Consider the following 72089-nt stretch of genomic DNA (forward strand, 5'->3'; position numbering starts at 1 on the left):
TACAGAGGCTAGCTACAGGGCCTTCTTTTGAGGTTTTGTGTTGGGGTGGATATGATATAAATGGTTATTCTTTTTACACAAAAACCCAAGATGATAAGAGTACTATGCAGAATAGTGGGGTGATGGTAGTAGCGGAAGCCATGCATTTTGCTAGTTCTAAAGACAGAAACGCAATGTTGGCGGCAATGTCCTATTATGGAATAATAGAAGAGATATGGGAGGTTAGTTATACCAAGTTTAAAGTTCCCGTCTTCAAATGTAAGTGGGTTAATAGTAATGTTGTGCAAGTGGATGAAGAATTTGGATTTGTTTCGGTCGATCTTGAGAGGTTTGGATACGGAGACGAGCCATTTATTTTGGCAAGTCAAGCAAAACAAGTGTTCTTCGTTCCCGATCTAGCAAAAAAGAAATTGTCTATCGTGCTTCAAGGTAAAAGGCAAGGAGTTGGTGGAGATGATGGTGACTTAGAGCTTAATCTTGATGAAACCCCGCTTTCACAGCTACTCGACCTAAAGCAGTTGAATTAGATTTGGTAGATGATGACTATGCTGTTAGAGATGATCATTGTGAAGGAATTTGGGAGGATAATCGTTGTAAGCCTCAAATGAATTTTTTGATATTTTTTTTTGCTAAATATACTTAATAATATAATGTTTTATATTAACTTGATATTTTTTATTCTTTCATTTATTAATTCCTTGTTCTTTACATAGGAAATGGATGAATCCGGTCAACAGGGTTCTGGTGATGACAACTCTTTTACTAGCCGGAGAAAGGGTAGAGGGCCAACCCATATGAGGCATTTAGCTTTACGTGATGAGAGCACACAGCCTATGAGGATTACAATGGAGTTTGATGATGATCTGAAGCCTATAGGAAAGGATGTGGCTCAATTTACTAGTTATATGGGTTATCTCGCACGCAGTAAAATTAGCATTGACATTCCTAACTGGAAGAAGGTGGACAAAGATTTGAAGAAAAACCTTTGGGAGGATATATTGGTATATTGTGCATTGTTTTCTCTACTTGTTTCAATTATAGTTGTTTATTTACTTTATAACTCTATGCTATTATTGTATTGCATGCAGCTGACATTTGATATTCCTGCCACTAAACAAATGAGAGACCGTCTGTTGAAGCAAATTGCTGAACGGTGGAGGGATTTTAAGTCCATGCTTACAACACATTATATTAATGGAAAAAGAAAGGGTGAGCATCCTAAGGAACAATATTCATTTATTAGTGAAGAGGCATGGGAGAATTTTGTGAAGCAACGTGAAGACCCTGCATTTCAGGTTTGGTTTCTTCAAACTTATTTTTTAATCAGGTCATATTTTATTTAACTAAACTAATTTTGTCGATTTGGTTTCATTGTCATAGGCATTGAGTCAGAAGAACAAACAAATATCTGAGCAAAATGTATACCCACATACCATGTCTCGTGCAGGGTATGGTGGGTTGGAAAGAAGTATGATGGAGGAACGACTGAAGAATGCACAGATGGCTGCTGCTTCAGATCCTACTGGCTACATGCCATCTATTGAGCGTCCTTCTCGCCAAGAAAAATGGAAGGCGGCGAGGATTAAAAAGGGTCAATACATTACTCCACAGTCTGCTGCTGTTGCTGAGAGGATTGTAAGTAATATTTAAGAATTATGCTTCATTAATTGTTTTTTTCAATTATCTTAAATTGAATTTGTTGTTTTAATGATATAGGATACACTTGAGGAGCAATTATCTCAAGGTACATTCATCTCTCAAGGACGGATGGATATCTTGGCCACTGCTATTGGAAAGGCTGACCATCCCGGAAGAGTCCGAGTGGCCCCTAAAGGGATTGGTATTAAAGAATTTTTTGGCTCTGCTTCACGAAGAAGCACCAAACATCCTCCGCTAACATGGTATCTAAAGAGGAGCTCGACCAACGACTACAAGAAGAAACAGAGAGTTCGAGCTGAACTAAGTCAACAACACATGGCAGAGATGCAAAAGATACGTGATGAATTCGATGTCAAGTTTCAACAGACTTTGATGATGATGGGTACGAGCGGATTCCAGATGCCCCGAGTATCTGAACCTTCCCAGGTAATAATCACACATCTTTGACCGCAATGAGTCAGACCAAAAAGCTAATATATTTTGCACCTTACGTGGAAGGGTAAGTGTATTATTGTATTTGAGATATACAAGTTGTATGTGTCGGGTTATAATTAACATGGTTTGCCTTTTGCAGTTATCATTGGTCTCTAATTGTTTGTGTCCCTTTTGACAACAAAGTTTACTGGTTCGATTCACTCTGTGGAAGTCCATCCGAAGAAACCAAAGATGTCATCGACACGTTAGTTTTTATTTATATATTTATTACTTGTGAAGTTTATACAAGCATGCTCTAATATCATTTTCTCTTATAATGTTGATAGGGCTTTTCATACTTTTAATGTCGTGGCGATTAAACAAAATAGACAAGCACCAACATGGATTCTTCCACAGGTATATGTTGTTTTGAACTAACTTTTAAACATTTTTGGATGAATTAAAGTTAATGTTTATAATCAATAATGTCTAATATTCAATTTTATATCTTATTTTTTTAGTACCATTGTCAACAAGGACATGTTGAGTGTGGATATTATGTCATCCGCTACATGAATGACATAAGTGAGACAGGAACGACTGAGAAATTAGACGAGGTAAAGATGAGTTACGTTGCATGACGTTCTTCAATTTATTTCACATTTTTGACTAAGTTTACTATGTTATGTTTGATTAACAGATATTTCAAAATACTGCGCCATATCTCATGGATGACATCAACTTGATGAGGGACACTTTGTCAACAACATTGGTCGAAAAAATTGAAATTTAGCTTTCAAATAGATAGGTTATTTCTCAAAAAATTCATTGTTAGATGCTTTCTCTCAGTTCCTCTTATATTGTTCATGATTTCCATTGTACAGAGAAGTAGTTACTTCTATTTCAGAATTGTTGGACCTAGCCAATATGTGTTCCTTGGTAACCACTTAGTTATATTATATTGGCCGGTTTCCCTATTTTTGAATGGTGTAAAAAAAATTTCATTACTGTATATTAACTAGCTAATTGATCTTGTTCTGCGTGATCTGCACTGCCTACATTTGTTTGGAACTGTAAACTGCAGGGTGGTAAACACGAAAATAAAGCAGAATTTAAAAAAAAAAAGCATTTTTAACGGCGGTTATACATATAATTGCCGTTAAAGTCCTTTTCCACGGCGTTTTATTTATAAACCGCCGTGGAAAGTAAAATTTCCACGGCGGTTTTATATTTAACCGCCGTGGAAAATGGACTTTCCACGACGGTTAAATATAAAACCGCCGTGGAAAGTCCACTTTTCACGGCGGTTTTTAACCGCTGTGTTTTCCTTACCTTTCAACGTCGCCTTCAAAACCGCCGTTAAAAGCCTTTTTTCTGGTAGTGGTTATGTGCGACTCAAATTATGGGAAGCCGAGGATCTCGCTTCATTGTTTTAAGTGAGGGAGAAATTCAAGGCGTAGAGGGAGGGGCGACAGATCAGGAAATGATTTCCACACAAGATATGAATAAAAAAAGGGGTACCTTACTCTCTCCGTAACCCCTTGGGGGTTGGGCCGTCCGCTATGAAGAAAAATAGGCCGGTGCATTAGCAAGCTGTGGTGGAGTCGCTAGAGATCACAATGGCGAGTTCCAAGATGGCTTTATGTTTAACATGGGAAGGGGGAGCAGCTTCCATGCTGAGGTTTGGGCAGTCCTATGGAGCCTTAGAAGGGCGTGGGATCTACAATGGAAGAAGGTGGTGATTGAAATGGATTGTTGGGAGTTAGTGGAACTCATCAGTATAGGCTGGGATGAAGACCACCTGAAAGATAGCCTCCTTTCTGCAAGTGGGTGAATGACTAGACAAGGATTGGGACGTGCAAATAGATTGGTGCAGAAGGGAATCAAATATTGTTGCAGACAGGTTGGCGAAGGAGGCGTTGCAAAGGGTGAGTGGTTTGATGGTTTTTTCCTCACCGCCAGATTTTATTTGTGACTCACTTTTGCACGATGTCAGGATGTAGTCCTGTCTAGGGCCCCTTGTTTCACTGGAAAAAAAAAAAAGCAAGAAAGGATTGACTGGTCATCAATAACAATAAGCCAGGCCAGAGCACTTAACTTGGGCTTGGTTAAGATATTTTGCAACCCAGGTTAAGATATTTTGCAACCCAGGTCTGTATGCTCTCAATGGTCTTGTTTTAATACGAAGTATGAAAAATAAGAGATGAGGATTTGTATTAAAATTAAAAAAATCTATTAAAAGAGTGTTTACTATGGGATATTTCTTATTATATGAGATTGGATAAACCGATACATGTGTGATTGGAGAATGTCATGGAAGGAGGTGATATTTTCTAATCCTACCTCCATGGGTCTATCTAATTCTATGTAACAAGCAATTACTTATACTAAATATTTTTTTAATAATTTTTTAAATTGTAATCTAAGTTCCTATTCCTTATTTGTAATGTTTCGCACCAAATGGCACCAATAATATCAAGAAAGCTGGTAAATAAAAAACACAATAATGTAATAAAGAAAGGCCACACGGGTGCACCAAAAGGGGTCCAGCCCAGCAGGAAGACTGAATTTGGCCCAAGACTCAGGAAAATTGTTAAAAACTAATGAGTAGTTTTATTCATTAAAAAAAATAATTATCTCATTTGAAAATATATTTTCTCGAAAAATGATATTGAAATCAAATCTAACGTTTTCTAAAACTATAAAGATAAAAAACTGACGCGTTATTTTCACATAATGTCAAGTTAAGGATTTAATTTAAAACTTTATATAAAAGTAGAAGTTCGAATTCTTAAAATTCTTCATGATAATACCAAAATCTTTTTTTTTGTACACACACGTATAGGATTTATTATGGAAAAAAAAGTATAATATCAATAAATGTTCAGAGAAAATTAAAAGAACATATTTAAATATGTTAGAGGAGGACAATGTTTGATCTAGACTTTGTGTTTTTTTAATATGACAAGTAAGACTAGGCAAATAAATTGGTTTGATGCCTCTAGTTATTTAGTAAGTTCTTAAAACTGAGTGGAATAAGAAGAAACCCCACAATAAAAGTTTTTTGTTTTATAACCAGAACCCCATAATAAAAGTGCGGATTATATGAACAATTTTAGTAGTGTTACAAGGCTCAAAGTTTGGATGGTGAAATTCTAATTATATTAGTAGCATGAGGTATTCTTGCTGGGGGCAAAAAGATAACAAGTTTATTTGTAACACTCTTTCAATCCTAAATATAAGACTTTTATACCAATGTGTATAAGAGTCTTATATTTATGATCGGTGGAATAATATTTTACTACATCTTAAATATAAAAAAAATTAAATAGTACATAATAAATAAGTTATGCTATTCATATTTATAAATAATAAAAATTATTTAATATTTAATAGTAATATTAATTAATTTCCCATTTTTCATGTTAATATTGACATTAATTTTAGTGGCAATGTTTCCAACGAGATCATTGCGAGCTTAATTCTTGATTGATATTAATAAATTAATAGTATTAATTATTAAAAAACTTTTTCCGATTCCGGCTTCCTGAGCCATTGCCCATGTCTTGGACAAAAAAGTTCTTCGATTTGCCCGTTTCCTTGACCAAAACCCTTGAGCCAGTGTTCCTTTACCCCTCTCTCTCTCTCTGTTCATTCACTGGCTAGTTTGTGGTACCGGAACGAAGCGTGTAATTGCTGGAAGGTAACACATTCTTTCAGCTGTCAAATTGAACTCGTGTAAGATATTTGCTATTCCAGATCGTTTATCATCTTGATATCGATATATTTATGATAATTCTTTCTTGTTTTTGCTTGCCTGGATTATTCATTACATGAAATTTGTTTTTTCTTCTTGGTTTTTTTATTTGCAATTATGCGATTAACGAACCATTCTTGAAAGCTGGGTGGATGTTGATGATTCTTTTTGTGGTTTCACTGGGTTTTGTGTATCATCTTCAGTCTTAGGTCCATAGAATGGGCAGTAAAGGTCGAATACCGCCTCCACATATGAGGCGTCCTTTGCCAGGTCCTGGGTTGATACATCCTGAGCCGTTAGGTCCTGGTATACGCCCTCCATTGGCTCCATTTTCCCCTTTTGATTTGTTGCCACCACCGGAAGTTCTGGAACAGAAGCTTGCTGCTCAACATGCTGATATGCAGAGGCTGGCCACGGAGAACCAAAGGCTTGCCACCACTCATGGGACATTGAGGCAGGAGCTTGCCGCGGCACAGCATGAGTTACAGATATTGAATGCGCAAATTGGAGCTATCAAGGCTGAAAGGGAGCAGCAGATGAGGAACCTTATGGATAAGATTGCCAAAATGGAAACTGATCTTCAAGGGGCGGAGCCTCTCAAAGCTGAGTTACAGAAGGCAAGAACAGAGGCCCAGAATTTGGTTGTGTCCAGACAGGAACTTATTTCTAAAAGGCAGCAATTGTCTCAGGATCTTCAAAGAGCCCATGTTGATGTGCAGCAGATTCCTGCTCTCATGTCAGAACTTGAGGGTCTCAGACAGGAATATCAGCATTGCAGGTAATCGTTTTCTTTTGTTTAGGGGCCGTTTCCACTAGCAATATTATTCACAGTTACTAAAACCTGACCCGTCGCATTAGTATATTGTCACTTCTAGTACAACCGTATGTACATGATATGAAATGTTGATCATTAGCTATCTGGAAGCATGAATTTATGGCTCTCAATGGAAGAACTAAAATTCTATTTTGTTTTCTTTGGATGAAAATTTCATTTGAGCTATAACTGATAGTTAATAATAAGAGTAACGTGAATGACGTGCTGGAAGTAGGAGGCTTGATAAGGCTTTACCCTAATAAGGACTTGATTTATGTCCAATATGGCAATGTTGGCAGTGCTTGGGTGCATTTCTGCAGACTACGTTTGTAAGAAAGTATATCAATTAATCTGCAGTGTAATTAAGTACATCTCTTTGTCACCCCTTTCCATTGCAAACCGTTGTCCTCCCTCCCTCCATCTACATCATGAATTTCCATTTCTATATGAGGAAAAAGAATGAAGAATTAGTGGGTGCTCAAACAGATTGATCTCAATAGACTGAATGGGACAGAATTCCGAGTGCAGATAGATTCAATAATGATTGGGAAAAAAAAAATGATGTGGCCTATCAGATAGACGGAAGGAAGATTATAAATGTTCTCTGTTTTTTTTTTTTCCTTTTTTGAAAAACCTGACCTTATCTGACAAATGATAGTAAAGCCCATTTATTTGCGGTGTTTTGATTCCTTCAGTTTGTGTCTTTTTTGTTCCATTTAAACTAACATATAGAACAGGAAAACATATATGATGCTATAAAATTTTAAAAACAATGTGGCTTATCTGACAAATGACATAAGACTATAATACAAGCGCTTCCATTTTTCCCCATTATCTGCCTACTTTGAAGAGGGGTTAGGAAAGTTCCTTTGTTTGTGGTGATGTGGTTTTAAGTTTCTGTTTTTTTTGTTTTGGGTCCATTTAACCTAGCATATGGGTAATAGGACCTATATAATGATATCAAGAATGTGGCTTGTCTGAGAAATGAAAAAGAATATAATTGCTGTGTTTTTTTATTATTAAAATAACCTGACCTGATTACTTTGAAGGGATAGGAAAGTTCCTTCATTTGTGGTATTTGGCTTCCTCCATCTTCTATCATTTTCCATTGCATTCAAAGAGTATAGAACTTGAAGATAAATGATATCAAGAATGATATAGTTTAACTGACCTTCAACAAGATTGTATAAATGCTCTTCTTTCTTAATTGGTGTTTTGCTCCCTTAATTTTCTGTTCTCCTATCCATTAAAGAGTGCTTATAAAACTTCCTTTTCTCTTTCCTTTATTTCCTTTCAACTGCATTCTAATTCTTATCTTGCAAGCATATTGTCAATTTACTGTAATAAATACCCCTGATACTGATAATCGAATGGTTGGGTTTTGCAGATCCACGTATGACTATGAAAGAAAGCTGTACAATGATCACCTTGAGTCACTCCAGGTGATGGAAAAGAACTACATGTCTATGGCAAGGGAAGTGGAAAAACTTAGAGCTGAGTTAGGAAACACTACTAACATTGATAGAAGAAATGGTTTGTATCTCTTGTTATATTCTCTTTCTGTTATGGTCATTTTTTTTAAGTTTTCATGGATTATGTAGTTTGACCTTCAGATTACTATCAAATGTCATAGGCCCATATGGTGGCACTCCTGGAAATAATGAGAATGATGTCTCTGGTCTTCCTGGTGGTCAAAATGCATATGAAGATGGTTATGTTGCTGCTCTGGTGCGTGTAAATGCTTTGCTTAACTTTGTTATGGGACTGAAGGTTTTGAGTTCACTTTCCAGTGTCACTGATCTCTGTGATTTTGTTCTGCGTAATTAAGATCTTTGAACTAATTGTTAATGCCTTTTAATTTGGCCAATCTTCCTAATGTTTGATGAGCTTCCGTAAGACCATGACTGTAGCATATGCTATAATGATGTCACATGCTGGGAAGATAGTCTCTGGTGTCGAAAAAGAAAAAAGCAATTATGATATGATTTTGTGATCAATATAGTTAACTTGAATTAAAAGGACTCTGTTTGATCTGATTTCCTTTAGACATCAGTCAATCTGTCATGACCATTTTGATTGGCCCGATTTACTTTAACGGAGGGACGGAGGGTTGATTTTCTGATTGCTTTTAGATAATGAAATTAGTCAACCTATGATTTCGTTCTCTATTTTTAAGATACATGGACTGATTATTATTATGCAAATGTGCATTATTGTTTTATGAGCTTCTTTGGTTGGTGCAAAATGGGTATGGAGGACTACGTATCATATGTGTTAGAAAGTTAGGGGACTGATTAAGAAGCGTTATAAGCATGGCATGGATGTTTGTAGTCAAATCTTCTGTTTTCGTGATGAAATGCTATGGTAAAAATGTAGACCCTGTATGTCTGATGACAGTGAACGTTACCAATCAGAAGGGCTATACCTATATGGTTTATAGGTTGAACTGAGACGTAGTCCAATTTTACTCTACCGACTTGTCATCCACGTATTTTGCCTAATAACTCTGCACTTGTTAACAGGGACGTGGTCCCCTCCCTGCTGCAAGCGGTGGGGTTGCAACAGCTGCTAGTGCTGCCTCTGCTCCTCCCTATGTCGGAGCTCAGCCTGTCTCTGCTCATGCATGGACTGGTTATGATGCTCCAAGAGGGCCTGGTTATGATGCATCTGCAATGCCTTCTTATGATCCGCAGAGGGGTGCTTATGATCCGCAGAGATTGGCTGGTTATGATGTTCAGAGAACTGGATATGATCCACAGAGAGGAGCTGCTTATGAGGCATCAAGAGCAGTTGGCTATGATGCACAGTCTAGAGGTGCTGCTGCCCCACCACTTGGACATGCCGCTGTGCCGGCGAACAATATGCCATACGGGTCTGCAACACCACCTGCACGTGGTGCTGCAGGTGGATATGAGGCTCCACCTCGAGGGGGAAACCCATCTAGGAGATGATTTTAACGGGCTATTTTTCAAATGATCAATCGGATGGATGCTCAGGTTTAATTGCTGAGTTTTGAGATTTCGGTATCACCTGCTGGCTGACACTGAAAAGCCCTCTTCTCTAAGCAACTACTTCTGTCTATGGCGCTTTTGCATTTTGCAATGCGCATTAAGATTCCTTCCTGGCAAAATGTATACTGCATCGCAAAATTCATCAGGCCTTATCGCGTAATGCTGAGCTAGTTTCTTTTGCTCCGGTGGCTGAAAGGGGTCAAAGGGCCATATATATATATATATATATTTTTTTTGGGGGGGGGGGGTTGGGTAAAGAACAAACTAGGTAGCTGCTACTGAACGAGGTGTTGAGACCTGTTAATACTAGTCCCCCACCACCAGCAGTACAAACACATTGTTATCTAGGTAGGAAAGAGAAGGTAGTAACGTTGATCCACAAGACAATATCAATATGTTTATTGAAGGAAAAAAAATGAGGAAAATCTGTTGGAAAATTTGCGGCTGCAAAATTTCTTGAAGGATCCACGGGTAATTATTTTTGAGCTGTGTGGCGTTTATATTTAATGCAAAATGAAAAACATTTATATATAACTTAAAATATGTTACATAGCGCTGAAGAAAAGTTTTTACGTATCTTTGGGTAATAAATTTTGCAGAAATTTTAAGCAGTTTTCGTAAAAATAATTGGAACTTTTCAATTTTTTCTCTTGTACAAAATTCTAGTCATGTTTTCCTTTCATTCTTTTTGCTTTGTTCGAAACGGCTGGAGGCCTTGGCAGAGAAAGACAGTTTTTTACTTTAGAATGTGACCCTATCTCCAAATATGAAAGAAAAGGCGAAGCACTGTTATAGTTTTTTTTTTAAAATTTTATTTTAACATAATTGCCGTATGCATGTCCTTAATAAAGCATAGGTATATACTTTAATACAAAATGTATACATTTATGATTCTTTTAGGTTAGAATAGTACCTCATAATATTTATTTATTTTTATGTGAAGTTAATTGCGATCATATTGATTTTAGTTTTAGGAATGAAAAAATAGTTTAAAGAAAATCAACATTGGAAGAAGTACCTTCATCTTAAGCATTTGATGGGGGTATAATACAACATTGGGTCCATCTATACTTGAAAAAATTGTAATTTGATCTGGAAAAGTTTTCTAATGATCCTGTGTAAGACTAAGAATTTCATTAAATCCTCCGAATTTCATTTAATGATCTCAAAAGCTCAATATTGAAAGAGAATAATTCCCCTTATTGCATTTACACTTGAACCAGGTCAGATAAAAATGCGATCAACCAATGAATGAATTTTCTTTATATAAAACACTATTAAGGCAAAAATAAAAGGGAAAAAAGGGAACCATTTATAAACCAACACCATTTCTTTTAGCAGAAGAAGAAAACTGAAGGAGTTGGCCAAAAAAAAAAACAGAAAGGAAGAAAGAAAGAAAGGATTTTGTGGGATATTGATGTAGAGACTGGAGATCGAGAACCAAAACGTGTGTATTGCAGGGGAAGTTGTTTGACTTTGAACATTTCATCATCAGACTGTTCCGAATTATACGTTTTGTGTGTTTTCAATTTTGGGTACGTAGAACGTCAGATCAAAGAAAATAGTACACAGTTCAGTGAGAGGTTTTGTTCTCAATTCCACGGCGGCCCCACGAGGGCATTTAATTCAACTAAGACCAACGAGGGGTTTGGTATGATTACAAAGTATTTTTATGTAAATCAAAATAAAACATCTTTAAAATACTTATTTTATGAAGTATATCGTAAAATTATTTTAAAAATTGCAGTTTGGTTCCTAATCAAAGAACCTGAAGTCATTCATAAAATTAGCCGGGGGCTGTGTGTTTCTTTTTTTTTTTTTTTTTTGTGACAAAATTTGTACTACTATTATATGTATATTTACTCTGTGTATATATATATATATGTGTGTATCTTGCCTTGTGCTACGCTAGCTGAAGAGAGAAAATGTGAGGGAGAGAAAATTGAAATATATAAGAGAAAAGTTAAGGGATAGATGTGATTTTCTCTTCTTATGCCTGGTTGAGTGGAAGAAAACAGAGAGAAAGAAAAAAAAATCTAATCTTATAAAGACAATATTGACCTTAATTACTACGATAAAGAAAATACTTATATGTATATATAATAAAATTGATTATTCTACCATATTATTTAGGTAATTTTAACTATATATTACTCCTCCAGTCCTTAATATAGGACCTAATTAGAAGGTTGATATCGATTCTAAATATAAGACCTATTTATCAAATTTATCAATTTTTTCCTAAATTATCCTTATTAAATAATTAAATACCACAATAATACTTATTACTCTGATACATCTATATATTTTATAAAACGAGTGAGTACTTATTACTCATTAATTCCACACATATATCAATTCTACCGTTTTATATTTTTAATAAAATAATGTAAAGCATTTTTTGAAAGTCAGTTTTGTAAAGAAGTTTTAATTAAAGATATTTCGCGAAACATATGCTATATTTATAATTATTATTCAATTTAACTAACTTTTTTAATTTAATTAAAATAGTTAAATAAGAAAATAAGGGGAGTACTAAATATGAAACAAAATAGAGAACTTGTGAAATCAAGCAAAGTGATCTAAGACGAATTCGTTGTTTGCTTTCATATTTTGGGCCATCGATGCGGCGTTTGAAGTAACTCAGACAAAGTCGTGGCATTTATATAGAATGTCCAAACCAAGCAAGGCCGTGTTGCTTGTAAGAATAAATGTAAGAAATGGAAGTGCCAGCCAACTGAATGCCATCAAAGCAGTCCACTTGCAACAACCATATGTATAGTAACACATTGACCGCGTAATGCAAATCACAAGTTAGTTAATTTGTCCATTACTCCAAACTCACAAGTTTATATTTATATAAATGGATCCATAAGAATTAAATACTTTGAAAATGAAGGTTCATCAATCAATAGCAGTAATTAATATTATATATATGGATCCTTAAAATGTTATTATACGGTTAATTAACCTTTGTTCATTAAAAGAACAAACAGCCGTCTTTAAGAGAACAGAAAATTCATTCCCCAAAAACACGAACTGGTGATTTAATCTGTGACAGTGGCAGCGAAATGGACTATTTAATCAATTAATAATTTGAGTTGCCAGTAGAAAAACTCTTGTGGAGGAGAAACCGTAGGTGCTGATATGTTCAAAAGGAGACAGCTTCAACCTATTCAGCTTTATATTTTATTGTTCTTGCAGCCAATAGCCACACGCGTTTTGTTAACTTAGTAAAACCTACTCTCACCTTCCTCCATCCCTTCTATATATATAAATACCTTTCACTCTAACCCTCCATTCACAACTCATCACCCATATCATTCTTCCACTTTCCTTGTTATTAGCATCCTACAAATCCAGCTTTAGCCTGAACACCTTCAACACTATACATGGATCCCATTAAAGCATTCCTCTCCAGCTTCGTTTTGATCCTCTCAGTTTCATCAGTATTGGCCTCTTCCTCAGCGTCTCTCAAGGTGGGTTTCTACAAGTCGACATGTCCATCAGCAGAAGCAATCGTGAAGAGAGCCGTCAACAAAGCTGTTTCTGCCAATCCTGGAATCGCTGCTGGTCTCATCAGAATGCATTTCCATGACTGCTTCGTCAGGGTGAGTTCCATCACACCCATTTCCTACCTTCTATCTTTATCTCAAATACATATATATATATAATATAATTCTCATCATGTCGTCGGTTCATATATATATACACAGGGTTGTGATGGATCTGTGCTGCTGAAATCAACACCTGGCAATCCGGCTGAGAGAGACCACCGAGTAAACAACCCCAGCTTACGTGGCTTCGAGGTCATTGATGAGGCCAAGGCTCTGATTGAGGCTGTCTGTCCTCAAACTGTTTCTTGTGCGGACATCCTGGCTTTCGCTGCTCGGGACAGTGCTCAGAAAGTCGGACACATAAACTACGATGTGCCTGCAGGACGAAGAGACGGTCGTGTCTCAATCATGGACGAAGTCCAAGGCAATGTGCCCCCACCTTTCTTCAACGCACAGCAACTCATTGACAATTTTGCACGAAAGGGATTATCAGCGGACGAAATGGTCACTCTTTCTGGTGCTCATTCCATTGGCGTATCTCACTGTTCTTCCTTCTCCGGTCGTCTCTACTCCTTCAATGCCACTCATCCCCAGGATCCTTCCATGGATCCTGCCTTTGTTGAGCTGTTGAAAAGAAAGTGTCCGCCTTCCAGCAACAATGGCGGTGAAGATCCGAAGGTTGTGCTTGATGCTGCTACGCCTAGTAGATTGGACAACAAGTACTATGTGGCACTGAGGAGTCATCGTGGGTTGTTGACCTCAGACCAGACATTGTTGGAAAGTGAGTCCACAAGGAACATGGCGCTGCGAAATGCCAAGCATGGTTGGAGTTGGGCTCACAAGTTTGCCAAGGCAATGGTTCGTATGGGTTCGATTGAAGTGCTCGCTGGTTCAGAGGGCGAGATCAGAAAGACATGCAGCGTCGTCAACTAATTAACACATCTAATATTTATGCTTTGCTGTGCTCGGAAACAATTTGTTCACACCTCAGTTTGGTTTTCAATTCTTTTTTTCAATGATTCTTTTGTACGTGTAAAGAATACTTAATGTTCAGCGAATTAATTTAATTTCTCTGCCGTTCCTTCTACCCTTTTGTATCTTCTTTTTTTTTTCGGGAATACAATAGGCAAGTTAAAATAACTTGTGGAGAGAGCCAAATCGGGAAAACTCAAGACGCGAGTTGCTGGGAAATATCATCCCTCGTGAGTGTGAGACTGTGAGGCATCCTGGGTGTGTATTTAGCAAAAGTTGCATGTTGCTGCTCAGATACTGAGCGCCTTTGGCAAGGAAATCTGCACACGAGTGCATCGCGTGGAGCACAATGCAGTTCGATCTCCCTGTTCCACCCTTTGTATCTTAAAACTTGATATTTTGACTATGATGCAGCATTCCACCCTCACTTCATTAGATTTAGACTATCTAAATTTGATTTGGATGATCCAGATATAATTTCTTTTTTTTATTTGTTCAAAATAATTATTTTAATAGATATAGAATAAAAAATTAAAAATAATATTTTAACTATTATTTTTCCAAAAATAATTTCTTTATTTAAAAATAATTAATTAAAATTTTAAAATCTGGACTATTTAAATAAGAACTTAATTGTTTATATTTGATGAGTTTAGGATGCTCATTAAGATGATAAGCACTGAAACTGGTTCCCATTTCATATTGATTAACTTTTTCATTAATTTATTGTTCCTTCCAATGAATTAAGTTGGAAATATTAATGAAAGTTGATACTACCGCAAGTAGGATGCTTTGAATTACACACATCTCTAAGTAAAGGTGACTACATTCTTAAACTCCTTTAAAAAAAAAAAAAAACCTCAATCATCCGGCCACTTTTACACTTTTAGCTTTATTAATTATACCTTAAAATTTAATAACTTTTAAATTTTACCCTTGCTTAATATATACACTTTTCAATACATTAAGAATCTAGAGATAACAGCAAATGAAAAGTAAAATGATACGCAATACATTCATATAAAAAGTTTGATGATATGAATCATAAATAGGATTTTTTTTATCTTATAAATATGACCGTGAGAGTATGAATTTTGTGGTGGAGGGAAGTTACTATGTTGGATTCTATTTATGGATTGAGATTGGTGAAGTAGCAGCCGTAACGTGTGGTACGTAGTTGTAGTTGGGATGTCTTTCTCTGAAACACTTATTAAATAGGCACTATTAAAATAACAAGTTGATATGTGAAATTGCTGATTGATCGATTCAGCGAGGGCTAGGCAACTGTTTTCTTTGTTGATGGCCGCAGCATGTTGCAGTAAATGGACTTTGACCAAGTCCTACATAAAACTTGGTCCCATCAAGCCTCAAGGTTGCTTGTTTGAATTATCATATAGCTGCTTCCATTCCATGCTTAAGTACTACGTACTGCTTAATATAAAATTTAGTCGATGAATTTAAAAAAATTAAAAAAATTACTCAATTATAACATATGTTACATGATTTCTCTAAAATATTTATATATATCATTAAATTATATGTCAATTTATAAGTAAAGCAAATTAGTTTGGAAAAATTATAATCATAAATATTTTAAAATAATTTAGTAACTTTCTTAATCTTTTTAAATTAGTTAAATGAGTCTTATATTAAAAATCAGAAGTAGTAAATAAAAGTAGGACTAAGTAGGCAAATATTTTCAAGGTCTAAATATGACTATAATTCACGCTTACAAAAAAAATGTTATTTTAATTTATATATGTAGCATCATAAGTTATTATATATATTGTTTCACAAATATTGTAATATATGTGGATGATATCTCTTTTGAATAATATTATGTTTCATCTGAAAATAAACTCCTAGATATGCATTTAAACATATATGATTAATGTACTCTAAGAAAGCTTATCAAAAGAAAAAATAACGTACTCTAAGAAAATAAATGCACAATGTATATAAACCGAAGCACCTAATTTTTTCTCCATGTGCAAGACATTCGTATTTTTCCTGTAAATTAGTTTTATTATTTTGGGATCGGGAAATAGCCTGCATACACTAAAATATGCTATAAGTTAACGGTTACTGGCCTTAGATAAGGAAGATACTAATTTAGGGCGCAAGATGTGATATTGTAGTTGGAGATCGAGGAATGTGGAAAACTTTAATATTTCTCTATATTTTTTAGTGTAAGAGCTGCTTAACTAATGTGAAAAAGTTAAAGAAGCTAAACAAATTAATTATAACAAAATTGAAATGATTTCTGTGAAATATCCCTATATAACATTAAATTATATATCAATTTATAATTTAGACAAATTAATTTTAAAAAATAATAAATATAAAAGGTGAAATGAATTAACATTTTACTTTAAGGACTTAAACCAACTCTCTAACTAAATCATATGTTTAGGATAACAGGAGTATCATATTTGAAAATCATGACCCTTTTTTTTTTCCTTCCCCTTCTAGGCATTTTGGTTCATAATATTTTAAATAAAGAGCCATATTCCTTAATTGATATTTTTCAGTTTGAGAGTTCTTCATTAATTGTTATTATCCGGCTTCTAATTGTACTTTTCTGCAAATTTCCAGTAATGGCCCCACATGATCAAAAATTTTGCTCAAAATCAACAATAGGAGGGATTCGATGAATATTAAAAAAAATTTTTCCTTCATATTTAAAATTTTTATAGTTACAAAAATTGGCATAAATACAACATATTCTTCACCTGCTGTGGGCAAAAAAAAAAAAAGTGCTTAAAAACAACAACTAACCAAACAAGAAGAAAAGGAAAAAGAAGAAGAAAAAGACAGACTTACTGAATCCCTTGCAACGATTTATTACATTTGCAGGACATTATTAAAGTTGGTAATAAGCTAAATATACACACAATTGGACGGACTCAAAACCAAATGAAACCTTATTACGACAGAACGAACCAATCTTTTCTGTAAAGAAGAAAAAATATAAAGGAGATATGAACATTTTCATTTTTAGATTCTGATATATATGCAGAAGAGAGAAAGAGCTATTTTTAATTAATTAATAGCACCACATCGCTTCCTTATCTCGCCCTGTGAGCCACTGAGCACTTCTATCGAACCCATGTGAACCATGGCTTTAGCAAACTTATAAGCCCAGGTTGAGCCATCTTTGGCATTGTGAGCCACCATTTGCTTCGTCAACTTACTTTCATACAATGTTTGATCTGAAGTCAACACGCCTCTGTGATTCTCCAGTCCTGAGTAATATCTATTATCCAAACGGTTCGGGGTCGAAGCTTCGAGTGCAACAGTTGGATCACTAAAACCACCATTATTAATGTTGTTGCTTGGTGGTGGACACTTAGTTTTCAGCATTTCAACAAACGTAGGATCCATCGAAGGATCTTGTGGGTGTGTTGCATTGAAAGAGTATAAGCGATTGGAGAAGGAGGAACAGTGTGATACACCAATGGAATGGGCTCCTGAAAGTGTCACCATTTCGTCCACTGATAATCCCTTTCGTCCAAAAAGCTCGATGTTTTGCTCGGTATTGAAGAAAGGTGGAGGCAAATTGCCTTGGATTTCGCCCATGATAGAGACACGACCATCTCTTCGTCCTGCGGGGACATTATAGTTGATTCCTCCAACGTTATAGGCACTGTCTCGAGCAGCAAAAGCAACAATGTCTGCACATGAAACAGTCTGAGGACACACAGCTTCAATTTGAGCTTTGGCTTCCTCAATCACCTCGAAACCTCGTAAGCTAGGGTTGTTGGCTGGATGGTCTCTCTCAGCTATGTTTCCAGGTGTAGATTCTATTAACACAGAACCATCACAACCCTGTATATACAACACATATAAATCATCATGAGAATCCTACACAGAAATTCACGTAATCATAGAGTGAAATTTTGGGGTATATGTATGGGAACTTACCCTCACGAAGCAGTCGTGGAAATGCATTCTGATCAAGCCAGCAGCGATGCGCGGGTTGGCAGACACAGCTTTGTGCACGGCTTTTCTTACTATATCTTCAGCAGATGGACATGATGATTTATAAAAGCCCACCTTCAAAGAAGATGAAGAAACCAGTGACGAAGATGAGAGAACTGCCACAATGACAAACAGTAACAGACTACTCATATGTAGATTAGCCATTAATGTATTATTGCAGAGGAATTGAATAACTGAATTTTTCTGCTATATATATATATATATCTCTGTATGAAAGGAACTTGGAGGACAATGATATATATATATATAGAGAGAGACAGAGAGAGAGAGAGAGGGAGGGAGAGAGGAGTTTCTGAGTGAGGGTTTGAGAAGGATTTTGAGGTGGAGAGAGCTATGTTGGAGGGTTAGTATTTATAGGCGGAGAATTGTGAAGGAAGCTCTTACTGAGGCAGCCAAAACGTGTGGTAATTATAGTTGAAGGCGTCTTCCATTGATAACTTAATTAATGTATATATATTATAAAAATGTCAAGTTGATATAGGAAATTAGTGATTGAGGAATTCAAAAGGGGAGATTTCCTGTTCTTATTTGATGACTTTGATTAAGTCGAGTTGTATGTAATATGAAGCCCAAACCTCTGTGTTGCTTGTTAATTAGAACTTCTAACTAGAGCTTCAATATGCTTAAGAATATTAGAAATAGAGAAAAAGTAAAATAATTAAATAGTAAATTGCTCCTTAAACCCAAATGTATTCAATTCCGGTTAACACAAGTTATTATATATGTATATATTCCAACATTTTACATAGCAAATGCACGTATGTTATTATTTGTAATTATCAACTTTTTCTTGCCATTAGATAAAAATAATTCAGTGTAATAAAATATTGATTTGACGCTGGCATCTAGGAAATTGTCGCAAAAAGTGATTCAAATTTAATATAGTTTTTTATCACGAAAAATGATAGGCTGTGACGACACCATGCAGGATAGAATTAATTAAATTAATAGACTGAAGTTGAATCCATCCATCGTGTATATTTATTGTTCATACATTTAGTTTGAACGCTTCACTGCTAATCTAGTCTTATTTTATAAATTATTTTTAACACATTTTAAATAAATTAAGAAAAATTTTAAGCTTCCTAAATTCTCTCTTAAAATATAACAACTTTCTAATTTATTCCTATTTAATATATATTGTACCCTATAAAAATAGAGTTAATATAATAATAAACAAACAGTAAAATTGTACGCTCATATAATTTTTTTTCCTCTCTGCTCTATAAATAAGATTAGAGGAATATATAACTTCTCTATTTATTAGTACAATAAATGATCCTCAGACGTCTTCCATTTACTTGTCAACGTTATATATTAATGCTATACATCAATTTTGACCCCCGACAAAAAATTATTGTGCTGTCGGTTGTAGCAAGTTAACAATAAATCAGTGAATGATTTGTTGATGTTTCAGTATATAATTAAAGAAAAATATAGAAAAAAGAATTTCGATTTGATACTATCCCAGTAAAATCACCTAAAATTAACCCTATATTCCATTTGGTCTCAATTGTAAAGGTAAAACTACCACTTTTTAGTTGTGTCCCTCATTCAACCTTACTAGCGAGGAGTAGTTGGAATTGCTGGCATAAAAGCCATCATTTTTAGTAGGGCCATATGGGAAAACATTTAATTTCAAACTTAATTTAGAAAAATGACTAACTTTTTTTAAAATTTTGAAACATTTTTTTTTTGCTCATAATTAAAACCGGACAGAGTACACACACACACACACTCCCTCTCCCCCTTATTATGGGACTTTATTGTAATTATCGTTAAATCTAGATCATTTTCTTAGTTGTGTTTTTTTTTCCTGGGATCATTTTCTTAGTTTTTGTCAACATATAATCAACAATATATAACAATCACTTATGTACATTATTATTGTAAAACTAATAATCAAGACATTACCAAATTGTTATTATGGCCCCAAAGAAAAGTAAATTGTTATTAAACTATATTCTGCGTTGTTGCACTTAATTTTTTGGTATATATTACCAAATCCGCCTAATTATAAATTTGAAACAGTATGTCCTTGTCAGAGGGAAAAAGTGTGTGAAATTGGGAAAATTTCTTTCGTTTGAATATGATGAAGTCAGGTCTTGCTATTGGCGGAACTCCAAAGGCGAGTTGGCCACTTGGGATTAAGTAATTATTTTTAACAATTGTTAGGAAATAATAATTAGTAATTAATTACAAAAATTTAATAAGCAAATCCATATAGTTTTACCTCATTTTTAATTAAATCTTCGCAGTTTTTTCTCCTTTTATTAATTAAGCCCTCATAGTTTCATCAACTATAGGTATTGCATGATTCCTATAATTATATAGTAATTTGTAAGAAAAACAATGTTAGGAGCTAATCACATGGCTCTCACTCAACATAGACATAGATTAATTTCGTAACATGATGTTAAATAAAATCATAATTAATTAAATCACAAATTATATATAGATGTGAAGAGATGGTCACGAGTATAACTACTTAGTTAATTAGCATCCACATCAGTTATAATTAACAGATTGAGTATAGTGATTAATGCTTATAAACTTTTCACAGCCAAAAAAATATCAATGCCCATGAATGAGAAAACTATAAAGACCTAAAAAAAATCTGATTAAAAATAAGTTAAAACTATAAAAAAAATTTGAGGTCCAATTCTCAAGTCTTTCTTCTTCTTCTTCTTCTTCTTTTTTTTTTTGCTTTGTTTTTTTTTATTGTGCCATCCATACCACTGAAATGGAGGGCCTGCATTTGTATCCCTTATCCGACATCCGAAGCTTTGCATGAACACATTAAAAGTGAAATTATAAGTGAAACTTACTCTTACCTTTGCCGTTATTTTATTTGAATTCTTATTTCTGATCAAGTCCGTTACTTAGAAATATGAACCAGCAACAAAATCAAGAAGCCATCATCTTTCAATTTTTCCAACTTAATTCCAAAGTAAGGGAACAACATATCAACATGAAAGCCAGTCAACAAGATACCATATTGCATGAAACTCTAGATATATCAAGGTTTAAAGAAAACATGTAGAAGGAACAAACAGAGTGATTAATTAAATTAATTATGACAAAACAATATATTACATTTGCAAAAGAATAATTGAATCAGAGAATTGAAAACCAAACTGATCTATGAACAACTTGTTTCCGACAAGCAACAAAGCATAAATATTAGCGGTGTTGATTAATTGACGACGCTGCATGTCTTTCTGATCTCGCCCTCTGAACCAGTGAGCACTTCAATCGAACCCATACGAACCATTGCTTTGGCAAACTTGTGAGCCCAACTCCAACCATGCTTCGCATTTCTCAGCGCCATGTTCCTTGTGGACTCACTTTCCAACAATGTCTGGTCTGAGGTCAACAACCCACGATGATTCCTCAGTGCCACATAGTACTTGTTGTCCAATCTACTGGGCGTAGCAGGATCAAGCACAGCCTTCGGATCGTCACCGCCATTGTTGCTTGAAGGCGGACACTTTCTTTTCAACACTTCAGCAAAGGCAGGATCCATGGAAGGATCCTGGGGATGAGTGGCGTTGAAGGAGTAAAGACGACCGGAGAAGGAAGAACAGTGAGATACGCCAATTGAATGAGCACCAGAAAGCGTGACCATTTCGTCCGCCGATAATCCCTTTCGTGCGAAATTGTCAATGAGTTGCTGTGCGTTGAAGAAAGGTGGGGGCAAATTGCCCTGGACTTCGTCCATGATTGAGACACGACCGTCTCTGCGTCCTGCGGGCACATCGTAGTTTATGTGTCCGACTTTCTGAGCACTGTCTCGAGCAGCGAAAGCGATGATGTCGGCACAAGAAACAGTTTGAGGACAGACAGCCTCAATCTGAGCCTTGGCCTCATCAATGACCTCGAAGCCACGTAAGCTGGGGTTGTTTGCTCGGTGGTCTCTCTCAGCTGGATTGCCAGGTGTAGATTTGAGCAGCACAGATCCATCACAACCCTGCGTATGTATATGAACCGACGACTTGATGAGAATTATACATATATATATATATGAGATAAGCACATAGAAGGTAGGAAATGGGTGTGATGGAACTCACCCTGACGAAGCAGTCATGGAAATGCATTCTGATGAGACCAGCGGCGATCCCAGGATTGGCAGAAACAGCTTTGTTGACGGCTCTCTTCACGATTGCTTCTGCTGATGGACATGTGGACTTGTAGAAGCCCACTTTGAGTGATGCTGAAGAAGAGGCCAATACTGATGAAACTGAGAGAATCAAAACGAAGCTGGAGAGGAATGCTTTAATGTGATCCATATGTATAGTGTTGAAGGTGTTCAACTTAAAACTGGATTTGTAGGGTGGTAATTGATAAGGAAACCGGATGAGCGGGTGAGTGAGACTGAGAAGAAGTGATAATAATGAAAGAATGATAAGGGTGATGAGTTATGAATGGAGGGTTAGAGTGAAAGGTAGGTATTTATACTGGAGGAGGGATGGAGGAAGATGAGAATAGGTTTTACTAAGTTAACAAAACGCGTGTGGCTATTGGCTGTAAAAAGGCTGCAAGAACAATAAAATATAGAGCTGAATGGGTTGAAGCTGTCTCCTTTTGAACAAATCAGCACGTATGGCTTCTCCTCCAGGAGAGTCTTTCTACTGTTAAACTCAAAATTTTAATTAATTAAATTGTCCATTTCGCTGCCGCTGTCGCAAATTGAATCACCAGTTTGTGTTTGGGGAATTTGTCTCTTCTCTTAAAGACGGCTGTTTGTTCTTTTAGCTGTATAATAATATTTTAAGGATCCATATATATAATGAATTAATAGTAATGATTGATGAACCGTCATTTTGAAAGTATTTAATTATTAATTATGGATCCATGGGAATTTTGGGTCATTTATATAAAAACTCGGGATTATAGAGTAAGGGACAGATTAACTTGTGATTTGCATTACGCGGTCAATGTGTTACTATATATATGGTTGTTGCAAGTGGACTGCTTTTATGGCATTCAGTTGGCTGGCACTTCCATTTCTTACATTTATTCTTACAAGCAACACGGCCTTGCCCTGTGGATGGATTAGTTATCATTTAATTTGTTTAGTTTGGACATTCCATATAAATGCAACGACTTTGTCTAACTCGTTGATGGCCCAGAATATGAAGGCAAACGACGAATTCGTCTTGGACTTTTCCTCCTTTAACAAGTTCACTATTTTATGACATATTTAGTAATATATAGTTAAAATTATTAAATAATATGGTAGGATAACAAATTTTATGCTAACTCTGATATATTGATAAGAAATTTAAGGTAACAGGGACTTCTTTTTTATAATGGAAATAGGACCTTTTAATTACTTAACTCCAACACTAGTAAATTAATTTTCGAAGGAATTTTTTCCCTTAAAGTTGAAAAATCAGAATCTTAATGTATTAATATATTTCAGCATCAAATTTGTTATTTATTTTTTGAGTTATTTGTTATATCTGCCATATAGATGTTCTCATCATGTTATATCTTGTAATCTGATTACTAAAATTCTTACTAATAATTAATATAAACTTGTATTAGAAATCTAAATAATTTCAACATTTGATAGGATGAATAGAGTAATATGAACTTCTTAATATAAATTTACGCAAAAAATCATACATTTTACTCTTTTAACAGCATATGAAGTAATAACACGTAAAGCCGATGTACCATCTAGTGGCACCTTAAGAAAAAAGAAGTTATGTCATAAATTAACTGGACCAATTACCAATTTGCTAATTTACAAGGGCATTATAGTCTTTTAATGATATTAAAAAATTCCTAATAAGGCCTCTTGGCCTCATTAAGAATTTGTCAAAAGTATAGGCCTTAATTTGAATTTTGAAATTTCAACCGGATTTAACTAAAATTCCCTTTATTTAGTAATATATAGTTAATATTATATAAATAATATGGTAGAATGATAAATTATATCATACATATAGCAGTGAAGATATTATTGTCTATGTAAAATCAGTCATTTTTTCTTCTTATTTTCTCCTCCCCATCCATACACAAGGAGTGAAAATTGCATGCCTTCACTTCTCTCTTATTTCAATTCTCTATCCCTCTTGTTTTCTCTTCTCTTCAACCGAGGACAAGATATATTGAATCGAGAAACTCTTAGCGTCTGTTGGGCTGGAATGAGAGAAATTGAGGGATCAAGAAGCTCTTACATAGGGCTGCACATAAATAAAATTGGGCAGGACATGACTCTTGCTTGATGCCCAACTCGAATGACTAACAGGCTGCATTTTGAAGCTCATTGCCTAGCCCTGCCTACTAAAAGCCTAAGTTATATAGGGACAAAGCTAGGCAAGGCCAGGCTAAAGCGTTATTCATCTTATATGAAGATTTTCACCAAACCTAATAAATAATATTTTGATTTTTAAATATATTTTATAATTTCATAATTTAGAATATTTCAATAGAAGAAATATAAACAATACACTACAAATTTATATATCTATTTATCATTTATAATTATAGAATCAAACACAACATGATAGATTTTCAAACAACATCCCTAATCAAATATATCAACAATTTAAATCTTGAAATATATAATTCTACCATATATGAATATTGCATGAGTATATATATATATATATAAATATAATTATATACTATCTCTGATCTTAATTATAAGATCTCGTTGTAATCTACAAACGAGATCTTATAATTAGGATCAGAGATAGTATTTACAAATAAGATCTTATAATTAGGACCGGAGGCAGTATAATGAATATATGTATATTATATATTAAATAAATATATATAAATTTTGGACAAGGCCAAATGGACAGGACAACATACCCTCCCCGATACCTGGCCCTGCCTGACATTTTGGTCCTATCCAAAAATACTCATTTATTGTTTGGGCTGCTCGTTCAAAGCCGGGTTAGGCATAATTTTACTAGGCTTGGATGGGCATTGAGGTTTTTGGACCTCATCAACACCCTACTCTTAGAATACCTGTTTGGTATGAGAAAAATAAAAGGAATGGAAGGAAAAATTTTAACAAGTTCTATTTAAAATTGAAGATATGAGCTAAAAGCTTTCATTAATTTTTAATTAAATCTTTGCATTTTTTCTCCTTTTATTAATGAAGCCCTTATTGTTTCACGAACTATAGGTATTGATTCCTATAATTATATAACAATTTGTAAGAACAACAATATTAGGAGCTAATGACGTGACTTTCACTCAACATAGACATAGATTAACTTCGTAACATGATTTTAAATAAAATCATAATTAATTAAATTATAAATTATATATAGATGTAAAGTGATAGTCATGAGTTTAACCGCTTATTTAGCATCCACATCAGTTCTAATTAACAGATTGAGTATGGTGATTAATGCTTAGAAAATTTTCATTACTGCCAAAAATGTATTAATGCCCAAGAATGAGAATACTATAAAGGCCCGATGAAAAAATCTGGTTAAAAAAAAGTTAAAACCATAAAAAAAAATTTGAGGAATTAATTTTTTCTATTAATATCCAATCCGATCTCAAGTTTTTTTTTTATTTGTTTTTTTTTTAATTGTGCCATCCATACCACTGAAATGAAGGCCCTGCATAATTGTGTACCTCATCCGACATCTGGCGCTTTGCATAAACAAACTAAAAGTGAAACTTGCTCTTCCCTTGGTCGTTATGTTTATTTGAATTCTTATTTCAGATCAAGTGTGTTATTTTGACATATGAACCAGCAACAAAATCAAGAAGCCATCACCATTCAATTTTTCCAACTTAATTTCAAAGTAAGGGTGCAATATATCAACTTGAAAGCCAGTCTACACGGTATATTGCGTGAAACTCTAAATATATCAAGGTTTAAAGAAAACATGTAGAAGGAACAAAGTAATTAATCAAATTATCATGAGAAAACAATACATTACATTTGCAAAAGAAGAATTGAATTAAAGAATTGAAAACCAAACTGAGCTATGAACAACTTGTTTCCGCCGAGCACAATAGACATTAGCGGTGTTAATTAATTGACGACGCTGCATGTCTTTCTGATCTCGCCCCCTGAACCAGTGAGCACTTCAATCGAACCCATACGAACCATTGCTTTGGCAAACTTGTGAGCCCAACTCCAACCATGCTTCGCATTTCTCAGCGCCATGTTCCTTGTGGACTCACTTTCCAACAATGTCTGATCTGAGGTCAACAACCCACGATGACTCCTCAGTGCCACATAGTACTTGTTGTCCAATCTATTAGGCGTAGCAGCATCAAGCACAACCGTCGGATCTTCACCGCCATTGTTGCTTGAAGGCGGACACTTTCTTTTCAGCAATTCAGCAAAGGCAGGATCCATGGAAGGATCCTGGGGATGAGTGGCGTTGAAGGAGTAAAGACGACCGGAGAAGGAAGAACAGTGAGATACGCCAATGGAATGAGCACCAGAAAGCGTGACCATTTCGTCCGCCGATAATCCCTTTCGTGCGAAATTGTCAATGAGTTGCCGTGCGTTGAAGAAAGGTGGGGGCAAATTGCCCTGGACTTCGTCCATGATTGAGACACGACCGTCTCTGCGTCCTGCGGGCACATCGTAGTTTATGTGTCCGACTTTCTGAGCACTGTCTCGAGCAGCGAAAGCGATGATGTCGGCACAAGAAACAGTTTGAGGACAGACAGCCTCAATCTGAGCCTTGGCCTCATCAATGACCTCGAAGCCACGTAAGCTGGGGTTGTTTGCTCGGTGGTCTCTCTCAGCTGGATTGCCAGGTGTAGATTTGAGCAGCACAGATCCATCACAACCCTGCGTATGTATATGAACCGACGACTTGATGAGAATTATACATATATATATATATATATATATATGAGATAAGCACATAGAAGGTAGGAAATGGGTGTGGGGGAACTCACCCTGACGAAGCAGTCATGGAAATGCATTCTGATGAGACCAGCAGCGATTCCAGGATTGGCAGAAACAGCTTTGTTGACGGCTCTCTTCACGATTGCTTCTGCTGATGGACATGTGGACTTGTAGAAGCCCACTTTGAGTGATGCTGAGGAAGAGACCAATACTGATGAAACTGAGAGGATCAAAACGAAGCTGGAGAGGAATGCTTTAATGTGATCCATATGTATAGTCTCGAAGGTGTTCAATTTACAACTGGATTTACTTTGGAGGATGCTAATAATAAGGAAAGTGGAAGAATGATGTGGATGACGAGTTGTGAATGGAGGGTTGGAGTAAAAGGTATTTATATATATAGGAGAAGGGATGGAGGAAGGTGAGAGTAGGTTTTACCAAGTTAACAAAACGCGTGTGGCTATTGGCTGTAATAAGGCTGCAAGAACAATAAAATATAGAGCTGAATGGGTTGAAGCTGTCTCCTTTTGACCATATCAGCACGTACGGCTTGTCCTCCAGGAGGATGTTTCTACTGGCAGCTGACCCTCACATTAATTAATTAAATAGTCCATTTCGCTGCCACTGTCACAAATTGAATCACCAGTTCGTGTTTGGGGAATGAATTTTCCTGTTCTCTTAAAGACGGCTGTTTGGTCTTTTAATGAACAAAGATTGTTAGCTGTATAATAACATTTTAAGGATCCATATATATAATATTAATTTATACTATTGATTGATGAACCTTCATTTTCAGAGTATTTAATTCTTAATTACGGATCCATGGGATTTTTGGGTCATGTATATAAAAACTTGTGATTATAGAGTAATGGACAAATTAACTTGTGATTTACATCACGCGGTCAATGTATTTTAATCTTCCAAGTGGACTGCTTTTATGCAGTCAGTTGGCTGCCACTTCCATTTCTTACATTTATTCTCACAAGCAACACGGCCGTGCCTTTTGGATGGATTGGCTACCATTTAATTTGTTTAGTTTGGACATCCCATATGAATGCCACGACTTTGTCTAAGTCATTGATGGCCGAAAATATGAAACCAAACGACGAAATCGTCTCAGATAACTTTGCCTGATTTCACAAGTTCTCTATTTTATTTCATATTTGGTAATATATAGTTAAAATCATCTAAATAATATGGTAGAATAATCAATTTTTTCATATACGTATAAGTATTTTCTTTAAAGTAGTGAGGATATTGTTGTCTATGTAAAATTAGTCATTTTTCATAAATCTGTTCATTGTTTAATGAATATTATTCTATTTTGATGGTAACGTTGACAAATTCTATTTGTTCCAAAAATGGCTAAATGTTAAATTTAATGAACTGATGGCTGCACATAGCAAGTTGGCAATTTGGCTCCCACTTTAATACAGGTGATAATAATATCATCAACTTTTTTCGTAAAAACAGAATAATATAGATCAATATATATAGAAGTACAATTATATATTGTTCATTTGTAATGAAACGCACGCCCCAAAGAAAAGCTTAATCTTAAGAATGACTTGTTCTGAGTTGGATTAAGAACATAGCCCCCCTCACCCTCACTGAACTGCGTACTATGTTGATTTTGACATTCGACGGGAAAAAAAAACAGAAAGATAGAATTTTCAGGAGTCACATATTTGATTGATGGAAAAATGTTCAAAGTCGGACAACTTCACCTGCTACGTCCACACGTCTTGGTTCATCGCTAGCTCCTTCACAATTTCCAACCAATAAATACTTTCCTTCATTCTCTCCACCTCAATTATCCATGGATCAAAATCCCTACGTATACTTCCACAAGCTTCCCCTTCTTTCGCTGTACATAGTATGTTTTTTTTAGCTACAATTATATTCGAGATACTATCAGATATTAAATATGAGCTAATTTTGAATTTTTCTTATTTTATTCATTCCAATTGAATCATTAATAACCTATATGTTAACAAAGAAAAAGGAAGATGATGAAGCTTTTTGATTAATCAACAAATAAGAATAAACCCTATTAAGGGTGAACAACAAAATCCAACCTTGGACATAAGAAAGGACTTAAATTAACCGCCATGCGGTGAGGAGACATTGTCCTAACACACTTAGACCTGAAGTGAATCATGAATGGCTTATAGATTAGAGGCTTACATTAGTAACAAATAATTTCAACTCACTGTACTCACTAACCATCGATATTCCAACACTATATATATTATACTACTTCTCGTCCTTATTATAGTCCTTATTATAAGATCTAGATAACTAGTTTATAGATACTAAGAAAATTAGTTAAATTAGTTATTTATAATAAAATAATATCGTTTTGTTTAAAATATTCTTGTTAACCATGTATACTGAAACTACTCCAAAACTTCTTAACACGATAATTAATTGGGAGCCGGGCAATCCAACCGAGAGCCCCAGCTTACGTGGCTTTGAGGTGACTGAGGAAACCAGAACCAGAAGATTGGAAGCTGGCTTATAGAGGCCATCATTAATCCAACATTGATGCAGATGTTCATATGTCTTCCTACAACCAAACAGGTTTGGGACGCAGCAGATGAAACTGTAATTTTCCACTTTAAGCTGAAGTTACCCATGGCCGTTATCTGTGTATTATTTGCAATGAAGGAAATAAAAATGACAAAGATTGAGAAATTTTACATCAAATGCAACAATTACTGATTTAATCACATACTATATCATAAACATTGATCAATATTATCTAATTATTTATTTAAACGGTTTAAATAAACTAAAGAAGGAGTTCTTTCCGATGTATATATAAAAATATAATGATGAAGCTATAGAAGGAAGTTAAAAAAAACATAAGATGCTTGAATTCGCATACCATCTGTATTTTTTTACTCCCTTTCTTTCGACTATGACTTTTAAGAAAAAATGTTTTTATCTATATGTTATATGTTATATTTTATATTTTAAAACAATATTAATTACTACTTTCTCAAGCATATTAATTCCTTGCATCTGTATTTTACGACGCACATTAATTACTACTTTCTAATAAACATATAATTGGAAAATTATTGAGATTTGAGAATCTTAGCACATTAACCATTCTTTTCCATGTAAAAAGAAATTGATGGAATATATAAAGCAAGGTACTGAAGATCAAACTATTAATTGAACCGATCGAGATACCATGTCAAGAGTCAGTAAGTCAAATCGGAGTCAACCCGAAAGTCAAACAAGTGAGAAATAAAAAATAATTTAAATTTTCATCATACTATTCAAAGGTTAAATATCAATTCAATACTTTGAATCACTAAAAAAATAATCATATACTTATAATTTCTTTTCAAACTTCTTTACAATTCCTTTGACAAATTGAAATCATAATATCATACTAGCAAAATCACTACATATTCATCCTATCAAATATATATGATAATAAAATATTTCACTCTACATTATTCAATCACTGAGTAATAATTACTAATTGCTTAAAAAAGTTATATATCAAAATAGCTTTAAAAAAAAAAAGAGGCAACTAGTTAATCCGCCAATCATGTTGGGTTAACTAGGTTGCTCCTGAGTTGGTCTGAGTTACTTTGAGTCAGCCCTCAGATCATATTTTTCCGGTTCACAAAGGCTAACTAGACTAGCTAGATGCGGGTTCTAGTCTAACCCGGCCAATCCTAGTGCAGTTTTTAATACCATGACATGTCACAATAAGTTGATATGATGTATTTTCCGATCCTTAATATAAGACCTATTTAATTAATTTGATTAGATTAAGAAAGTTAGGTAAGTTAATTAATTATAAGAAATATGACATTTTTTTCTAAAATATCATAATCATCTTTTTTAATATCCTTCCTCATAGAGTTAGGAATATGGGTTGGCCTGCGGGTCGAACCTACCAACTCGCCAAAAATGGGGAGTTGGCCACTACCTGAAAAATATGAGCCCGCACCGCCACAGCCCGAGCCTGCCGCAAGTTGGCCCGTGGGTAAATTTTTTCTTTTTTATGTATTAAATATCTAGAGGAGGTGGATTGGAATTCTGGAAAGGCAAGAAAGCTGAAGCCCTACTAGCTACTACTGTCAAAATCAATATTGAGCCAGCTTCAAATTTCATCACCATTAGAGATAATTAGATCAAGATGCTTATTCATTGTTGCATGTTGATTTTATTGGAAAAATTTATGTTTGAACTTGTGTTTTTATCATGTTTAGAGTTTGGACTTTGAACAATCGTATGTTTTGTGTTTTAATGTGCTGTGATTTTATTTGAATGCTTGAAATAATTTAAATCATTTCTGATTTTTTTAATTTTTAATTATTTTCAAGAAAAAAAATTTTAAAAAAATCTGGTAGGTTGGTGGGTTAGGGTTGGTAGAATACCAACCCGCCAAAAAACAGGCCTTTTGAGCCCAACCTGTGTAACCTGCAACCCACCACGGGCCACCTTGCAACCCGCAGGTTGGCTCGTTTTACCAGTCCTACTCCCTCGCTTACTTACTTGATTATTGTTGAAGGAGTATCTATAGGGATAATTTAGAAAAAATTGATAAATATAAAAAATAGGTCTTATATTTAGAACCAAAATTAACTTAATAATTAGATCCTATATTAAGCATCGAAGGAGTATTTGGCTATGGAATATTAACCGCGTGATGATCTGATATATTTAGATTGTAAATTGGATTGCATGTTTTTGTGGCTTGCATATTATTTTTTTAAAAAAAATTGGAATTGTGATCGTACAAAATAGTTTTATCACAAATATATCTTCCTGTAAAACGCAATGAACATACTTATATATTTTTTTAAAATAATGGATGGCTCAACATTTTTTCTTTTTTGGCCTGAAATGGCTCGACATTTGAAAACAGTGCTACGAGCTAACCAAAAAGACGGCACAAATAATGAGAAAGAGAGATTTGAGGATGCCATGAAAAGTTGAAAACAACAAGAGATCAGTCCCATGCTCATGGGGAAGTGGGATGTAGAAAGTGTAACCAGCAATGTCGCAATCCCCGGAATTTTTTTTTGTATCGGAAAAAAAATCTCAAGTTTTTATAATTTTATCTGAATTTTTAATTATATTCTTATAATTTTTTTATTAAGTCCTTGCCTCTTTTTTAATCATACACATTAATCCCTATATTCATAATAGGTTAATTATTACTTATGTAAATACTAACTTGACAATATGTAAGTTAGCAGCAAAATCATAATAAAATAAAAGTTTTTTGTTGAAAAAAAAAAATGAAATAAAACTTATTGATTATTAACATGTCAAAAAAATAATTATGCCCACGATCGTTTTCCTTATTACATTTATATATAAGATATATTTGGTTGATTTTGATTTTGTTTATTAAATTGATGTGACAATTAATCTAAATGTATGCTAAGTGAGAGCCATGTCATCAATTATATTTGGAAACTTACAAATAAAGGCCCCTGAATATATAAAATTATGATTTGGGATCCTCAATTTGGAAAATAGTTTCAGAGGACCCGATCCCAAATTACAAATATGAAATTTTGGTGAAATATCTAAAATGTCTCTCAATCAAATGACAAGTTGAATATGAAAAATGACAAGTTCACTTTAGTGAATGACGATTTCAGTAGACCAAATCACAATTTGGCTGAAGATATGTCAAATAACAAGTTGATTATGGAAAATGACAAGTTCACTTTAGCGAATAACAATTTTAATAGATCAAATCACAATTTGACTGAAGGGCATTTCAGATATTTTACTAACACTTCATATGTACAATTTAGGACCGAGTCCTTATTTGCTATTTTCCAAATTAAGGTCCCAAATCATAATTTTACATATTGGGGGGTCTTTGTTTGTAATTTTCCCATTATATTTCTCATACAAATTATTGAATTATGAATACAGGGATATATGCCTATTATTAAGGAAATAGTGAGGACCTAATAAAAATTAGAAAAAAAAACTACAACGTCTTAGGTAAAAGTCAAATGATTATTATGTCAGAAAAACACTACGATGTCCTATGGGGAACGATAGGTTAATTTTTAGAGAAAAAAAAATTAGGTCAAATTTTTTACAATTACTTTGTCAAGTTAATCACATATGACTATGGGTCTTCTTTTTTTTATGTAGATTTATAATTAAATATTAATATTTTAAAAATAAAACACAAAATCATGTATGATTAGAGAACTTAATATAATGAATATAAAAAATTTGATGTAAGTATTCTCATAAATTTTGCAATAGCAATTAATTCAAATTCTGGCCTAATTGAAAAAGTTCTTCCAATATATATCCATAAAATTTAAACTTAGAACTTATTGAAATGTTATTAGTAAGATATTCTAACCTTCCTTACATTTTGTCATAATTACACAAATCTCTTCTCTATTTCGAAAATATATACACATTTAAATCCAAATCGTAAACTCCATTAAGAATATTCTAAAAATATGCTTTTTATTAAAATTTAGAAAAAAAAACACAAAAAATGACCTTAAAAATTAAAAAATTACATATAGGGATCCGTTCATAAAAATTGTTGTCATTTGTTTATCAATTGTTATCAAAACCAATACTAATACTAATATTATAATGGGTCCCATGTATAATTTTTCTATTTTCAAAGTCTTTTTTTATGATTTTTTATGACTTTTTATTTACTGATTTACCATTTATAATACTAAATCCCTACATTTTAGCTAAAACTATTTTGAAAAATTTAAGAAATTTTATAAATAGTTATTTGTTTAATTTTTTTTATCATATTGGGACAAAAAAAAGTAATTTAGTTAATATAACCAAAAAAATTGAATGAAAATTTAATTAATTCTTTAAATAAATATATAATCGATCAAATAGGTTATAAATGTTTGTTACAAAATTTTTGTTCAAAATATTTTCTAGCCATTTAAAAGAAACTAAATAAATGAGTTTTAATATGTCATGAGGAATTAAAATTATATAATTGTATAATATAATTAAAATTTATAAATTTTACAACATATTAAGAAGTTTGAAAACACATGTACTGTGATTATTTTTTATTTTATCATAATTATTTTCTTTGATATATACATATGTTTAAATAATGTTTATATTAAGGATGGATATTTTGATTAAAATAAAAGTCAGAAAGTCAAATTTAATGGGCAACTAAAAATTAGATAGATGGAAATAAAATCTCAAATATATAAGTGAGGTGTAACATACATTTTAATTTTAAAAAAAATTTATATATTTTTTCACAATAAAGGGAGGTTCAATAATTTAGGTAAAATAGAGGATAATCAATGTATTTTACTTAAATGCTAAAGAACATGAATCTCTTACCATTCAACCTAATCTTTGTGTAAGGAATTTGAATACATGAAATGTATACAAGTTTGTTGGAGTATAATTTGTATAATTTTTTAGGGGAAAATTAGAGATAAATCCCTCATTGAAAATTTAATTAGTAAATGGGACCTAAGATGATTGATTGCAAGAGGAAGGACTAGTTACACACAAAGAATGATAACTTGTACAAAACATTATTTGGATATAAAGAATTAGTTTGCACATAAGGAATATAACTTGCACGTAAGAGAATTTCATTTGTACAAAAAGGAATTGAGTTGCATATAGCACAAAAGAAGATCATTGCACACAAAAGAAAATACATTGCACACAAAGAAAGATAAGTTGCACAACAAGAAATTAAGTTGTATAAAATCCTTATGTCCTATTTGCTAATTAAATTTTTAATGGGGGATTTATCCCCAATTTTCCCATTTGTTGGTTCGTTGGTTGGGTGATAAACATCGCATCGCAGAATAATAATTAAATAGTTTGGTCATTGATAATTTATCTCTCATCTTGAACCACATGTCAGTTCTTGATATTATGAGGATAACCAGCTTGCTCTTAGTGACAGTTCAGGTAGTCTTAGCTGTCTAAATATTCCGGAGTCTGGACCACATGTATAGATCACTCTCACACACACACACAGAGTATTATTCAATTATTTAATTTTTTATATATTAATATATAGACCATCTTTATAATTTTATTCTGATATTCAATTAAAATTTATGGGTATTCTTGTGTTTATTACACTATACCTATTATATAAATATTTGAACTTATATTGCTAATTATAGATTAATTAAACTACTTTTACGAGCCCCGTGCTTTGCACTAAGTCATGAATAATGTAACTTTTTAATATTATAGATTTTGTATCATCCGAATTTTATGCCTTTAGGAGAACAAGGAAAAGTAATTATTAAAATTTACTGATTACTTTTTTTAATAATTATTTTTTCTTGTTCGCTTAAAAGCTTAAAATTGAGGATGTTAGAGATTTTATCTTTTATATATATATATATATATATATATATATATATTATACATAGACTATTTTAAGAAAATCAAGAAAATTTTTTTTATTATTAATAAATTTGTACTTTGCTAAATTTTTCATTTTATATTGGTTAAATATACATAAATAAATTAAACACATAATGTTAGATTAATCTATTTAACTTCCTCTTTTGATTAAACAATGCTGTATAAATGCTATAAATGTATAATAGGATAATAATAATAATAATAATAATAATAATAATAATTGCAACAACTTTTCCAAGCTGAGTCACAAATCAATAACCACAATACACACAATATATGAATGCTAAACTGAAGCTTCCTTTGATGCGTCTCCTTCCTCCTTCTTCTCTCCTTCTCTCATTGTGGCAAGATGAAGTTCAATTTTATCATTGAGCTTCTCTGGGGGAAAAACAGCCCAAACCCTCAAATTATCCCAAAACTAACCTTACTCTCCATCTTCGCCATTCTTCTTTTCACAGTCACCCCACTGAGTTTCCCCTTCTTTGGATCTCTGAAGAGAATCGTGTTCACATCACCACCAGAACAGTCATCTTCTTCATCTCCTTCTTCTGCAGATTCAATACTCTTGCCTTCTTCTTTATCTTCTTCAGGAAACAAGTGTGATATTTTCAGTGGGGAATGGGTCCCAAACCCGAAGGCTCCGTACTACACAAACACGAGTTGCTGGGCGATTCATGAGCACCAAAACTGCATGAAATATGGCAGACCAGACACAGAGTTCATGAAATGGAGATGGAAGCCAAATGATTGTGAGCTTCCCATATTCAATCCCTTTCAGTTTCTTGATATTATGAGAGGCAAATCCATGGCTTTTGTTGGAGACTCTGTCGGCAGAAATCAGATGCAGTCCCTCGTTTGCCTCATTTCAAGGGTAAGTAATAATTATCATTCATTCGGATTAAACTTCTCAAATGTGCTTTTTTTTTTTTTTTCTGTTTCTTCTTCTTCATCTTCTTCATGTCCATAATTTCTTCTGTTTATAATTGCCTGAGTGGGCCATGAATTGGGGAAGAAGAGGTCAAACTTTATCGCAATTTTTGGGTTTTTTAATATTTGGTTTTTATGAGAAAATGACTGAGTCTGTTAAGAAAATTTTCTGTTTGAAGGTTTTATAATATATTTTTATATACACATAGAAAGTACCGATAATTGAGCACAAGTCTTTGTTGCCCAATAAAATTTTCTAATAGGCTTTTTCACCGATTTTTCAGGTATTTTTTATTACATAATTTGTCATCACCTACATAGCACCTAATAAATTTTTAGAATATATTGCTCCAATTCTTAATATAAATAATTTATAACATATTCTTGTACACTAAAAAATGTATTAAATTGAGAAAATTTTTAATTTTATCCTTATTAATATTCTGTCTCTCTTTTCATATTTGATCACTCTCTTCTTTCACTCTTTCAAATGAGAATTAAATAAGAATAAAATTAAAAAAGAAACATTAAATATATTACAAATGATTTGTAGAGTTCAAATCTGAAGAAGTGTGTGTACCTGAATTTTAAAAACATAAACTGAGATCTTATGAAGTATATTACTTAATTCATTCACATCGGATACCTTCTTAATTTCTGTACATACAAGTAGCCACGTCTCTTAATCATTAGTCCTTCTTATATTCAAATGGCCCAAAATTATTTGTCTTAGCTTAATTATTACTCTTTCTGTCTGTGTGTTATTTTAACTGCTCCTAGAGAAGTTAGTTGACCTAAACCATCAAACAATTCAAGGGTTTAGGTAAATGATATATATGTGGCTGTAACATCTGTGAGTGTCTGTGTGTAACTATGTGCATATAAAAGCATGCTAAGGAATCGAATCTTTTCCTCGGAAAACTACATCATACTTTGTCCACCACGTTCCTTAACTACACCACATGAAACTAAATCAATCCTTGCTTATTTTATTACTAGCCTTCAATAATTTTTCCATTTTTGAATATTGTAAAAAAATTGGATATCGTGAAGGAACTGGTACGTTATTCATAAAAAATTATCACTAGCTATTAGATCAGATTGGAATGGTTTGAAGGCCGGAGAACTAATGTGTAAAAAGCTATAACGCTTTCTAATTTATTTAGAGTATTTGTCCTATTTGTAGCACAGAATATTTCCTTTTTTGACTTAGAAATTCGAACCCGTATTGCTAATTTTAAATGTTATCTTTAATTAGAAAATATGAACAATATTGCGAATAGAAATAGCATTATGTGGTAAAGCTCAAAATATACTTTATATATATATATATATATATCTTCGATATTTAATATCGTGCGTGTCTAAATAAATGTCTGGCAACTATTCATCAAAATTCTGTATTAGAAATTACAGTGAAGTTACTTGATAAAACATATCAGCATGTGAAATTTTATAAAAAGTCTCTAGTCTCGTCTTTCAATTAAAATTAAATTTTTAATCCTAAAATATGATAGGCAAAGTTCTATATACACTTTAAAGGATAATATTTTTGACATTATTATGATAAAACTATTTTGCCCGCATTATCCAGCAACAGCTGGCTAGTCAATGATAGATGGTTTGAAGTTCTTTTCAATTCTTTTCAATTGATTGACCTCCTCGTTAAATGAGGACGACCTAGGTATTATGAACAAACGGGAATACAGGTGTCTCATCTATCGCCCCAAAAATTTCACCGTTCATTTGTTTGGCACCAAAAACTTCGTTTTGAAGTTCTTATTCAATTGATTGACCTCCTCGTTTGATTTTTAAGACTTGGATGGATATATTATTTAAAGCCCTCCAAAAAGCAGAAGAGGTTAGGATGTCACATTTCAAATGGTTCACTATCAGCTTGTCTTTGACAACCTAACTAATTCGTTTTAAATAATACTCTTTCCGTTTCTTATTATAAGATCTAATTTTTTAAATAGATTTGTTTCTTATTATAAGATCTCTTTTGAGTTTATCTGAATATTTAATATATTATTACCTATTTTACTCCTAGTTTAGTATATTTAATACATTCTCTTTCTTCATTTATCTTACTATTACTCTCTCACATCTACCCATTTATATATAGGGGTGTATTTGAAAAAAAAAATTATATTTGCTAAATATTAATTGCTTTTAACTAATTTTAACCTTTTTCTTAAATCATACAATTTAGTCAAAATCTTCTTACAACAAGGGATGGAGTAGCAGGGATTAATAATTTGTATGAGTCCAACTAAAAGCAAGCCAAGACTACGCCCTGTACGATTAAAACATGGAGACATCGCTAGCCCTCTTAAAATGTTGGCGGGAATATTTATAGGTTAATATAATCTTTGATTCTTTACATTTATTTTTATTTTGATTTTCATCCCTCAAATTTCAAATTATAGACAAAATAGTTTAAGTTTTTATTAAATTATAGGAACTAATGTTTTAAATAAAAAGAAATTTGAGAAACCCAAATCTATGATTTGAAACTTGACAAATCAAAACCAAAATGAGGGTAATTTTGAAAGATCAAAATTTATATTAACCAAATATTTATTGAAAAAATTTAGAAATTTTCCCTCATTTATATATTATATAAAATCTAAAGAACAAGTCCAATTATATGAATAGTATCAATTTATTATAAAATCTATTGTAATATTGCATATTGATAGAGTTTTAGAATTACTTTTAGATATTTTTGGGAAATACCTGCCAAGCCTCTTCAAATTTAAGGAAGTATTATATTTTACTGTCATCTACATAATTAATTTTCATTTCAGACATAAGATTCAATTCAAGCATAATTTTAAAATGATTTTCATTGGTTTATCTAAAATTATTAAATTACATAACGATATGAAAATAATATATAGTGTAAATATTAATTGTAATATTTATGTCAGAGTTTGAAGGACTCAAATTAAAACTCCAAACCTAGAGCCCTCCATGTAAAAATAAAACTGGAAATTATAATTTGGTTTGTGATTAGACTTGTTCAATTCCATAGTTAATTAACTTGTCAAAGTAATTTTGTTTTTCTTTTTTAAAAGGCTGAATGGCCTATAGATGACTCAGAAACACAAGATGATTATTTCAGAAGATGGAAGTACCCAAGTTACAACTTCACCGTAGCTGCATTTTGGACTACCCATTTGGTGAAATCCAAAGCACAACGAAACCCAAAGGAACTCATGCCCGTTTACGTCGACGAGGCCGACGAAAAATGGTCAAAAAAAGTGGAAAACTTCGACTACATCGTCATCAATGGAGGTCACTGGTTCGACAAGCCCATGGTATTCTACGAGGAACAAAAAATCATAGGATGCTACAACTGTTTCATCAGCAACATCACCAGCAAAACCAGGTTCTTTGGTTACAGAAAAGCCCTCAAAACAGCACTTAAAACCCTAAACAGTTTAGAAAACTTCAAGGGCATGACGATCCTTAGATCATACGCACCATCACATTTTGAGAATGGGTTGTGGAACGAAGGTGGGGATTGTGTGAGAAGAGAACCATTTAAGAGAAGTGAGGTGAAGTTAGGAGGTGAGGATTTGGAGTTTTATAAGATACAGATGGAGGAGATTAGGGTTGCAGAGGAAGAAGCAAAGAAGAAGATGATGACGAAGAAGAAAAAGTTTAGGGTTCTTGATGTAACAAAGGCGATGCTCATGAGGCCAGATGGTCATCCAAGTAGATATGGGCATTGGCCAAATGAGAATGTGACTTTGTATAATGATTGTGTGCATTGGTGCTTGCCTGGGCCTATTGATGCGTGGAGTGATATGCTTTTGGAGATGTTGAAGATGGAGGGTGGGAATGATCATCATTAGCTTTAATTAATTAATTAGTTGGCATCACTTTGATGGTCCAGTCTTATAGATATTTTTATATATGTGTGTGTCACACGATTTCAAAAATAGTGTCAATAATTCAATATTGCAATTTATAGTTTGCTTATTTTCAGTTTGTTTATACAGTTATTTTATATTCAAGCATTATTAATGGGATCCAACTGGGGTAACTCTTTTAAGGTGATTTTTTTCATCAATGTTAAAGTTCAAACAACTAACCTTATTTAACCTCATTTAATGAAGAAAGTCAAGTTTCTTTCACTCAGCATGATTATCACTAAGTATTCTTTACAATAGAAAATTTGATTTATTAGATCAGCAATGGACCAAAAATTTTACTCCTCTATTCTACTATATAAAGTCATTTTTTGGTCCAAAATAAGAGTCCCATTTAATAATATCTAGAACATTTAATATTGTTTCTATTTTGTTGCTGCGCAATAAAACATTATAAGTGATTAATTCATTATAATTAACGTATATAAATTTGAAAGGTACTACAAAATTGTTATATATATTTTAATGATATGATTTCTATCTAACTACTGATTTATATTTGCTTACTGTTGTTAAACTAAACTTATATTTTTCTTAAACTAAACTACTGATTAATATTTGCCTACTGTTGTCAAATTCAGGATTTTATCCAAGCGCGTTGTGTAATGGGCTAAGAACAATATGATTTGGGATCTTGGGATCGCAAAGAATGGGCTAGAAGAGGTGACTATTGGGCATGAAGTTATTGGGCTTATGAATTTGGGTTTAGATGAAAGAAATGGTGTACATAGACACGGCAAGAAGAGTTTTAGACTAACGGAATTGAGCTTAGCATAATACGCTAGTCTCTCGTAATATGATAAATCAGGATTCGAATTCTATTTAGGAGGAATATCCACATATAGTGTCTAATAGTGTTTCGAATAGGATTTACCTTCAATAGAAGAATACATATGATTAGCCAAAGAAAAAGGAAGGGTTTGGAGGCATTGAAGATTAATATTATGAAGACAACTCTTTGTTGTTCTTCTCTTTGCCCCCGGCTATTGTAATTTTCATTTTATCTATTAATGCTTTTAGTTTTCTTCATCTCTTGGTATTATAATTCTGAGACTTGTTATGTGTGTGTGTGTGTATAGCCTCTGTTTTTGATTTATCTTGCAAATTCTATCTATTAAGCTCTCATTAGAAAGAGTTATCACAACACATTGCGAGTGATGTTACCACTGTGGTAGTTTATCGTTGACTAGACTAAACCTATATTATGGGCAAGGGAAGGCTACTCAAATCAGGACATTAAATGTAATTCAGCTGGCCAATTTAGTAAAATACTAAATAACTTAATTATAACATATGTTACATGATCTCTCTAAAATACTTATGTATATTATTAAATTATATATCAATTTATAAGTAAGTTAAATTAGTTTGGATAAAAATGATACTTTAAAGTAATTTAGTAACTTTTTTAATTTTTCAAATTAGTCAATTGAGTATTATATTAAGGAGGTAAATATTTTAGAATGTTAAGGCCAATTATTATATACTTACATATCCAATTAAGGGCTTTTTTTGAAAAATCCTTATTAATTAATTACACCTCGAAAGACAAAAAATGCCTTATAATTTTTAACTTGATATTTCAGAAAATAAGCCTTATAATTTTGAACGGTTCATAAGATATTATAATTTTCTCAATTGTTAGATGTTCTTCTGTAGCGACTAATATGTTGAAGCAAAAACATAAGAATGTTGGATGTATATTATAAGTTATTGGTATCCCCCACACTTATCATATTTATTGTTCTTTTTGACGTGATCAATCACTTCAAAGCCAACCTTTTATCTTGCTTTTTCCAGGTGCTTCTTTATTTTAAAAATTTTCAATTTTTATAAAAAAAAATTATAATTATTTTTTTTACCAAAGATAATTATATTTTTAATAATAGACTCATGTTGTTGTACTCTACCTATCTATCAAGTATCAATCATGACCTTCGAGACTATTGTTCGTGCAGAATGATAATATCTATCCCAACTGCTATATTGATATTAATATTTTTTAGGCCTTAATATAAATAATTAATTCTTAAACTGAGGCTTACCTTATCCGTTTCCAAAAAGAAATTATATATATATTTATATATATATATATATAGAGAGAGAGAGAGAGCATATAATATTAGCTGCCACTTCAGTCCTCAAGTAGTGGTTCTTAGCAAGCAGGATTTTTTAAGATTGCAAATATTTAAAAAGTTAAAGTATACATTTGGCCCTTTAACTTTGTAGAAGGTTTCAATTTTGTCTTTTAATTTTAAAAAGGATACATTTGGTCCTTTAACTCTAAAATCATTAGGCTTCAATGATTTTTTTTGTAACAATTATGGATGTTTTGAAAATTAAACATAATATATTAGTGTTTGAGAATATTTTATCAACATTTAAGATCTTAATCTCATCATTTTTTTTTTAAATTTTTAAAGTTAAAGGACTAAAAGTATACTTTTTAAAGTTAAGGGACCAAATTAAAATCTTATACAAAGTTAAAAGACCAAATGTATACTTTAGCTTATTTAAAATTTAATTTAACCTTTTGTTTTGTTTTTTTGGATGTTATTCATGGTTTTAAATGAGGGTAAATTGGGAAAAAATCATTTTCAAAAAATTTAATAACTTAAGCACTTCTCATTAAATTTGGTGAAGTGATTAAGAGTATCCTATATTAAAAATGCATAGGAACGATATACTCCTCCGGTCCTTAATATAAAACTTATTTAACTAATTTGATTAAATTAAGGAAGTTAGGTAAGTTAGTTAATTATAAAAAATATGACATATTTTTTCTAAAACACCATAATTATCTTTGTTAATACCCTTCTTCCCTCTTCTGCTTGATTATAGTTGAGGGAATATCCATAGGGCTAATTTAAAAAAAACTGATAAATCTGAGAAATAAGTTTTATATTTAGGACCAAAATTAGCTCAACAATTAAGTCCTAGATTAAGTATCGGAGGAGTATAAAAGAACTTTTGAATTTGAATTAGCAATAACAGAACAATCAAGCTGTGAAAGTATTCATGCCCTAAGAATTTTTGAGTCATTATTTATATCTTTTCTAGATCACTATTATTAAAGTTTGAATCTGTTGAATAAGACAAGGAATAATTGCTTCTTACTTGCATGGGATGCCATCATCTTTTTTTTTTCCCTTAATTTATTATAATAATATTTTATATTTTACTTTTCTGTGTTAATGTCATCGACCAATGTTCATTTATAATTTGTTTTAATCTTGTCACTATATAATAATCATATAAAGTAAAATTATATTTTCTAATGCAACATAACGCCAGAGAGAAACGTTTACCACCAGAAGTCTAGAACTACATAATCTCAACAGCTTTTTTTTTTCGTTTTTGAATTCTCATTTGGTTGGATTTTCACATTCATGGGACTTGATTAAAATACATTAAATAATGAGGGCACGAAATTAAATTATTAAATAAGTATAATTAAATTTAAGGTGAAAATACTCCTCCGGTCCTTAATATATAACTTAATTACGGAGTTAACGTTGATCCTATATATAAGATATATTTCACATGTTTATCAATTTTTTTTAAATTAACCCTATTAATATTCCCTCAACAATAATCAAATAGGGAAGGGAGGGAGGAAATTGAGAAAGATATTTAGGGTATTTTAGAAAAAACATATCATATAAATAATTTAACTAACATCATTAATCTATTTAAATTAGTTAATTAGATTTTATAAGCAGAGGAGTATGTTTTAAGAAAATTTACAGGTACTCCGTGATCTTCGTTACAATATATATAATGTTCCTCTAACACCCAAGAACAAAAACTATATGATTTATTTACCCTATCTTTATTGCTAATACTTTTTACTCACCAGTTAATTATTTTATGATAAAATCTTCAAATTCGGAATGTATGAATTTTGATATGAATTTTTAATAAACTCCTTATAAAAAGTTTTAAAAAAAATGCTCGCATGAAAATAGTACAAAAAATATCTATCTTTCCCCCTCCAAGGAATCCATACATTCATTCAAGCGTTTAATTATATTATCAGCAAATGGATCTTCAGTTTTCAAGGAACGTGTTAATTAAATTTTTTAAAAATATTTTTCTTGTAATTCATAAGTTAAAATATAAATAAATATGACAAAGAATATTTTTAGATGAAATTAATGACTTAACCATCTTTCTTTAATTCTAGTGAGGTAATTGGGTACGGGACTTTTTGAATGTAATGATACTCTGACTGTTTGCTTTAGTTTTTACTCCTTTGATTTTGGAAGAATTGTTATAAAGTTCTATGTTAAAAAGTTCGGTGATAAAAATATAATATGTAATAACAAATTTTAGTATAGAAAATATAACTTCTCTCTTGTTATTAAAATGTTTTGATAATTATTTTTCTTTCTTTTGATGTCAATTCCTTCTTTAATTTATCCCTTTGTCTTTTTGTTCCATTTAGTTACTTTCTGTGTCGTTGTGTGTTTGGGTTTATTCCCGTTTGTTTCTTTAGATCTTTATTCTTAACATAAAGACTTTACGTACCCCAACTTTCGTGGCTAAGGGCATTTCATGTCGGGGAAAAAAAATATATTGTCAAATCCATACACACATAAATACTCTTCCGGTTCTTAATATAGGACTTAATTGTTGAGTTAGTTTTGGTCCTAAATATAAGACCCATTTATCATATTTATCAGTTTTCTCTAAACTACTCTTATAGATATTCCCTCAACCATAATCAAGTAGAAGATGAAAAGGGGTATTAAGAAAGATGATTATGGTATTTTAGAAAAAACATGTCATATGTCTTATAATTAACTAACTTACCTAACTTTTTTAATTTAATCAAATTACTTAAATGGGTCTTATATTAAAGACAGGAAGAGTATTATATATATGTATATATCTCTGTGTGTATGTATATATATCAGTGTAGACCTCAAGACCCAGAAAGAACTTTCCTCTTTTTAAAAGTGTCTGGTGGGGCAACATCATTAAGAACCAAGCCAGCTGTGTGTGTCTATATTTGTTGCATTGTTGTTAGCAATATTAGCAACCAGTGGGATTGGATCTAACAAAAAGGACTAGTCTTAACGTACTAATGTTCAAATTTTCATTGGAAGAAGTGTTTACATTTAGTACAAGACAGTGCTTTGAATAGGATTGTCTTATACTTTAGAGGAAAAAATATATATTAGCATTGCCTTTTTTTTTTTTTATGTTATTTCTTTTAGGCGTTGGTTTGATTTTCTGATATGAGGGTAATTGACGCTGCATTTGAAATTTTCTGGGACCTCAGCTGTTTCTGCTTCTCTCTCTTTTTTCTTTAGCAATTACCGAATTAATTAATCTGTTCTTTTTATAGTATCAAATGAAACATGCGTTTGGTTAAAAAAACAAAAGAAAGATACCACTCTGGTCCTTAATTTTTCCTTATAGAATTATAAAATTCCAAAAATACCCTTAATTTATCACTAATCCTTGATCAACTCAAACTTAATTCGCAAAGGGTATTTTTGAAATAAGGTCATTGATTAATCGTTTTCCCCCCTCGAAATATCGCGTATTATAAAACATAAAATCAATGCAAAAGCACCTTATAAATTGAAATAGATAAAATGTTAAAAAAAAAAAAAAAAAGGAAGAAGAAGAAGAAGCTAAAACACTCTTCTAGGACAGGTCACAGAGGGACATATGTATAAAGGCATGCTACTAACGCCAACCAATAATGCGTCTAACTTTACATTAATTCACGCATTCAACACAATTTAAGATAATCATTAAATTTCAGAAAGGTAGAATGTTGCATCGTGAAAAGCTAAGTGAGCCCAAATATTAATATTGGAAGTTAGTAGCAATTGAATAACAATTTAAGTGCCTGAAAATATGGATTATCCATATATTTATCTATAAATATATATATAATCAAACATGTGGAAAATTCAAACCTCGTCTTTTGATTTCTGTATGCGGATGCATGCCTTCCACCAAATAAATCAGTCAAAGCTCAAACTGTTATTTGAATTCATTTTTCTGTACTAAAGTCAAATATTATGTTGAAATTATGAAAAGCTTGGCTTTCTTTTTTGGAATTTACATACACACAAGACAATGACCATAATCAATACTACCTCTATTCTTAAATATAAAAGATAATTGTGAATTCAATTTTTCTCCAAATAAGCCCCATTGTGATTGTATATATTAAAGAATTTTCATTTTACTACACATGATTAATAAGGATATTTTAAAAAGACAACACTTATTTATTACAAATAATTAATTTAACTAATTTATTTAATATTCATAAATTAATTATTTAGCTCTTATATTAAGAATAAAAGATAATATATCATTATTATTGCTCGCGCCATTTGACGCTACTACCCCAGGTTAGAAGCGATTTGAACCCTAATTAGTAAGATGGCAATGTGCTACAATGGTCAGTTTGAAAACCCGCTACAAGAAATCGTTACCTCATTCTTTGTTTTTTTAGTATATAATATATGTTAATTTTATTATTCAGAAGCTGCCAATATAGCAATTCATTTTTTAAACTTTATACAGAACATATAAATTCCACATATGTTTGTATTACATATTTTTCTTAATTAATGTGTCATCATATATATATATATATCTATATATATCTGCTTCTAGATAATGAAACCATGAAGACAAGGCACCCAAAAACATGGAAGGGATTTTTTCTTTTCATTTGTTATTATTATTCTGCCATTTTTATCTTTCTCAAACAAAATGATATTCTGCTCATGTATTAAATAAACATTTTCGACCTGTAAAAAATTATTTATTTATTTCTTCCCAGTTTGAAACGAGAGGCGATGAATGATGGTAAACTTAACTGGTAAGCCTAAGCCAAGTGGAGTCGGAATTACTAAGGTCGATACATGTCACACTCAACGTTGTCTTCACCCTAATAATGTTTTTTTTTTTTTTTTTTGCCAATCTTCACCCTAATAATTGCCCCATTGATTACTCTGCCTCTCTACTCCCTCCGTTATTCTTTCAAAAGAGATAATGAACTAAATTATGTTGTTCAAAATATTAGTTAAAATTAATTGAAAACAATAAATATATGGTGGAGAGACAATATTTGGAAATTAAAAATAATGATATGAGTAATATACGTAATTAACAAGGTAAAATGGGAAATCAACAAATATTTCTTATAAAAAAGTGCATGCAGTACTTCACAATTTTTTCTTATAAAATTAGTTGATGACTTGTATTTAGGATAAATATTACTCTGATTCTATTTATAAGGTAGAAAAAAAAATTCTATCTTATTTATAAGTCATTTCATTAAAATTTTAATATAAATATACTATTTTGTTCTTTATTTATTATAGACTTATAGTGTAAATAGTTTTTTAAATGTGTATATATTAAATAAAAATAAAGTTAGAAAGTTATTATATTTTAATGGAAAGTGAATGCAATTTAAAGTTTTTCTTGGTATGTGCAAAATATGCTGGAAATGCTTTATAAATAAATAAATAAAAGTCTATAATAAGGACTATAAGAGGGAATAATTAATAGTAGCTTAATTAGTTGTGCGAAATTAATGCGTATAAAAATGACACTTTTTTTCCAGAAATACCCCTTCCTACCATTTAAGGATTCAAATTTAATCTATAAAAATAAAATGTTCTCATTAATAAAAATAACATAGAAAATTTTAATATGAAAAGTAAGAGGAAATAAAAATCTATATTTAAGATAAAATTAAAATTTTTACATGGACTTCATATATAAAACAGAAAAATATTAGGCATTACTGTTAAATCATTTACTTGAACAAAAGAAATTAGAAATTTTCCCTTTAGTCTTTAACATCCGACCTATAGCTATTTACTTGATCCTTAACGTTTGATGATTCATCTCAAATCATAATGTAACATTTATGATATATTATCAAATGATGAAGTGTATTTTTATTTAAATCATTTCAAAATGCTTTACAAAATAGACCTCACCACTTCTTTTTTGGTAATCTAAGAATTAAACGAAAAAAGTGTCACAAATCTTCTACATATTAATTCCAAAAAAAAAAACAACTTACTTATTTTTTTTCAGATTCTACGAATTGGTTAAGAGGTCCTTTTATTTAATACAATAGTGATTACATATAAATTTTTTAATCATCCACTTATACAAATACATAAATTTTTTAATCATGCAAAATTTGGAAATAATTTGAACTATTCAAAATAAAAACAAATCAATAGTTACATTAATAATAAAAATAATTTTTATGTTAATAATAAAAAATACTACTAATATAACGATACTCACTTATTTTATTTTCATGCAATATATTAATAAAAATCTACTCACTGCCCCTAAAAAAACTGCTTTGATGACAATGGACAGGGAGGCTGTTCGTGACCTCATACTAAAGTAGATATAACTAATAATAGAAGCAAATAATAGTGGTTAAATAAGTACAAGCTTCGCATCAATTTTGTCTTCCATCAAATACTTGACAATTATATAAAAAGATTACAAATAATATTGTAGCTTTGTTGTTACTATATCTGAATTTTAATATAAGATCCAGTTAATTAATTTGGAAAAATTAAAAAAATTATTAGATTATTTTAAATTATTTATATTTATTATTTTTCTCTAAACTAATTTGCCTTACTTATAAATCGATACATAATCTAATAATCCACATAAGTATTTTAAAGAAATCTTATTAACTAATTTAATAATTTTCTTAATCTTTTCAAATTAGTTAACTGAGTTTATATTAAAGGAGTAGTGGTAATGTATTTTAATAATAATACGATAACATCACAAGTATGTAATATGATATTATGATTCTATGATATAACTAATGATCAAACTTTGATCCTTCTTGGCGGTCCATCATCGAAGTCCATTGAATAAGAATCATATGACTGGATTGGTATAAACCAGCTGTGTGCTAATGGAATTTTATTGATAAAAAAGTAAGCATCTTAGATTTGCAAGTAATTCTATATTAATTAATAATTGCAATAATTAAAGTTTAATTTCTTCTTCTTCTCTTTTAAAAAAGAAAACCTATATAATTTATTTTGTATAATCTATAAACTGTGAAAAGAAACTTCAACAGATTTGTGCTTTCAAACGAATCTAATTAAAGCTTTAATAAAGCTCATTCACTTTGTATATTTTATTGCAATAATAAAATAATGACAACGGCACCAAGCCACCTGATAAATCTGCATGTTAGATGGTTTGTAGTTTTCCAATCATAACATTTATGAATAGTTTAATACTGTTCAAAGCAACGGTACTATTTATCTTTCTTGACGTATGTAACTTTCCATATAATTTACACTTTATACTTATGATTCAATGTAGAATATATATTATCTTGGTAAAAAAAAATATAGAATATATTAAAGTATAAGGAATTACACTATTATATAAGATGTGAACAGCACAATTGAGTTCAAATGGGACCTGAGAAGGGACAAACACACCCAATCATATCTTCAAAAGCACAGAGATTTTCAGGATTTGCATATAAAAAGAAAAATTGCCAATTAGACAAAATGATATACTTCCTTCAATCTAAAATATAAGATGTTTTGTCTAGTTAAAAATATAAGCCTCGTTTGATGATATCTAAAGCATTAAATGTTTTCTTTTCCTTGATTTAGCTTAATGTAGCAAACTATATGAAGTCTTCAGATGCAAATTTTCCAAGGAAAAAAGACAAAAAAGTGTTCAAGAATTTACACTTGACGAGTTCAAAAAAGAATGATTGGTTACCTCTGCTTTAATTTCTTCCCACAACACTCTTTTTTCCTTTCACTTTTACTTTTCCACGCTGAGAATGAGCGAAGAAGAAACAAGAATGGACGCATCAATTGTTGAACTTTGGATTCGCTCTTTACATCTTTTTCAAACAGCCAATGACTGTAAACAACGAGTCAATCCTATAATCACTTGACCAATGTAATACAGTAACTCTGATCTTTGATATAAAACCTTATTTGAATTTTATTTTAGTCCTAAATATAAAACCTCAATCCATTTGTCTTTCATATTTGTTCTTTTTTTTTTCAAGTTAATCCTTGTAATAATGATAGTTCTAATCAATACATTTGATTAAGAGGAATATTTTATGAAAGATAACATCCATTTATTATATATAACTAACTTAGCTAGTTTTTTTTAATATACTCAAATTAGTTAACTAGCTTTTATATTAAGGACCGGAGGTAGTACTACCTCTAATTATTTTTATAAGATTAAGATTTTTTAATTAATCCAGTCTTTTTTATAAGATTCAATTTAAAGGTATATAAACATTAAATATTTTTTTATCAATTTTATCTGTAATTAATTATATTATTTTTTACATACGTTTTCTTTCATTTGTTTTCTCATTATTTCTTCCTCTCACTTTCCTCTTATACATAAATGCATATTTGAAAAAAGAAAAAAGCATATTCGTTACAAGTTATATAATTATTTCAACTAATGTAAACAAATTTCTTACATCACACATTTTGATTATTTGGACCTTATGAAACTAATAGGAAGTAATATATACACAGAGAGAGCGAGAGTCCATTGTTTTTGTAAAACCAGATAGAAATTAAGAAGCCGCTCTAATCAATCAAAAACATATTAGTCTAACTATGTTTTGAATTGGTTTAATTAAAATAAGAAGAAAATCATTTTAGATCTATAAAGATTATTTTTATTTCATTCTTTCTTGTTATTTATCAAAATAGTTAATTATTTATAGTATTTATCAAGCCTTCACGTATACAATGGGCAGGGGACCACAGGACAGGACCACATGTAGTTTTACTTTTGTCGTCTATAAACCATATCTGGCCAACTTATTTTTTTGCAGGGACCTAGTGTCTTCAAAGCTATAATCCTCAATTATCAAAGGGGGGGCCCCAAAAATTGGAGAAGTTTTAGGATATTTTTAACTATACACACGTGAGTTCATATCTTTTATGATGATGGTTCGTTGTGTTTTACTCCTACTTCTGCCTCTGGGACATACTTTGTTTTTATTTCTGGGACATATTTTTATAATCATCAACTCATGATAGTGCTCTTTCCTAGTTTTTCCTTCTTATTCACCGCAATAAACGGATTCTGATGGAAGATTCTTAAATTCTCAGAATTTACTTCACAATATATGCTTCCTTTGGATAGAGAGTAAAGAGGATATTAAGAGAAAAAGAAGGGATGGTTTTGTTTATTTTAATTTTTAGACTTACAAATAAGAAAGTTACATTGTTTGATCTATTGATGGTTAAAGTATACGTCTAGTTTATTAACTTTATACAATCTTTCAATTTAATTTATTAATTTTAAAAAGTATACTTTTAGTCTTTTAACTTTAAAATTGTTAACAAAAAATAATGACGTTGAGATTTTAGATATTAATAAAATATTTTATATATAAAATATTCTCAAATACTAATATGTTAATTTAATTTTCAAAATAATCATAATTGTTATAAAAAAACACATGATTTAGGGTAACAATTTTAGAGTTAAAGAAACAAAAATATACTTTTAAGAGTTAAGAGACTAAATTAAAATATTGTATAAAATTAAAAAATCAAATGTATATTTTAGCCAGCTATTGATTGTATAGGTAATTTATTGTAAATTTTATATTTTCTATGAAAAATTAATACTCCTCCGGTCCTTAATATAGGACCTAATTCTTGAGTTGGTTTTGGTCCTAAATATAAGACCCCTTTCTCATATTTATCAATTTTCTCTAAATTACCCCTATGGATACTCTCTCAACCATAATCAAGTAAAAGAGGGAGAGAGGGTATTAAGAAAGATGATTATGGTATTTTAGGAAAAACATGTCACATTTTTTTATAATTAACTAACTTACCTAACTTCCTTAATCTAATCAAATTAGTTAAATGGGTCTTATATTAAGGACCGGAAAAGTATGATGGTTCTTATTGTTTCACATAATTTTCAATCAGGTTTAATTTTTTTTCTTTTTTATCATGTTCTTAGATTTTTACCAAATTTTAATAAGGTCCTTGTAATTTCATGTGCGGGAAAAAACTACAAAAAGCTTATTACAGATTAGATGAAACTATCGAAACCTAATGAAAAAAATGAGGACTTAATTAAAATTAAGTAAAATTATAAGTACATGATAAAAAGAGAAAAATAAAAAAACTTGATTAAAAAATCCATACAAATTAATTTTTGCAATTATATTCAATGGCAATGTCCTTTTAAACCATTTTCTTACTTTTTCCTGGGTCAACTTAACCCATTTAGTAACCAGTCTTATTCTTCTATGACATATTTTATATTTTTCTTTCTTACACAATTATATCAAAATAATTTCAAATATCTTGCGGGAAACGTTAGATATGGCTCAGGGATTTGGACACCAAAATTTTCATGTGCGTTGCACAAAGTTTAGAAAATAAACAATTTTTTATATATAGCCTTTAATTATTATTAAATTGCTTTGAAGATACTATTGAAGAATATTTAAACGATATTTTTAATAAATTTTTAATTTATAAGGTATATATTGGTACTCCAAACTCAATTGTTTTCTTCGTCTTTTTCCTTTTCCAAAAACGAACCTCTACGGCTCTACTTTAATATCTTAAGACAAAATACATCTAAATGCTTCCTCCCTTTGTTTTTACACTAGCAGCTTTTTTTCCCCTCTTTTTTTAATCTATATTCCCGCAACAACTAAGCCATCTTTGTCTCGTAGTTATGATTGAAAACTCCTTGTCCCAACTACACATGGAAACGATGTGTGTGTATATACACACACACATGTTATATACACACCACTAGTTCACCAGAGGTTCTTGATAAACTTTGCAACATCATCTTCTCAGCCATGAAGCTTCGTCTCAACGAAATTCTTCACCATGTTCATATCAAAAGAGCTCTTCTGATTCCATTCTTTCTGTTTCTAGTTCTGATCCCTCTTCCTTTCATTAAGAACTACTCACACCAGTCTTCTTCTTCTTCCTCCTCCTCTTCCTCTGAGATGAGAAAAACCAGTAGTGATTTGCAGAAAAGCAGCAGTGATGAGATGATGATGAAGAGATGCGATGTGTTTTCTGGGAAATGGGTTCCAAATCCAAGAGGGCCTTATTACGATGATCGAACGTGTAATTCAATAATAGATCAGCAAAACTGCATCAAGTCTGGGAGACCTGACAGAGAGTATCTGAAATGGAGATGGAGACCTGATGAATGTGAGCTTCCATTGTTTAATGCAGCTCTGTTCTTGAAGCTTGTCAGAGGAAAATCCATGGCTTTTGTTGGAGACTCAGTGGGAAGGAACCAGATGGAGTCTTTGTTGTGCCTCATAAGCAGAGTAAGTCAAAATTTTCAACTTAATTAATGATTACACATTATGAGGATTTGGATTCAGTAACAGAGCCAGCCATATGGATTCTTCGTTTAATTGGAAACAGACGCCTATGATTGACTCTTAGTGCGTCTAATTTAATGGTTGAGATCTACTTTATGCATAAATGTGATAGAAGATGTACTTGCATGAAATGGATACTAGCCATTGTAACTTATAAACCGGACTTGGGTTTAGCAGAAGAGGCTAATTCTTCATAATATAAAGAACTAATGTTTGAATCCCCGTCAAAAGAGACGCCCACATTTAATGCCTAATAATGCTTCTAATATAAAGATAATTGCGCTTAGGGGGGGGGGATTCATATGGGATAAAGTGAGCTTCCAAAATCTGAGAATGCTCTTTCCTCTCTCTAAATTCTAAAGTTTTCAATTGGAGAAATTTTGGGCAAGTGGGCCCACAAAGGAGAAATTTTGGAAAAGAAAATTTCCCAACTGGAAATGAGTTTTCCTACTCATAACTTTTGAAAATTATAATTTATGATAAATTTTATGTTCGATTTTAATTTTGATAATGAGGGGAAGTAAAATCTCTGTGTGTGTGTGAGAGAGAGAGTGAGAATTCCTTACCTTCTCCTCCCCTCATCACTCCTAATTCACCCTTTGTGTCTAAATGAACTCATCAGTTTATTTCTTGTAGTCGTGGCTTTTTGTTTTTTTAACTTATTATTTCAATCTTGCTTGTTTTGGAAACCTGTTTGCTAAAGTAAAAGTGGGGTAAAGGGGTGAGATACTTAGTTTGACCAAATCTTCTGATAATTTTGTTTTTCATTTACCAATATCATCTTAATCTGACCCATCTTTCAAAATGTACGACTTACTTTAGATTATTACACGGTTGGATAACAATACAATTTTATTTTACATTTTAAGTTATGTTTCTGTCCCCAAAAGAAATTAAACAAGCGATGCTTTGATTTTCTACCAAATTTAGAGTCCCACAATAATAGTTCATAATTTTCGGCCTCAGTAACAAAATTTGACAGAGCTAATACTAATGAAATTTTAAAGTTAAAAATTAAAATTATTTTTTCAGAATGATCAAAACATTGTTACAAAAGTTCAAATTTTAAAAATTATTAAAAAAAAAACGCAGCACTCTTTTAGCCTGTCATTTGTAAAGTTATCATCTCACCCAGAGAAGTAGAAATATCAACCCTAAAAATAATTTTATTCTTTTCAGGTGGCGCACCCTGAGGATATTTCCCTGAGGGAAACATCAGACACAAGATATTTCAGAAGATACTTCTATGCTAAATACAATTTCACTCTCACAGTTCTGTGGGCCCCATATCTGGTGACCACGAGAGATGCTAAAGACACAGTTCATTCTTACAACAGCCTCATGAACCTGTATTTAGATGAGCCAGATAAAGCTTGGGCCAATGAGATCAAAACTTACAACTATGTCATCTTCTCAGCTGGCCACTGGTTCTTTCGTCCAATACTTTACCATGAAAAAGGTCACATAGTTGGATGTACCAGCTGCAACATGAACAACATAACAGACCTAACAAGCTATTATGGCTACAAAATGGCATTCAGAACAGCATTTAGGACACTTCTGAACCTTGAAGGCTATGAGGGGGTGACTATTTTGAGGACATTTTCTCCTCCTCACTTCGAGAACGGCCAGTGGAACACAGGAGGGAGTTGTCCGAGGACAAAGCCGTTTAAGGAGGGGGAGGTGAAGCTAGAGTGGTATGCTCAGGAAATGTATTTGAGTCAGGTGGTGGAGTTTAGAGCAGCAGAGAGAGAAGGGAGAAAGAAGGGTTTGAGGTTTTGGTTGATGGACATAACTGAGTTGATGTTAATGAGACCTGATGGGCATCCTAGCAAGTATGGACGTTCAAGGGATAACAATGTGACTGTTAATGACTGTGTTCACTGGTGTGTGCCTGGCCCTGTTGATACGTGGAATGAGTTTTTGCTCTATATCATGAGAATGGACAGTCTGAAATCCTCCTCTAGTTCAATGTTGTAGATATTTTTAAACAAGATTAAGTTCTAAAATGTGAGATATATTCCGTTTTGTTCTCAACCAGTTTTAGGCTGAATTGGTTTTTTTTTGGGGGGGGGGGGGAATAGTATTCTCTGTTCTTCATGTTGGATTCTGGAACATAATGCCAAGAAATATATATATATCATAGTATATCTTATGTGATCAGTTGTAATGTTTTGATCTTTGACATACCTATCTTATATGCCCCTGCCGTGATGGCAGGGATTGAACTCATTTGGCTGTAGGAAGTTGGAAGGAGAAGGGAAGAGAAAACATCCAAGGAAAATGGAAAGGGACAGGAAGGTTAAATGATAATTGCCTACTTGAAACCTTCCCTTCCCTTACCTTCCCTTTTATTATCACCCTTCCAAGCAGAATATTGATCGAACAATCATCTGGAGGGCAACAGTGGCATCAGTTGATATTGATCGAACACTAAATCGCGGGGCTAGGAATTTCTGATGCCATGCTCACAAATAGAGCAATGGCCTAGTGAGACATAACAAGGTGCCACAATGACAATCTTGCTCTTGTCAGGTCACCCCTAAAAGATGTTGGATAGGGAGGAAATTAGGGAAATAGAAGCTTTCCCTCATAATATTCGCTCCTCCCAATAAAGCACAATTTTATAGCATGTAAAACATCAACATTGGCACCCTGACATCATGTGTTCAACGTGTACAGACAGATGAGAACAACACACATACACTGAGGTCTCCACAGGGAAAGGAGAAAACAATTCAGCAATTCCAGTCACTAAATAAATAAGGAAGATAATGTTGGTGAAGCTTTCGCAAGTCATAAGCAATATTAATCACTTGATTAGCATCTTCTTCGTGTTCAAGTACTTACATTTCTTATGAGCCAGTGTTCCATGATCAAAATAGTACGTACAGGCTAAAGAAGCATCTCTATTACAACCCAAGGTATGACCATGTACAGTGAAAAGAATGATACATTTAGCTGACTTTCTAAGAATTTGTATATGTATAATTAATTTCTCCCCGGCAATCAAAATGATATCTTGATAAATACAATTACGTGTAAAGCTAAAATGTAGAGCACAAATGCCGACCTGATCAGCATTATCCTCTGTTGGCTTTCATTTCTGCCATCAGAATAGTAAGGAAGCTTATGATGACCATCACCATCATAATCTAACAGAGTATGTCCCTTGTCAGATGAGCTTCTACCAAATCGATTTCTAGCTGCATTGGCCTCAGTGATATTGCTTTCCATTCTTCGCCATTGCCCATTCAGTCTTTCCAGCTCCATCTCTTTCAGATGAATTTCACTAAGTAGGCCCTCAGCTTGAGCCTAAAAGCAAGAAAGGAAGGCAGTTTATTAAACACATATGCAAAGATTCGATATAACAGTTCTGCAATACACAAATAATGGAGTGTTTATGGAGAATGAAGCATGAAAAAAGGACCTGTTTTGCTGCTAGTTGCTCCATTAGACTGTGAAGCTGTTTATCCAATGCCTTCTCTCTTTGAGCTGGATATTAAGGGGAAAAAGAAAACGGGAAGAAAACTGATTGATGCCAATATATTTAATGCAAAGTATCACTCAAATGAAACTACTGCGAATGTAGTACATAAGTACAATATTGAGAACATCCATATCCAAGCATGCAAAGAATATCAACAATGATCCACCATAGAAGAAAGCACCCAATACTATTATTTTTTGAGTTTTTCATAACAAAATGAAAGCCAAGAGAGGATGGCATATAAATAGAATTGATTAGATCAACTAGATGTCCATATATCCTTAAAAAGACTCATATGACTCTTAAATAAATTGATGAATGACTAGTGGAGAGGGAAAGAAGATATACCAGGGGAAGGGTGCTTAAGAGCATTTTCCTGCATTTCGGTCCATTTTTTCTCTAATTTTCGTACAATTTCTTCCATTGAACTCTGAATGAATTATGTAACTATTTGTTAACAATAATAACTCCCTATTAAATAATAATATAATGGAAATGGACTTAAGAAAGCAACTTATGATTAAAACCATAACAGACCAATTCTTTGTTCTTCTCTTCTAACTTGTTTAGCATAGCAGAATCTGATGCATCTGCATCTGTGCCAGCTTCAGGCTTTATGTTGGATTCTTCCTTCCAGCCATGCGATCTCACAGATTGATCAGTATCTAGAGAATTTTGACGTTTTAAATTATCCAGCTCAGCTTTCAGATTCTTCTCAGTTTCATCCATTTCCTGAAGCACAGGAAAAAGAGAAAGAAAAAAAAAACAAGAAAATATCAAAACCAAATATATTTTGCACTGAGTATGAAGCATGAACATGTTGGCAAAACATCCATGTCCATGTCTAGCATACATGGATATTTGTGCAAGACATGATACGACATTTCAAACAGGTATAAAGGCCAGTGACCATGCTTCTCAGCAAAGTTCCTACACAATTTCATTTGAGGGAGAAAAAAGCATAAAATACAAATCATAATATATATGATGACAAAATTACTAACTATATCTCATAATTGATCCTGCCTTCTCTGGAGAGGTTGAGATTAATGCATATCTAGCATATCACTTCTTAACAATAGGCTTCAGGTTTCCATCACAATCTTAGGACAGAATGACGCCACCAATAAAGACAATAATAGAGCCTTTGCCAAAGAAGCTTGTATAAATAAACCTGCAATTCTCACCTCTAACTTCCTCCGTAGTAAATCTGCCTCGTGCACTTTTTCTTGCATTTTATTCTCACAGTTTGATATTGCCCTTTCAAAATCAGCATTTTCTGCCTGCAGTGTTGCCTCTCTTAATTGGGCCTGCCACATTGCCAAAATGCTAATGAGAAAGTTGAATCTACCAGTCACTTACAAGAAACTTTGTGAAGTTTTCTGCCAATAATTTGCAAACAGTATTAACAATAAATTCTCTCTCCAAGTGGCACAAAATTTTTGCAACATCACGAATGGTGGCGTCCGTCCATAAAATGTCATGTTTTTGTCCTTTTCTTTTCAAGAAATTGTAATATGCAAACTGAAAATAAAAACAGTTACTACTCTACGCTGATTCGCAGATGTCAAATGCATGAAAGATAACAAGATTCAAAGTATTATTATCATAATTACCACCCAAGTTGTCCACATGCCAAATAATTATCAATCACACCTAGAGTCTCTTGATTCTCCGACAATGGCAGAAGAAAACCTTAATAGCAATGTTATGGTCACAATCATAACATAGAAATCTGTCGATTCCCCATCAGTGCTAGTCTAGGATCTGTGACGAGGAGATACCCCTAGTTTATAAAATCTGAAATAACTTGTTCAACGAGAACCAAACCAAACGACACTGAACGAAACTCATCAGTCCAATTGCCCACACAAACAAGATTAACTATACAATATGGTTGGCGCACAAAAATACCCTACCACACCACAATAAAATCAAGATTCAATTAGTGTTGGTTCAAATCAAACCCGAGATTTCTAACCATACATATATAAACAAGACATAATCTAACTCGTTTGCTAATGAATCAGACAAGACACAAAGGAAAGAAATCTTTAATTCACAGAATAAACGAACACATTACAAAAAGCAAATGAGTATGAGACGAACTTGTTCCCGAGTCGTCGAATGGGCATTTAATTGACGGGCAAGAGCGGCATTGGAAGCAAGGGTGTGAGCGTGTAAGTGAGGGAGGCTCTGGGAGATGTCAGGAGGAGGAAGTCTCTGACGTAGATCCTGGATCAAACGGGTGAGAGATGCTGCCTTCTGATCCAATTCCCTAACGTACTTTTGCTGTTCCGGCGAGAACAGTAGTGGGATCCGATTTAACGCATCGCCTCCGTCGCTGTCGACGCCACCGCCTCCGACGACGTCCGCTGCCCATGCTAATAAACCAGCCATGGATAAGTCTGGTAAACTTGTGAGTCGCCCAGGACAGAGAATGAAAGATTCCAAATGAAAAGGCCATCAAAGTCGTTGAATTATGGTCATGCTTCATTTTCAACTAATTTAATTTAATGTCGTATAAACTCAAAAATAATTATCAAAATTAATTTTCAGAAACATTGTTAAAAGAACATAACTTAGAGGCCCAATAGAAGTGGGCCCCAAAAAAGTCCGAGAAACACTAAAAATACAAGGCATGCCAATTAGCTAAAGCATGACTTGGCCCAAAGCAAATGAAACAATTCCCGTTGACAAAGGGAATTAAGTCTAGCATAAGGGATTAGTCCCTCACAACATGACAAACTAAGGTTTGAATCCCTGTTAGGAGAGGTGCCCATATTTAATGCCCGACAGTATCTCGAACAAGATTGCCTCCAATAAGAGGGCACCTATGCTTTAGCCCAAAAAAAAAATTAAAAATTAAAAGGACACAACACCAAGGGGATTAAGTTTAAAGGGAAAAGCTAGTTCCTCACAGCATAACAAATTAAGATACAAATTTTAACTGAAAGAGATGTCTACATTTCGTACTAGATAGTGTCTTGAACAAGAAAAGAGAAGACCAACACCTATCAAATGAAAAAGGGGACAAAATTCCAAACTTCTAGGCTACCTAACATAACTAATTTTAATTATAGTTGTATTAATTACCAATATATTTATTAAAATTCATTTTTATCATGTTTATTTTTTCTAGAATTATATTTATTTCATTATCTAATGGCTTTCGCAGTTAGCAAAAAAATCACCCTTACTTGTATATGAAATTGAATGAAACTTTTGATTCCTCAAGCTAAGTATGTCTCAATTATCAATTTAGTCATTGAAGTTTAATTTTTATCAATTAAATTTATAAAATTTTATAATCATTTAAAATTAGTTATTATAGTTTGAACACACAAAATTCTAGGTTGACAAAAAAAAAACAGAGAAGACATAAAATTCTAGACACAAGAATGTGTAACTTTTAACTCGAGAAAAGACTACTAATATGAAATTTGGAAGGAAAAAAAATAAGAATATGAAATTGTATAATTCTTTTGGCCAAAAAATATGAAATTGCATATGAAACTTTAAAGACTCAATTAATAATTAAACCTCAAAAACCAATAATATTAATAATTAAGGTAAACTTGAGGAACTAAAAAAAATTATTATCCCCATGAAATTAAAACATTTTAACTAGTTACAGTAATATTGTACTATTCTATCTCAAAACCGAACGTATTTATTCTGTCTAGTAATGTAATCTTAGTTTCTTGAGGGTATAAAAAGCCCAAATAATTTTGCTTTCTTAGGGTAAAAAGCCAAATTTTTTCATTAGTTTGATCGCTCACAAACTTTATTGCCATTTTAATGCATCAGATTTCACAATCTATTCAACAAAACCTTAGTTATAATATGATTCACTACCAGAAAAAAGGCTTTTCACGGCGGTTAATAATGGCTTTTCACGGCGGTTTTGAAGGCGAAGTTGATAAAGGCGACGTTGAAAGGTAAAGAAAACACAGCGGTTTATAAAAAAACCGCCGTTGAAAGTCTACTTTCAACGGTGGTTTTTTTATAAACTGCCGTGGAATATACTTTTAACGGCGGTTATATATATAACCGCCGTTAAAAAAATTTTTTTTTAAAATTCTGTTTGATTTTCATTTTTATCAACCTGCAGTTTACAGTTCCAAATAAATGTAGGCAGTGCAAATCACGCAGAACAAGATCAATTAGTTAGTTAATATATATCACGTAGAACTAAGTGGTTAATTAAGACCAAGGAACACGTATTGGCTAGGTTCAACAATTCTGAAATAGAAGTAACTACTTCTTTGTACAATGAAAATCATGAACATGTACATATAAGAGGGAACCGAGAAAAAACATCTAACAATGAATTTTTGGAGAAATAACCTATCTATTTGAAAGCTAAATTTCAATAGTTTCTACCAATATTGTTGACAAAGTGTCCCTCATCAAATTGATGTCATCTATGAGATATGGCACAGTATTTTGAAATATCTATTAATCAAAAATAACATAGTAAACTTAGTTAAAAATGTGAAATGAATTGAAAAACGTCATGCAACGTAACTCATCTTTACCTCGTCTAATTTCTCAGTCGTTCCTGTCTCACTACAAGAAATTGTAGAAGTAGCAGCAGAACCTTTCTAGCGGTTAAACAAAACCGCTAGAAATTCCAGATATTTCTAGCGGTTCCTATAAAAACCGCTGCAAAATACAGACGGTTTGACCATTAAACGCACATTTCTAGCGGTTACCCCCTAACCGCTAGAAAATTAGAGCTAGAAAATTCCCCGGGCTTTGGCGGGAACTTGGCGCCAAATTTGTAGCGTTTACTTTCTAGCGGTTCAGGCTAATAAACCGCTAGACACTGAAAAATTCTAGCGGTTGATGCATGAAGCGCTAGAAATTTTTTTCATTCCCCGAGGACTTTAGAAATTTCTAGCGGTTCGGTCCTGAACCGCTAGAGATTTCTAGCGGTTATGGACCGAACCGCTAGAAATGCTGGCTGTTCAGGACCGAACCGCCAGACTTTCTAGCGGTTCTAGGCCTGAACCGCTAGCAATTTCTAGCGGTTCGGCTAGAACCGCTAGAAAGTCTGGCGGTTCGGTCCTGAACCGCCAGCATTTCTAGCGGTTCAAGGCCGAACCGCTAGAAATTGCTAGCGGTTCAGGCCTAGAACCGCTAGCCAATTCCCAACGGTCATATGACCGTTGGGAATTTCTAGCGGTTCGGCTCAAAAACCGCTAGAAATTTCTAGCGGTTTTGTGCCTAACCGCTAGAAAGTCTCGGTCTATATATACCCCCCCACACTCTCACTTCTTCAATCGTTCTGGAAGCGAAGCTCTGCTGAATTTTCTTCACAAACATATTCGAGTTCTGATTCAGTTGCAGATCCTTATTTTCAGGTAAAAATAGTAATTTATTGATAAATAATTTTTATTTTATTAATTTTATTATGTTATAGCTTATAAATAATTTTTTTTTATTTCATTTATAAATAATTACTATTTGTTGTTATTAGGATGCCTCGTCGACACAGGAAAGACCCAGTTGATCCTGAGAGAGCTGGACCCAGTGAGGTTCATCATGATGCTGGTGAGCCATTTCCCAGCATTCATGACTACGATCTGAGCGAGGAGGATATCCTCAGTTTTATGGAGCAGGATGGTGTTGAGCGGACTGAGGAGGCTCATTTTACTGGGGATGAGCAACCCCATGCTGATGCTGCTGACGAGGAGGAGGAGGAGGAGGAGGAGGAGCAGGATCAGGGGAATGAGTATCCCCAGGCTGCACAGCGTCCTGCTCCGAGACGTCAGGCTGGTTATGAGGTGGAATTTGTCGGTAAGTATTTATTTAACTTTTTAAAGTTTTGATCAGTATTTAATTTATATAGAAATTATATTAATTTATTGATATATAATTTATTTCTTAATTAAATTTTGCAGACACTGAGGGGAACAGGTCCTATCGGAGGCTGACAGCCAGAGAGCTGTCTATGATGACGGGCGGACGAGTGGTTGTGCCGCTCAATGAGTTGGGCCAACCGACGAAGAAAGGTGGCCAGTTGTACAACAAGTACGTGCGCCTCCTTGGTCAGCAGTGGACGCTGTTCCCCATCTACGTGCAGGACTGGAAGAAGATCACCTCAGACAAGAAGCAGCAAGGCTGGGAAATGATGAAGGTAATATAAAATTGTTATTTATAATTTTTTTTAATTTAAATAAATGATTATATATTTTGTTTTCAAATAATTTAATTGTTTGATTATAATTTTTTATTTATTTAATTTGTTTGTTATTTATAATATTTTTAAAAGTAGTTAAATGATATATATTTTTAATTTAAATTATTTAAAAGTAGTTAAATGAAAATAATTTGTTATTGATTTCATTAATTTATTACTTATAATAATTTTAAATTTAGTTGAGTAAAAATATTTTTTCATTTAAATTACTTAATTGTTTAATTATTATTTGTTTTTGATTAATTTATATTTTATTTATAATATTGTTAAATTAGTTAAAAACTAATTATTTGTTTTTGATTATTGAAATTGCTTAATTATTTGTTTATAATTTGTTATTTAGTTAATTTATTATTTTAATCATAGAGTAAATTTATTCTGGGGGAGGAGTTGAGGGCTGACACGATCAAGAGGCTTGGGATGGCATGGAAGAACAGGAGGGCCGACCTGTGGAGGGAGAAGAAAGGTGACGGGACGAGGCCCCTCTAGGAGATACTGGCAGATGTACCTGGTGGAGTCCCGGACCAAGACTGGTCCACTTACGTCTATTTTAGGATGACGGCTGACCAGATGGTATGATAATATTGTATTAATTATAATTTCTTTATTTTTTATCCGACTTGACTCATTTAATTTAATTTTTTTACATTTTGCTTCAGGCTCTTTCTAGAAGAAATGCTAGGAGCGTCAGGCATCAGACGATACGTCATAGGGCTGGATCCAGGAGCTTTGTGATCACTTATGACGAGATTGTGAGTACTTGAAATAAATTTATTAAATATGTAGATGTATTTAATTTGTAACTAATTATTTCTTTGATTTCATTTACAGATGGAAAAGACGCAGCAGGAGCGGGGATACACGCCCACTTATGGCGAGATGTGGCCGATGGTGTATAGACCCCGAGACGGGCGTGCGTCGGATGAGGTTGAGGAGATAGCGGTAAGTAATAAATTAAATATTAATATAATATCACAGTGTAGATATCATTATATTATAATTAACTTCTTTATATTAATTTTGGTAGGCACGGATGACTCAGGTCGATTCCGAGTTGCGTGAGTCTCAGGGGTCTGCCTTGGATCCCACCGCCTCACTTTTAGCGGGTCGTGGCCGGCCGCAGCACCCTGGTCGAGTTAGCGGGCTTGGACTTGGACCTACACCGACTAGGTTGCCCTGCTCAAGTGGCGCTGGCCCTTCATATACTGCTGGGAGCTCTCATGCGAGTGCGAAGCGGCCGGGTTCCTCATCTTCAGAGGAATTGCGAGAGGAGCTCAGACAAGAGTTCGAGGCCAGGATCGTGGAGCGTGATCGTCAGTTCCAGGAGCGTGATCGTCAGCTCCAGACGCAGCTTGACCAGCTCTTGGCAGCTGCTACGGCTCTGCGTCATGTGGTGGTCAGTATAGCTCCAAACATCTCGGTTCCTGACATCCCTGACCTACACATGCCACCAGTCCCGCCCCTACCCCGCCATCCGCCAGTCCAGTCCCAGCAGGTTGAGCGGCCTGCCCACCGTCAGCCGGAGGATTCAGCAGAGGATGATCCCGATGATGCTGCTTCTGCCCCCCACCCATGATTTGCTTTCATTGTATCGGATTTTATTAGAATCTTGATTTACGGTTTTATATATTATTTAGATATTTATCTAAATTTTATATTTATTTGTTTCCTTTATTGATTTATTTCTATAATTTTATTTATGTCAAGTACTAATTAATATTGAAATATTTATTTATTTATTACAACATCAACATTACAATTTATTAAACACGTTAAACATATTAATTACTCAAAATAATTCTATAATCATTATTAATTTAATAATATTTATTTTCGTAATGTTATTAATTTATTGTGCGGTATTTCTATTTAATATTTAAAAATAATAGCGTTTGTAACGGTTCAAAAACCGTTAGAAAATTCAACTGCTAGAAAATTCTATAATTTTCTAGCGGTTAGAACCGCTAGAAAAATTATCAAATTTGACCGAATTCTAGCGGTTAAAACCGCTAGAAAATTCAAAACAGATAGAAAATTCCGTTACCGCTAGAAATTTCACCAGAACCGCTAGAAAATTAGCAAATTTTACCTAATTTTCTAGCGGTTTTATAACCGCTAGAAAATTCAAAACCGATGGAGAGAAAATTCCCGTTAAACCGCTAGAAATTTCTATCGGTTTGTAACCGATATTTAGAATTTCTAGCTGTTAATAACCGCTGGAAATTGAAATTTTCCGTTAAAACCGCTACAAATTTGTAGCGGTTTTGTAACCGCTACAAAAAAATGACCGTTCCTCCAGCCTCCTTTATAAGCTGAAGCACTTCAACTGAATTCATTTTAACTTCTCTTTGAGCTCTGTGTCATATTTTCACGAAATTTGAGCATTATTAGTCATGGATAGGTCGTGGATCAACTTGCACCGGTCGACTCCGCAATACTTGGCTGGTCTAAACTATTTCTTGGATTTTGCTTTCGCCAATGCTGCCGTAAATGGTAAGATTCAGTGTCCCTGTCCTAAATGTAATTTCAAAAAGTGGCATCCCAAAGATATTGTTAGGGAACATTTAATCTTTAAGCCTTTTCCGCGAGAGTACGTATTTTGGCAACTACATGGGGAACGGCTAGATATGGGTGCTGAGTCAGTGCCAGTAGTTTCACGGATGGGAGTTCGAGTGGATGAGGCCGATGCCGTGAATGATGCTGTGCGTGATGCTTTTGGTGTTCACGAAAGCTCGAATCCCAACGAAGATGAAGTAGAGGGACCTCAACCGGAGTTTCTAAGAAACGAAACTGCTCGGGAATTTTTTGACCTCATGACCGAAGCTGACAAGCCTCTTTATTCTGGGTGTACAAAGTATTCGAAGTTGTCATTCTTGGTGAGGCTGTATCACATCAAATGCTTGTGCGGTATGACTGACAAGGCGATGTCTATGTTGCTGGAATTACTGGGAGATGCTTTCCCCCAAGCTGAATTCCCTCCGTCTTTTTACGAAGCAAAAAAGATTATTAACAAGCTTGGCTTGAACTATAAGAAGATAGATGCATGCCCAAACGACTGTATGCTATACTGGGGAGATGATGCCAACAAAGAGATTTGTACGAGATGCAAGACGTCACGCTATAAGTCGGTACGGAAGGGCAAGAAGCAAAAGAAAGAAACGGCCAAAATTCTCAGGTACAAATTATTACAGCGTGTTACTTGTTCCGTCTCTAAAAATATTCGGTATTTTAAATTTTTAATATATTATTTTCTTAGATACTTTCCTTTGAAACCACGGTTGCAAAGAATGTATATGTCATCAAAAATGGCTCAGCACATGAGGTGGCACGCGACTGAGGAAAACCTAGATGGTAGGTTAAGGCACCCACGAGACTCGGAGGCGTGGAAAGCGTTTGATGCGAAATTTCCAGACTTTGCCAATGATCCTAGAAATGTACGTCTTGCATTGGCAACCGATGGTTTTAATCCCTTCGGAAACATGAGCACAAGTTACAGTATCTGGCCGGTGGTGTTAATTCCATACAATCTACCACCTTGGATGTGCATGAAGCAGAGCTCCTTTTTGCTTTCCATGATCATTCCTGGCAAGAAAGCACCAGGAAATGATATTGACGTATACCTGCAACCGTTGATACACGAATTGCTCGACCTATGGACGAATGGTGTTGAGGCATATGACTCACATGACAAGCAACTATTCAATCTCCGTGCAGCCTTGATGTGGACAATAAGTGATTTTCCCGGTTTGGGAACTTTGTCTGGCTGGAATGTGCATACTGGGTTGGCCTGTCCTGAGTGCAATTTTGATTCTGTGCCATGTCGCCTTCCACACAGTCGCAAGTGGTGCTTCATAGGACATCGACGGTTCCTTGATTCCAAGCACAGACTTAGATTGCAACGGATTCGCTTCGATGGGAAACAGGAGAAGAGAGATCCTCCTGTTACTTTGTCTGGTATGGATATTTTGCGGCAGTTAGAAGATGTTCATATCGAGTTTGGTAAGAGTGTGGATCCCGAACGATTGGGACGACGATCTCGTGGGACATCTGATACGCAACCTATGCAATGGCGGAAGAGAAGCATATTTTTCACTCTTCCTTATTGGGAATCTAATTTGCTACGACACAGTTTGGATGTTATGCACATTGAAAAAAATGTGTGCGATAATGTGCTATATACGTTGCTCAATGAAGCTGGAAAGTCCAAAGACCATCTCGCAGCTAGAAAAGATTTACGGGCCTGGGGAATTCGTGAAGAGGCTTGGCCTGATGAAAACGACAAGTTTCAGCCAGCTAAATTCACCTTGACAAAGCAGAACAAGGATATCTTCCTCTCGACGTTGAAGAACATAAAAGTACCAGATGGATATTCTAGCAACATCTCAAGGTGTATCGATCTGCAGGCTCGAAAGGTTACTGGGTTGAAAAGTCATGACTCTCATGTTCTTATGCAACAGTTACTTCCATTGGCCTTGAAAAACACACTTCCTTCTGATGTATCGGTGGTTTTGGTAGAATTATGTTCATTTTTCAAGAAGTTGTGTGCGAAGGTCTTGGTAGCGGAAGAGCTTGATCAGCTGCAAAATAAAATTATTCTTACACTTTGTCACTTGGAGATGATATTTCCTCCATCATTCTTTACTGTTATGGTTCACTTGACTGTCCACCTTGTTCGAGAAGCAAAGGTTGCTGGCCCAGTTCACTATCGATGGATGTACCCTATAGAGAGGTACTAGATTATCTTTTATTCCCGCCTCTTTAAATTTCACATTGTTCTTTCATTTACTCGTAATTATTAATGCAATTTTAACTTACAGGTACTTGGGAAAATTAAAATCATATGTTAGGAATAAGGCATGGCCTGAGGGGTCAATAGCAGAAGGTTATTCCGGAGATGAGGTCCTAACTTTCTGTTCGAGGTACTTTGATGACATGGAGACATCTTTTAACCGCCCGCGTCGCGTAGATGATTCTCCTCCCGGTCCTTCCACGTCAACTTTATTTCCTCCTGTTGGGAAACCAGTTGGAGGATATGAATTCTTCAGACTCACTCCTACAGAGAAACTCCAGGCACACAGACACGTTTTGATAAATTGCAGCCAAGTTGAACCCTTCATGCAGTAAGTATATATATCATATAAGCTCACTAGCTTTTACACTTTATATTTGTTTCTTACTGACTCTTCTAACAAATTACACTTTACTATAGTGAGTTTAGGAGTTATCTCAGGCGTCAGCTACGGGGCCGTGCGCGTTCTGCTGACATTGATAAAAGAGTCCACAAAGAGTTTCCCAGTTGGTTTACACGTCGAATACGTAATGACAACAGCCCATACACAGATGAATTCAGAGCTCTTTCTCTCGGTCCGTTAGACCATGCACGAAGGTTTACCGCGTACAATGTCAACGGCTTCAAGTTCTGTACGGTTGCACGTGATCAGGGATTGCTCACACAAAACTCTGGAGTTTGCGGGACATTCGGAACGAGATGTTATGCTAGCAGTAGTGATGGCGATATGCGCTTTGGAGGCGTCACTTACTATGGAAAGCTAATTGACATTATTGAGTTGACTTACCAGCTTTTCACCGTGACACTGTTCAAATGCTCCTGGGCAAATACGACAACTTCACGGGGACTCGCTACTGACCATTTGGGCATCACCTCAGTCAATTTCTCTAGACTTATTCATACGGGGGCATCTGAAGATGATGAGCCATATATCCTTGCTTCTGAGGCACACCAAATTTACTATGTCGAGGACGAGAAACATAAAGACTGGAATATGGTCGTTCACCTCAAGCCACGGGATCTTTACGATATGGGTGATGGTGACATTATTTACGACAGTGAACCCTTCCAACCCTCGAATTTTGAAGACTTCTTTCCTCAAGGAGATGATAATTTGCCACTTATCAGGTACACGTCTTTTCTTAAATTATTTAAATAATTAACTACTAATTACTAATTTTTTCCAAATACAACATAAATTTAACAAATTTTTTTAAAATGTGTCCTTTCAGGCCGGATGATGATGGAGAGTAGCAGCATCCAAAATAAATTATTTAACAAATTTTTCGTCCATAAATACATATGTATAAATTAAAATTCGTAAAATTTTTTTAAAATAAAAAAAATTTTCATTTGTAGCGGTTATAACCGCTACAAAATACATTACTGTAAAATTAAAATTCGTTCAGATTTTTAAAAAAAAAAATTACTAAATTTCTAGCGGTTAATAACCGCTAAAATAAACCGCTATAATACTAGCGCTTATATATACGCTAGGAAATAGAAAATGAATAACAGCTACAAAATGTTATAAAACGCTACAAAAACACCGCTACAAATGTGTCGCTGATCTCTATAAATACCATATCTTCTCTACATTCATTTACTCCATCTCTTTTCCTTCCTCTCCTATTCTTCTTCATAATTCTCTCTTTTTTTCTTACTATCTCATATTGTGGTTTTTTCTCTTTACTCTATGGTAAGTGAATTTTATTTTATAATTCATTGTATCTTTTATTTGTTTTTATTTAAAATTTACTAACATATTTTTTCTCCTTTCCTTTCAGATTTTTCTTCTCCACATTTGTCATGCCCTCCTCAACTGATTCAAATACTCATCAACTTAATACTATAGGTTCAATATTCCAAAATATATCATCTTCAATTCAACTATCTTATTAAATATTCAATTAAATTATCTTATTAGATTAAATTCACTTCTTTTGACACATTCATAATTTAATTACATATTTTTTATTACAAAATTTGAATATATAAAATGTAACTATAACTAATTATACAAATTAACAAAAATTCTTCAAATAATTTATTTAATGGTTTTTAAAATTATAATATGAAAAACCAAAAATTTTTTTCTGGCACGGTAAACATTTCTAGCGGTTCAGAACCGCTAGAAATATTTCGTCAAATTTAAATTTTGCGCCAAAATTTCTAGCGGTTAAAAACCGCTAGAAAAGTTTCCCGCCATTCTAAAATTCAATTGGTGTGAAAATTTAATTTCCCAAAATTTCTAGCGGTTCTATAACCGCTAGTAATTTTCGCGCGCTACTGAAATTATTTAATTCCCGTTTAGCAGGTTTCTAGAGGGTTATAAAACCGCTAGAAATTTTTTCGGGGAAAAGTTTCTAGCGGTTTAAACCGCTAGAATGTGTCTCCTTCAGATTTTCTAGCGGTTCGGAACCGCTAGAAATTTTCTATCGTTTTGACCATGATGTGTAGCGGTTGCGATAACCGCTAGAAATTTTTTTTGCACCTGTTTTTCTAGCGGTTTCTTAACCGCTACAAATGTTATTTGTTGCGGTTAAAACCGCTAGAAATGTAACACCATAACCGCTAGAATTAACATATTTTTTGTAGTGTCTCAGTTATGTCATTTCATGTAGCGGAATGACATTAATATCCACACTCAACATGTCCTTGTGACAACGGTACTAAAAAAATAAAGATATAAAATTGAAATATTAAACATTATTGCTATAAACATTAACTTTAATTCATCCAAAAATGTTTAAAAGTTAGTTCAAAACAACATATACCTGTGGAAGAATCCATTGTGGGCTTGTCTTATTTGTTTAATCGCACAACATTAAAGTATGAAAAGCCCTATCAACATTATAAGAGAAAATGATATAGAGTATGCTCTGTATAAAACTTCACAAGTAATAAATATATAAATTAAAACTAACGTGTCGATGACATCTTTGGTTTCTTCGGATGGACTTTCACAGAGTGAATCGAACCAGTAAACTTTGTTGTCAAAAGGGGCACAAACAATTAGGCCAATGATAACTACAAAAGGCAAACATGTTAATTATAAACCGACACATACAACTTGTATATCTCAAATATAATAATACACTTACCCTTCCACGTAAGGTGCAAAATATATTAGCTTTCTGGTCTGAGTCATTGTGATCATAATATAGATTGGACCTTGCTTCCATAGTATTAAATTCTTTCTGCACCCTTTGAGGACACATAAAGCCATATGTTCCTTCAAGTCCTCTGTTTCGATAGATTTGATTAAAGTGCATGTTGTTCAAGTAAAAAACATTTGGACATGCATGAAGTATAATATGTAATAAGAAAATGATGTGTAACTTACAAAATAGCGAGCTGCATAAAGGCTATATCAAGCTCCTCAAAGTTGAGGAATTGAACGAGGTCCTCTTGTCAATGGTGAAGTCGTATGTTATATCTGAACCCACAACCCCCAACGGCATCTTGAAAGTCACAGGCTTATCCATGTTTTGGCACATGGAATGAAGAACCTCCAACTGGAATACATAAGCACAACATCACCAGGAAGAGACAAGAGTACAGGATCTGATGATGCGCTCGTTGTGGCCTTCTTGGCTGCCGCCTTCTTTACCATTAGCTTTGCAATAAGTCTCTTTAGCCACAAAATGAAATGTCCTTTAGCTTGGGCCAAGAGTCGAACCTCATCAGTAGGATTGGGCAATGGTGTACCCCCCTGACCAACGAACAATTCTCTCCACTGTCACCTTTGCTTGATTGCTCGGAATTTTGTTGCTGTGAATTGTTGTGCCCATGAATACTCAACCACTAGCAACATAAATAGGTGAATTTTCATAATCCACATAGAGAGAACACGACA

The 72089-nt window shown here is 33.3% G+C and overlaps 8 protein-coding genes across 8 annotated transcripts; 4 read left to right on the forward strand and 4 right to left on the reverse strand.

Annotated features, from left to right (window-relative positions):
• Positions 1-5694: 5694 nt before the first annotated feature.
• On the forward strand, positions 5695-9838 carry LOC114726896 (protein FLX-like 2). Its single transcript, XM_028913617.1, has 5 exons — positions 5695-5776; positions 6034-6608; positions 8032-8177; positions 8278-8372; positions 9167-9838. Exons 2-5 carry the CDS (start codon positions 6049-6051, stop codon positions 9593-9595), a joined length of 1230 nt encoding a protein of 409 aa, XP_028769450.1. The 5' UTR covers positions 5695-5776; positions 6034-6048; the 3' UTR covers positions 9596-9838.
• A 3209-nt stretch (positions 9839-13047) lies between these two features.
• Positions 13048-14259, forward strand: LOC114726914 (peroxidase 5-like). Its single transcript, XM_028913632.1, has 2 exons — positions 13048-13266; positions 13372-14259. Exons 1-2 carry the CDS (start codon positions 13048-13050, stop codon positions 14143-14145), a joined length of 993 nt encoding a protein of 330 aa, XP_028769465.1. The 3' UTR covers positions 14146-14259.
• A 2967-nt stretch (positions 14260-17226) lies between these two features.
• On the reverse strand, positions 17227-18330 carry LOC114726890 (peroxidase 5-like). The gene is made up of 2 exons (XM_028913609.1): positions 18109-18330; positions 17227-18012 (listed from the first exon to the last, which is right to left on the reverse strand). The coding sequence occupies exons 1-2, from the start codon at positions 18328-18330 to the stop codon at positions 17227-17229; spliced, it is 1008 nt and encodes a 335-aa protein (XP_028769442.1).
• A 3051-nt stretch (positions 18331-21381) lies between these two features.
• LOC114726887 (peroxidase 5-like) lies at positions 21382-22483 on the reverse strand. The gene is made up of 2 exons (XM_028913605.1): positions 22257-22483; positions 21382-22156 (listed from the first exon to the last, which is right to left on the reverse strand). Exons 1-2 carry the CDS (start codon positions 22473-22475, stop codon positions 21383-21385), a joined length of 993 nt encoding a protein of 330 aa, XP_028769438.1. The 5' UTR covers positions 22476-22483; the 3' UTR covers position 21382.
• Positions 22484-26066: 3583 nt separating this feature from the next.
• Positions 26067-27303, reverse strand: LOC114726915 (peroxidase 5-like). Its single transcript, XM_028913633.1, has 2 exons — positions 27085-27303; positions 26067-26974 (listed from the first exon to the last, which is right to left on the reverse strand). Exons 1-2 carry the CDS (start codon positions 27301-27303, stop codon positions 26201-26203), a joined length of 993 nt encoding a protein of 330 aa, XP_028769466.1. The 3' UTR covers positions 26067-26200.
• Positions 27304-35776: 8473 nt separating this feature from the next.
• LOC114726920 (protein trichome birefringence-like 19) lies at positions 35777-40250 on the forward strand. The gene is made up of 2 exons (XM_028913637.1): positions 35777-36320; positions 39457-40250. The coding sequence occupies exons 1-2, from the start codon at positions 35799-35801 to the stop codon at positions 40237-40239; spliced, it is 1305 nt and encodes a 434-aa protein (XP_028769470.1). The 5' UTR covers positions 35777-35798; the 3' UTR covers positions 40240-40250.
• A 12907-nt stretch (positions 40251-53157) lies between these two features.
• LOC114726919 (protein trichome birefringence-like 20) lies at positions 53158-55906 on the forward strand. Its single transcript, XM_028913636.1, has 2 exons — positions 53158-53686; positions 54923-55906. Exons 1-2 carry the CDS (start codon positions 53201-53203, stop codon positions 55721-55723), a joined length of 1287 nt encoding a protein of 428 aa, XP_028769469.1. The 5' UTR covers positions 53158-53200; the 3' UTR covers positions 55724-55906.
• Positions 55907-56530: 624 nt separating this feature from the next.
• On the reverse strand, positions 56531-59678 carry LOC114726918 (protein Spindly-like). The gene is made up of 6 exons (XM_028913635.1): positions 59343-59678; positions 58421-58543; positions 57771-57965; positions 57582-57663; positions 57174-57238; positions 56531-57058 (listed from the first exon to the last, which is right to left on the reverse strand). Exons 1-6 carry the CDS (start codon positions 59631-59633, stop codon positions 56753-56755), a joined length of 1062 nt encoding a protein of 353 aa, XP_028769468.1. The 5' UTR covers positions 59634-59678; the 3' UTR covers positions 56531-56752.
• Between the last annotated feature and the right edge of the window lie 12411 nt (positions 59679-72089).

Source organism: Neltuma alba, unplaced genomic scaffold (assembly GCF_004799145.2).
Source record: "Neltuma alba isolate B1F8T4 unplaced genomic scaffold, ASM479914v2 tig00012410_pilon, whole genome shotgun sequence".
In the NCBI taxonomy this organism is placed as follows: Eukaryota; Viridiplantae; Streptophyta; class Magnoliopsida; order Fabales; family Fabaceae; genus Neltuma; species Neltuma alba.

What these genes read in the sequence shown, in the direction of transcription:
- LOC114726887 (XM_028913605.1), bottom strand. Translation starts at nt 22,475, where the DNA reads ATGGATCACATTAAAGCATTCCTCTCCAGCTTCGTTTTGATTCTCTCA. An exon ending in TCCATGACTGCTTCGTCAGG is followed by an intron (nt 22,157 to 22,256) that starts GTGAGTTCCATC and finishes ATACATACGCAG; the next exon opens with GGTTGTGATGGATCTGTGCT.
- LOC114726914 (XM_028913632.1), top strand. Translation starts at nt 13,048, where the DNA reads ATGGATCCCATTAAAGCATTCCTCTCCAGCTTCGTTTTGATCCTCTCA. An exon ending in TCCATGACTGCTTCGTCAGG is followed by an intron (nt 13,267 to 13,371) that starts GTGAGTTCCATC and finishes ATATATACACAG; the next exon opens with GGTTGTGATGGATCTGTGCT.
- LOC114726890 (XM_028913609.1), bottom strand. Translation starts at nt 18,330, where the DNA reads ATGGCTAATCTACATATGAGTAGTCTGTTACTGTTTGTCATTGTGGCA. An exon ending in TCCACGACTGCTTCGTGAGG is followed by an intron (nt 18,013 to 18,108) that starts GTAAGTTCCCAT and finishes TTGTATATACAG; the next exon opens with GGTTGTGATGGTTCTGTGTT.
- LOC114726919 (XM_028913636.1), top strand. Translation starts at nt 53,201, where the DNA reads ATGAAGCTTCGTCTCAACGAAATTCTTCACCATGTTCATATCAAAAGA. An exon ending in TGTTGTGCCTCATAAGCAGA is followed by an intron (nt 53,687 to 54,922) that starts GTAAGTCAAAAT and finishes TATTCTTTTCAG; the next exon opens with GTGGCGCACCCTGAGGATAT.
- LOC114726920 (XM_028913637.1), top strand. Translation starts at nt 35,799, where the DNA reads ATGAAGTTCAATTTTATCATTGAGCTTCTCTGGGGGAAAAACAGCCCA. An exon ending in TCGTTTGCCTCATTTCAAGG is followed by an intron (nt 36,321 to 39,456) that starts GTAAGTAATAAT and finishes CTTTTTTAAAAG; the next exon opens with GCTGAATGGCCTATAGATGA.
- LOC114726896 (XM_028913617.1), top strand. Translation starts at nt 6,049, where the DNA reads ATGGGCAGTAAAGGTCGAATACCGCCTCCACATATGAGGCGTCCTTTG. An exon ending in CAGGAATATCAGCATTGCAG is followed by an intron (nt 6,609 to 8,031) that starts GTAATCGTTTTC and finishes TGGGTTTTGCAG; the next exon opens with ATCCACGTATGACTATGAAA. An exon ending in ATGGTTATGTTGCTGCTCTG is followed by an intron (nt 8,373 to 9,166) that starts GTGCGTGTAAAT and finishes ACTTGTTAACAG; the next exon opens with GGACGTGGTCCCCTCCCTGC.
- LOC114726918 (XM_028913635.1), bottom strand. Translation starts at nt 59,633, where the DNA reads ATGGCTGGTTTATTAGCATGGGCAGCGGACGTCGTCGGAGGCGGTGGC. An exon ending in TACTACGGAGGAAGTTAGAG is followed by an intron (nt 57,966 to 58,420) that starts GTGAGAATTGCA and finishes CCTGTGCTTCAG; the next exon opens with GAAATGGATGAAACTGAGAA. An exon ending in AAGAGAAGAACAAAGAATTG is followed by an intron (nt 57,664 to 57,770) that starts GTCTGTTATGGT and finishes TAATTCATTCAG; the next exon opens with AGTTCAATGGAAGAAATTGT.
- LOC114726915 (XM_028913633.1), bottom strand. Translation starts at nt 27,303, where the DNA reads ATGGATCACATTAAAGCATTCCTCTCCAGCTTCGTTTTGATCCTCTCA. An exon ending in TCCATGACTGCTTCGTCAGG is followed by an intron (nt 26,975 to 27,084) that starts GTGAGTTCCCCC and finishes ATACATACGCAG; the next exon opens with GGTTGTGATGGATCTGTGCT.